At 36.0% G+C, this 72,089-nt stretch overlaps 1 protein-coding gene and 2 non-coding genes across 3 annotated transcripts; 1 reads left to right on the forward strand and 2 right to left on the reverse strand.

The window, feature by feature from the left end:
- Window positions 1–4,486: 4,486 nt before the first annotated feature.
- Window positions 4,487–4,593, reverse strand: LOC124888233. The gene has a single exon (XR_007046364.1). It is a non-coding gene; the product is annotated as a small nucleolar RNA R71 (small nucleolar RNA).
- Window positions 4,594–9,561: 4,968 nt separating this feature from the next.
- Window positions 9,562–9,669, reverse strand: LOC124888330. Its single transcript, XR_007046455.1, has one exon. It is a non-coding gene; the product is annotated as a small nucleolar RNA R71 (small nucleolar RNA).
- A 27,103-nt stretch (window positions 9,670–36,772) lies between these two features.
- LOC107844434 lies at window positions 36,773–37,249 on the forward strand. The gene is made up of 2 exons (XM_016688849.2): window positions 36,773–36,939; window positions 37,054–37,249. Exons 1-2 carry the CDS (start codon window positions 36,773–36,775, stop codon window positions 37,247–37,249), a joined length of 363 nt encoding a protein of 120 aa, XP_016544335.2.
- The last annotated feature ends 34,840 nt before the right edge of the window (window positions 37,250–72,089 follow it).

Raw genomic sequence — 72,089 nt, forward strand, 5'->3', positions numbered from 1 at the left:
CTTTCAAAAAGTTTTAGTAAAAATCACATCTCTATCACGAGTAATAGTTTTTGGTATCGCATGTAAGAAAATAATTTGATCAAAGAATACCTGAGCCACCCATACAATCGTGTATTGATGAGCCACTAGTATAAAATAAGCATATTTTGAGAACTGACCCATTACTACAAATAAGACCGGTTTTTCTCAAGACTTAGGTAAGCCATCTATAAAATCTATTGAGATGTCTGCCCAGATATTAGTAGGTAGCTAAAGAGTTTATAATAATCCTGCAAGACTTAAATGTTCTAATTTACCATGTTGACACACTGGGCAAGTAACAACATATATGGCAATGTCTGTTTTCACACCTTTTCTGTAAAAATCCCCACGAATTCAATGCAAGTTTTGGTGTATTCCTTCATGATCAATATCATGATAGGCAAATAGTACAGTAGGTAGCAAAGGGTAATTTTGTAAAAGGTAGACGCTACCTTTAAAAAACGTATCCCATCCTGAATTTTCCAGTCTGAACTCAATTCTCTTAGCTTAACCTTATCACACAAATTAAATATTTCTACCGATCCCGTAATCTCCTCATGGATGGTGTCCAATAATATGCTACAAGGGTATCTAATAGCATTCAAAGAAGGGTCCTCAGGTGTAGTTCTTGATAAAGCATCCACAACTTTATTAAGATAACCAGTCTCGTAGAACACTATAAAGTCATAAGCCATGATTTTGATCAACTAGTGTTGTTGAGGGGGTGTAGTAAGTCATTGTTCTAGCAAGTATTTCTGGTTATAATGATCCTTTCAGATAATAAAGGGGTGCCCCCACTAGTATGGCTACTAATGCTGGACTATTTTTGTAAGGCCAATCAACTTTCTTTCATATACAGTTAATTTTTGGTGATGAGCTGCCAATTGTCAGTTGAAAATCTCTTATACCACCTCCTAAAGAATCACATTCTACAATGAAATTTATACTAAGGTCAATCAACCTTAGTACTGAAGCAGAGGATAGTGCTTGCTGAAGCTTCTGAAGGAGATTTTCTTGAGTAGAATAGTCAAGGGTTCTACCAATTGTCCATATTCATGAGTAAATTTGCGGTAGTAACTAGTTAATCCCAAGATCCCATGAAGAGAGGCAATTGAACAAGGTTAAGGCTAGTCTAAAATTACATGTACTTTGCTCATATCTATCTCCACACTTGTAGCTAAAATAATATGCCCGAAATAAGCTACTTGAGCTTTACCAACAATATTTAGATCATTTCAAGTTTAGTCTATGCGTACACAATAATAGAAATACCTTTTTCATGTTAACCAAATGTTTCTCCCAATCACTACTATAAATTAAGATATCATCAAAGAAAACCAACCCAAATTGGCTTAAGTATTCATAAAAGACCTCATTCATTAATTCTTGAAAAGTGAATGGGGCATAGTGAGCCCAAATGGTATGACGAGGAACTCCAAGTGCCTTTGATGACTTTGAAAGGCTGTCTTTTCCATATTTGCAAGACACATGTGGAATTGATAGTATCTAGACTTCAAATCCAATTTAGTAAAGTACTTGGCCTCTTGTAACTCATCAAGTAACTTGTTCACTACTAGAATTTATAATTTATCCTTTACTGTGTTAGCATTCAATTCACGATAACTAATAAAATGGTGCCATGAGACATCTTTCTTGGATACCAATAAGATAGGTGAAAAAATGGGACTTGGTTGGTTGTATAAATCCTTACTGCAACATCTGGTTATATTACTTCACAACCTCATCTTTTTTTGATAAGGGTATCGATAAGGATGAACAACTTTAGGTGTTGTCCTGGGCAACAAAATAATGTGATGGTCACATTATCGCAATGGTGGTAAGCTCGTAGGTTCCTAGAACAAATCATTGAACTTGGTCAAAAGGTATTCCAATCGTTGCTCATCCATAGTTGCCCTTCCTAACAGATGCAAAAACTTATCATAATACTGTTGTTGTCCTTGAAGCAAAATTGATTTACCTTCCAGCGAAAAAGTCATAGTCAGTTCTGAAAAATCCCAAAGTATACGACCCAAGGTTTGTAACCACTTAACTCCCAAAATAATATCAAACCTATCCAATGGAATAACATAAAAATCTGTAATAAATCAATGGTCACTAATGGAAATTATTACCTGTGTGCAGATCCACAAGCAGAGAACCTTCTTCTCTATTAGCAATGGAGATTCTAATGTTGTGCAAAGAGAAAATATCAAGGAGTAATCGATAGCAGTAGTAGAACTTATAAAGTTATGGCTACTTCCAAAATTAATAAGACTGAGCACATATTATCCGTTAATGATAGCAGGTAATTACAAACTCTGTGCATATCTTTGACCTATAATAGCATGTAAATAAGTTTATGAGCAATCCTCTAGAACATTTGGGATCATGTCAGTAACTGAATCATCTAATTCCATCCAGAAAAGTTGTTTGCATTAGAGAGTGGAAGAATATTGTTTATCACAATTATGGCATAATCCTTTAGCTCTTCTCTATGCCACTCTGTCTGAGTTAATCGCTTGACAAAAGGAGTTTGGTTGCTGATAAGTGGAAATTTTACCACTCATTGATATCCAAATTCTTTCACATGACTATGATTTAATTACGCAAATAGGACTAATTATCCATTTGAATGCATTAATTTTCAGTTTTTGTGATCTCGTAGGACCTATGATACAAATGAGTTGAAATCAAGCTAAAAAGAAAGGAAAATGAACAACAAAGAGCAAGAGCTGGAAGACCAGGCAACCCTCAGTTATTGTGATCGCAAACTAAGAGGTGCAATCACGGTCAGTCAACCAGAGTCATCAAGGGCGATTGAGATCATAATCTACATGATCATGATCAAAAGAGTTTGGTCGAGATGGAGTGGAAGAGTGTCCAAGGGCATTTTGTAATTTGCACAGTTGAATCCCAAATCTTATAAAAGCTCAAAACTTTGCACAATGGAGCTTCTGACAACAAATTTTCAATTTGGGTAGAGTGAAAACACTTTAATTTTGATAAAGAACAATTGTTATTAAATTTCCAAGAGATGTTTTGTTGTAATTTGGGAGTTGAAGTTGAGATTATTTTTGCTTTGCATCTTCAATAGAAGCATTGAATGACAACTTGGGTATATCTCTTTTCTTCAATTTCATGAGTAGCTAAATATTTATCGTGGGGTTATGACTAAATAAGATGTTAATGTGTATGGGTGTTGATTGCTAGTCCTAATTATTAGTTATTGATGTGGGTTTTGCTATCACTCTAAGATTGAATTAAGAGTTATGGGTGAGAACCCCAATTGGCTTAGATCCCACATCATCCTTGAAAGAGGGATATAGATGATGAGTGGTTGTGAACAACTATTTTATATTAGTTATTTCCTTAGCATTATGTTAGAAGTAAGGATGTTAAGTGATTTAGCTAGATTGATGGGAATCATCCTAGAAATGGGGATGCCAAGTTGAAGTTTTGGATTGGTAAGTTTTGCATGCTTATGAGGTATTCGAAAGAATCCATAAATGCAATTTAGTGTTTTGTTGAAATACTAGCACTAAGAGTCAAAATCTAGTCTACCCACATCTTTGACTAAGAAATGAACTAGCTTTCAAACACCTATTACATGAATGACACCTAGGATTATATCACCCCAAGACCCTTCTCTCACTGGATTTTTAATCTTCAATTGTTGCTCTTGTTTAGTGTTATAGGTTAAATTTGGTTCAAACAAAGTTTTAGGTCATACCCCAATTTAATTTCACGTCTAGTTTTTAATATACATTATGGGTTAACACTGAGTTAACTCTCAACATACATAGGATTTGAAAACAAGTTTGTACTCCTTATGGATACAACCCCGAATTTTGTTGAGTTTATATTGATGACAACCACCTTGCACTAAAATAGTGGTGTAAGTTAAGTTTCATAAAAAATGGCACCATTGTCGGGGAGTGAAACTTAGTTTTTGCTTGTGTGGTGTTGTTAGTAACTTTAGATTTACCTGTAGTGTTGCACTGTATTTTAGTTTTTGCTTGTGGTCTTTTGAATGGGTGACTATTATTGCACCCAAATAACCATGAGCCGAGAGGGGATCAACAACAACTCATCATATAAATTTGTAGAGTTTATGGATCATCTTAGTAATGAGGAGTATGCTAGTTTCAACCGTATTCCACCTACATAGGAAAATATAAAATTTTATTTCACAAGTATGATGCTCTACTTGCTCCATATGAAAGGGTTGTTTGGGTGTCAATCACATAAAAATTAAAATTTTTATTTGAAGAACTTTATTGAAGTATGCTCTCCATTTGATGTCGCCCATATCTCCCAAGATTTTATTTGATTGAGGCTTTTACCGTTCTCCTTAATGGGTGAAGCAGTGTTGTGGTTGAGATCTCTACCTGCCTGGTCCATCACATCTTGGGTTGAGCTTAAGTATGGCGTTTTGGATCAAGATTTCTCTTTTTCAAAGATGTTGAAATTAAGGGACAATATTACAAATTTTCCTCAATATATTGGCGAGCCTTTATATGAAGTATGACAAAGGTTCTAGGATAAAATCATGCAATGTCCAAACCACGAAATTCTTGAGAAGCTACTTCTCCAAATACTTTATCAGGCATTAGATCAATTGAATAGAACCATGGTTGACAACACATACAGAGGTTCCCTTATCAAGTTGACTTATAAAGTTGCATCAAGCGTGTTAGATTAAGTGACTAAGTTATCTCGAGGTTGGCACATAAAGGATGCTGATGTGGCCATGGAGGCTTCCTCTGCATCCTTTATGGGTTAAGATCAAAGAAAAAAAGAGGAGGAAAGAGATGCAAACATGAACAAGGTGAGATAACACCTTGAATTTCTTACTCAACATGTGATGGGAACCTCTTTTGAAGGAGTCAATCCTATAGATTCAAGGAATGTTAAGGTGTATGAAGATGCAGAAAGGGAGATACTTGAGGAAGAGATGAGATTATTTCCAATAAAATTGGAGGGTTTACACATGTCATACCAAAGGCAAGGTGGGAATCAAGGTCGGAACAATGAGAACCAAAATATGTCCTTTGTTAAAACATAGAGATGTTTAAAGACGTCTTGGACCGGATCTTGGTAGGAGTCGAGGGAACCAAGAAGATAGTAAGGGAAATGAGGAGTGACTTCTACAAGTTACATCAAATGGTAGAGTTTCATTTAACCGCCATCCAATAGTTAGAGACAAAATCAAATCAAATATAGACACACTTAATACAAGATAAAATGGAGATATACCAAGTGGTATGGTAACGAATGCTATTATCACTGGAAGTGGGAAAACTCTTGGCATGGGAGTGGAGCTTGATGATGACCTTGATAGGAGAGAAAATTATGAGCAAGATAATATGAACAGAAAGAGGCCAAATTATGGCATGTTAAAGGCAAATAAAGTTATCATTAAAAATTCAAAGGTGAAAGAGCCTCAAATTGTCTCTATACCACTAATTACAATTCCTCCCCCTTTTCCCCAAAGGCTCAAGAAAAAAGGGGACAATACCAAGTTCAAGAAGTTTCTTGAAAAATATAGCAACCTAACCATCAATATTCTTTTGATAGAAGCCTTGCAAGAAATACCGGGGTATGCTAAGTTTATGAAAGAATTAGTCTCCCAAAAGTAGCTTATGGAATCATCATTATTGTACAATCATGTCAAGCATAATGGTGGAAAAGAAGGAAAACCCCAGTGCACTCACAATACCTTGCACCATCGGAATGTTCAAATTTGTAAAGGTCTTATGTGACCTCGGGGCGAGCATTAATTTAATGCCATATGTTGTATTTCACAAGCTAGGTTTTGGAAAACTAAAACCTACCACTATGAGATTATTAATTGATGACAAAACCATCAAGAAACCTATGAGGATACTACATGATGTGCTAGTAAAAGTTGATTATTTCATCTTTCCAGCTGACTTTGTAATCTTTGATTGTGCAATTGACCATGAATTCCCTATTATTCTTGGAGGGATGTTTTTATCCACCGGAAGGGAATTGGTTGATATGGAGTGTGATGATATGGAATTTTAAATAAATGATGAAGAGTTTCTTTCAATGTATGAAAATCCATGAAACACCCAATGGACTTGCAAGTAGTCTCGGTAATCGATGTCATTGATGATGAGATAATGAAGTATGTTGATATGAATCTTAAGAATGACCCATTGGTGGGAGTTTTGTGGAATTGTGGAAGTGATTAAATCAAAGAGTTTGATGAAATGGTTTTCTATTTACCAGGACTTAGATCTTATACCAAAAATTTAATAAAGTTAGATCTTGATCTAAAAAACTGCGAGAGTTCACCCATGAATCCATATATCCCCGAGCCACCTCAACTTGAATTGAATTCTTTGCCTCCATATCTTCGGTATGTATTATTGGGTAATGATCACACTTTGCCAATTATTGTTGCAAGTGATCTCGAGCCCTACCAAGTGGAAGCCTTGAACGTTATAGTAAAGAAATTCATTCATGCTATTGGATGGACGATTCCGAATTTTATAGGAATAGCTCCCAATATTTGTTCCCAAAAGATTAAACTAGAGCAAGTTCATGTCCCAATTGTTGAACATCAAAGAAGTCTCAACCAACCCATATAAGAGATGGTTAAAAAGGAAATTCTAAAGAGGCTTGATGCGAGAGTTATCTACCCGATCTCAAATAACACTTAGGTTAGTCCAATGCAATATATCCCAAAGAAGGGTGGCATAATAGTAGTAAAAAATGAGAATAATGACCTTATCCCTATCTGCTCAGTCACGAGGTGGATAGTTTGTATGGACTATTATAAGTTAAACTCTTGGATCGAGAAGGACTATTTTCCAATGCCATTTATGTATCAAATGCTAGATAAGTTTGCCAAGCGGGGGTGGTATTGATTTCTTGACGGACACTAGGGGTACAACTAAATTTTCATGGCCCCAAAAGATCAAGAAAAGACAACATTTACTTGTCCTTATGGCATGTTCGCCTTTAAGCGCATTACTTTTGGGTTGCGTAATACTCTAGCAGCATTCCAATAATGTATGCTATATATCTTTGTGGATATGCTTGAAGGCTTGATGGAGGTGTTCATAGATGACTTCTATATCATAGGGTAGTCATTTGAATCATGCCTCCCTCACTTTAGCAAAGTGATTGAAAGGTGTGTTGAAACCAATCTAGTTTTGAATTTGAAAAAGTGCCACTTCATGGTGAATAAGGGAATTATTCTTGGTTAAAAAATATCTGGGGTTGGTATCCGAGTGGACCAAGAAAAAGTCAAGGTGATGTCTAAGTTACCTCCTCCTATCTCCGTGAAGGGTGTGACAAGCTTTCTTGGTCATGTGGGTTTTTATAGACGATCCATAAAGGATTTTACAAAGATTGCACACCCTTTGTGAAAACTCCTTGAAAAAGAGGCAAAATTTGAGTTCAATGATGAGTGTTTGAAGGCATTTAATCATATCAAGGAGCTTCTTATTACAAGCCCTATTATTTTTACCTCGAATTGGTCTTTACCCTTTGAACTAATGTTTGATGCAAGTGGTGTTAATCTAGGTGCGGTGTTAGGCCAACAGAAGGAGAAGTTGTTCCATCTGATCTTGGACATATTTATATGTCCAAGCACCAATATTAACCCATAATATGACTTGTTCTAGATCAAAAATGTGTTATTCTTATTGTTTTTATGTGTAATTGCATGATTTAGCCAATGGACATGATTAGTGATACAGAGTGGATTCTTGATGGAATTGGACAAAATTGGATGCATGACGGGAAACAAGTAATGATTGACGTTTGGGATTGATTGTATGAACTTGAGAAGAAGTGGATTGAGCTCAAAAAGCATGCATTTGAAGTCGGAAGCAATGAGCTGAGGAGGATTAAATTTTCGAAAAAGAGGTAAATTCCAGTGGGGACTTGTGATAGGTCCGTAGCGCGTGCCCTACTCCCCTAGACTATCCCATCCAGCGTGAGCCTTACTCCCTTGGATTGGACCATGTGGTGTGAGACCTACTCCCTTGCACTGGGTTATTTGAACTTCATTATTCCAAGATTACATTTTGGTTGATTAATTATTCATTTTTAATGTTGAATCCGAACATGAATGGGTAAACACCCTTGTTCTAGGGTTGAGGCCGAAAATATGATTGTCCTTTAATATTCTTTATCGTAGTTTATTGTTGAATTATAATATGGGTTATTCTTAATATCTTGTGCTTATTATTTTGATGATTGACCACCATTAAAATAAACCTATATTCCTATATGAATTCGAGAGAAGAATCATAGGTTAGAACGAAGAGGTTAAGGAGCAAGGTTCTTATTCCTTTATAAAATAAGGAATTTGAATTAGCATCTAGGATCGAGATATTCCTAGAAGCCTTGTTTGATTCACTTGTAGGAAGATAGCTTAGTGCATCTAATTGGATTATTGCATCCCCTCTCAACGATGTTGTTATAATATCTAGTTAGGTAGAAGATTAGAGGATCGAGAGACCATGGCCATACTCTAAACCCTACGAATCAATAACCCAATAATCAACTAAACTACGATAAGAATAGAGATTTGAAAGATTGTTAAAAGTGTCTCAACCCTGGAATTCTCACTATTATTGTTTCCAATCCTGCTTACATTGCTATTGTTGCATTTTGTTATTTCTTTATTAATTATATTTTTACTTAAAACTTCACAATTATCTTGATACTTCAAATCACTTAATACATTCTTGTCAAAAACTAAAGTTGGTTGAAAAGCTAGTTACATAGTCCTCGTGGGTACGATATCCGACTATCTTAGTCACTATATTACTTGTACGATCGCGTGCACTTGCATGTGCGTTAGACCGTAACAAGTTTTTGGTGCTGTTGCCAAGGACTATTATTATTAGTACTTTTCTAAATTTTTTGTTTTTGATAATTATTTTAACTGTTAATGACTTGATCTGAGTGGCTGACTTTTGCAGGACTAGCGAGGTATCGGGCTGGTAAGAGATAGAGAGTTGGTAGAGCCTTATTCAAAACCAGAGCAGACATTTCAGCAGAGGCAAAAAGCTCACTATCCAATTCAGCAAGTTCAAATGGCGGAGCAAAGAGATCCTAATCTTATTAATCTAATATATCAAAATGCTGCATGTGGTCCAGCTCTGGCAATTGCAGTTGCTCCTTCTCGAGCAGAAGCCAGGCTATTCGTGATATGGCAATCCTACTTACGAACCATGCTACTAATTGTATCCAAAAGCCATAGGTGGGTGGTCAGTTTGAATTGAAGTAGAATATGGTAACTGTTGTGTTTGAGTGGACAATTTGTAGGGCTCTCACATAAAGATCCACAACAGCACATATATACTTTCTTGGAAATCAGTGATACCTATATTCCTACTGGGGTATTCACTGATTATAATAGACTAATGCTATTCCCTTTTTGTTAATTGGGGAATAAAAGAGGTATTTATATGCTGAACCACCAAAATCCATCACTTCCTGGGATGATCTGGCTCAAAAATTCCTTATGAGATTCTTTCCTTCAGGGAAGACAACATGCTTGAGAAGAGAGATTCTGAGATTTAGGCAGAAAGAAGGAGAAAATCTTTACCAAGATTGAGAAAAATTTAAGGGTATGCTTAGAAATTTCCCTCACCACAATCTAATAATGTACTAGTTCATACTTTCATAGAGGGTTTTGAGCCCAACACCAAGATTCTCTTAGATTCAGTAGCAGGTGGGCAAACTTTTGAGCAGACTTATAATGAATTATATATATTGATGAATTAGATTTCACAAGGGAATCCTGAGTGACATGCTGAATCAAGGAGTAATCCTAAGAAGGTTGCATATGTGTTGGAGGTAGATCAGTTTACTGCTTTATTAGCTCAGCTCGCTGCACTACAAAATCAAATAACTAATCAGTTCAACAGTATGCAGTTAGGGGTTACATAACCGGCAACCACAGATAATGCAATTCAAATGGAGAATGCATGGTGTTAGATTTATAGAAGCAGTGAGTATGCAGCAAATGATTGTGCAGTTAATCCAGATTCTGTAAATTATATGGGGAATGCTAATCATCAAAGGCAGTAGAACTATGGTAACACTAACAATCCAAATTGGAGGAATTATCCTAATTTCTCATGGGTGAAAATCAGGAACAAAACAACTATCAGTACAAGGGGCTAGTACAACAAAATCAATAGCAGTAAGTTTAGATTAATCAGGCCACAATCAAATGAGTAATATGGAAAAGTTGTTGAAATAAGTTATGGCTTCTCAAACGTAGCTGGCAGCAAATATGAAGAGTTAACGGTTGATTACAAAGAATTTAGATATGCAAATTGGTCAGATTGTAGGAGCGCAAAACACTAGACCTTAGTGAGGTCTACCTAGTGATACTGAGGTGAATCCAAAACAGGTAAACAGAATCACTACTAGGAGTGATTTGCAGCTAAAGGAATTAGAACCTAAAAAAGTAAATCTCAAGTCTACTGATGGTGATACTAAAGTGAATGAGGATAAAGTGGTTGAACAAAAAATTGCAAGTAATGGAACCAAGGTAAGGAAGAAGACTCTACCTCCATCTTTCCCCCGAAGGCTTCGAAAGCACCAAGAAGAGACTAGTTATAAGAAGTTTTTAGAGCTTTTGAAGTAGGTTAATATCAATCTTTCTCTTGTTGATATTTTGTAGAGTGTTTCAAAGTATGTGAAGTATATGAAAGAAATAGTGGTAAACAAGAACAATTTGACAGAGTATGCTATAGTAGAACTTTCTGAGGACTGCATATCCAAGATTCACAATAAATTGCCACAAAGCTAAAAGATCCAGGAAGCTTCACATTTTAGATTACCATTGGACAATCCATTAGTGCCAGGGGTTTATGTGATTTAGGGGCAAGCATCAATCTAATGCCTTATCTTGGTACATTTTGAGAGTCCCAAACCTATAACTATTATCTTGTAATTAGCTGACAGGTCTCTTGCTAGGCCTGACGGGATCATTGAAGATATATAGGTACAAATGGGATTGCTTATTTTCCTAGTGGATTTTGTTACTCTTGACTTTGATGCTGATTCGATTGTTCTATTTATTTTAGGATGTCCATTCTTAGCAACTGAGAAATCTTTTATTGATGTAGATGCAGGGAAGATGGCCATAAGACCTCATGAAAAGGTTGAGGTTTTTGATATGTATAAGGAAATGAAGTTGCCTGCTATATATGAAAATTACTTGCTATTACAATAGTAGACCTTAAGTCTGAGCTCTACCTTCTATTGTCTAATGACCCACTTGAGTGAGCTTTGATGGGGTATTATCTCTATGGTGATGTTGAGGAACTTGAAATGGTGAAAATTATGGATTTAGCATTGATTGACACTAGAGTTACTGAGTTTGAACCATTGGGGTAACTCATTTGATGTTTGCTTGTAGAATATAGATAGAGTCTTGGACTATTGTAAAGAGACAAATTTTGTACTAAACTAGGAAAAGTGCCACTTTTTGGTCAAGGAAGGAATTTTCCTTGGTCATAAGGTGTCACACAAAGGACTTGAAGTAGAAAGAGCCAAATTTGAATTTATTGGAAAGCTACCTCATTCGGTGTCATTAAAGGGAGTGAAAAGCTTTCTTAGGCACACGTGATATATAGGCGCTTTATTAAAGATTTTTTTGAAGATCACAAGTCCAATGTATAAGATTTTAGAAAAAGAGGCTAAGTTTGATTTTGGGACAGAATGTCAGCAAGCATTTGAGGGTTTGAAGAAAAGGTTGATAGAAGCACCCATCTTGATTTCTGCTAATTGGGCATTACCATTTGAGTTAATGTGTGATGCAAGTGATGTGGCTATGAGGGTGGTGTTGGGGAAACAAAAAGGCAATGTATTTCACTCTATTTACTATGCAAGTAAAGTCTTAGATGTAGCCTAGGTGAATTACATAGTAACAGAGAAGGAGATGTTAGCGCTCATTTTTACATTAGATAAATTTAGATCTTATTTGGTGGGCACCAATATAATCTTTTATACAGAACATGTGGCTATCTAGTATTTGTTTAACAAAAAAGATGCAAATCCACGATTGATCAGGTGGGTACTCTTTCTTCAAGAATTTGATCTAGAAGTTTGTGATAATAAGGGAGCTGAAAATCAAGTGGCAGATCATCTTTCAAGGCTTGAGAGTCTTGATCCCATTACTGATGATAAACTTTGCATCCGAGAAGAGTTTCCAGATAAGAAATTATTGGCACTAGATGAGTTTGAGATTCCTTGGTATGCAGTTATTGTGAATTTTTTAGTAAGTGGAATTTACCTTCTCGAAGCTATCAGTGAATAGGGAAAGAAGTTATTACATGATTCTCATGCATATATATGGAATAATCCCTATTTCTTTAAACAAGGTTGTAATACCCCACACTTTTTTTAGCTTAATTTCGCTCCTAGAATGTCAAGGGTTAGTTTCCAAAATAAATAACCTTTGTTATGTATAGAATTTTCCAGATTTAGACCCTTAATTGTATATAGAATTTGCTCATCTTTCCATCGAAACTAATTTCGCCTAAATTCGATACTCGATTGAGAAGTTATGGCATTTTAGTGTTGATAGGGTCTCAAATTGAGAGTCACCGCATCGCAGTGAAGGCCAGAATGGCAATTGTCAATTTTCAGTGAACCTTCATGATATGTCCACATCATGGTGAAGTCCAATTTCCCATTTATCAAATTCTCGTAGCCCAATGCGATGGTACCACATCGTGATGATGGCCTAAATGGGATTTCAGTAGCATACCGCAATAGCTCCGCGTAGCACTAAACTTCTAGTTCCCAGTTGTACTATCTCCAAAGAGCAACAACAATAGTGGTATGTCACGGTGGCATGCCAATTCAGGATCTTTCAGTTTTGATGAAAATTTTAAAAAGGGCTATTTGATCAATTCCCAAGCCCCCAATTCGTCCAAAACAAAAAATTAAACCTATTCTAAGCACTTTATGCTTATTTTCATCCATTCTCTCCCAAAGAAAAACCCTAGAGCTCAAAACTTAAGCTCTAAGAAATCAAATTTCCTCCATTGTTTCTCCAAGAAAATCCAAAATTGAGGATTCCCAAATCAAGATAATCAAGAGTTCATCTTCAAAAGAAAAAATAGAGATCCAAGTTCAAGCTTTCTTAGAAATTTCATCAATTAAGGTATCTGGAGTTTATGAACAAAGATCCTCTTTTATCCTTGTACCCAAAACCAAGTTTTTATTTTAAATTTATATGATTTTGAATGATTATACATGAGTTTTAAATTAGGGTTCATACCCATTATTGCTAATTGCAAGATTATGAGATTTCAAGTGATTTAGAAGTTGAATTGTATGGTTATTTTCATATTTTCATGACTATTGCAGTAGATTTCAGATTTTGAGATGAATTATCATTGTTTTCATTACCAAGCACAATTATTATGATGTTTTGACATGAGACTGATGCATGGGTTATTATCACTGGATTAAATATTATTATTTCAAGAAAGATTATGCTTTAAGCATCAGATGATCAGTTTATTTTCAAATTTCCAGTAAATATTTGATCTTTTGATCCTCATATAAGATTTGGAATCCACTTTACAGATTTATTATAGATTACAAAAATTAGATTAGCTTTACTTACAGATTGAATCAGATAAATTCATAATTGGTTTCGTAATAACTCTTATGCTAGCTTTTAAAGTGGATTTTCAATAGAATGAGCATACAAATTAAAAGGGAGTAGTATTTAGCACCAAGCTAGCAGTGTGGGATTAGCGTGCCCTATCTTCTATATAACTACGTAGCTAATATAGGTACAGATTATCATATTATTCCCATTTCTATATGTAATGCTCCGAGAGTACACCCTGGGCGTCACACGGTGCTTACAATCCTGAGGCACCACAAGCTAACCTATGAGTTGGTACCTGCTGTGAGCACTGAATAATAATATCATAATTGTGGAAGAACAACTGATATGCCATATGGTTTTAATAACTGAATTCAAAACTGAAATATGAGTCTATAGAAATAACTTACTGAATCTGATAAAATACTGATAAACTGGATAACTAACAGTAATTTCTGAATACTGAATAACTAAATCTAATGTCTGATAAGCCTCTAAAACTGAATGATTGTGAGTTGATGGGATAGGCCCCAACTAACTCCAACTAACTACTAAACTGATACATGAAATAAATTAAGTCTATCCTTAAAGTATAAGGACTCACCACTGCTACTGCTGAGGATCTGATAGATCTTATCATGAGCCGAGAACTGAGTGACAGAACCTATGATATGATACATCATAGCACAAAAGAAAAGATATGCGATCAGTAATTTGAATGTACTGGTATGCTAAATGAGGTAGGCTGATAATGCATGGTTTCATGAATAGAACTAATAATTAACTGAATATGCATGTAAAGCATAGAGTACTGAATAAAGAGCATAAAGTCTGTACGTACTGGGAATATATGAAAATCTATAAATACTGAGTATGCATAAAAATCAATAAATACTAAAGAGACATGAAAATATATAGATATTGAGGATGCATGACCAACAATATAATAGGAACTGAGTAAAATTTGTAAATTGAAATACTGAAATAACTAAAATCTGTATGCTTTGGTCAAACAACACTAAAACTGAATAACTGAACTGGGACTATAACTGAGACTGTATCTGAGAATATGGGAGGTATCATCTAACTGACATTCCCTAATTTAAGCTAATCGAGGTCCAAACTGTAACCCAGTTAAAAGGATGTTAATATCATGCCACAGGTACTAACACGGACTGTGTGGATCCACTAAACTAATATAATGTTCAAAGGACTAAGGGTGTTAATCCTGAACTGAGGGATGACCGCTGCGAGATAGTCAAGCCTAATATGACGGGTGATTTCTCATGTCCTATCTTGGCTACGTAGTTCTGGAGTATAGGGACTGTTACTAACGACTCTACTTATCGGATGGGGAAGCCGCCATCCCTACACTCGCTCGATGCTAAATCCTACTCCCAACTGAAAGACACTGAAATACTAGACTGCTCTGAGTTTAACTGACTAATATTTGACTATTCTGATAATGCTCATAGTATGTTCTGAGGACTATTCTGTAATGTACCGAAACTAGACTAAATAAACAGCTATGGTTTTTGGGTATTAAATACCCCTAGGACTCAAAACAACAATAGTAAAAAGACACTAAAGCTTGGGGGACAAAATATGAAGGCTTTTATTAAATCAATCACTCTTGTAGGCATTTTATCAAACATTTTAGTTCATGGTTTAAAACAATCATAGGAATGTCATTGAACTTATAGAAATAGCATGAATTTGATATAATGGTATTAAATTATAGTTTAATTCAATAAATAATAATATTAAAACATGGAGGATTGAATAATAACAATAATTTCATGGTGACATGGTATAAAATCAATAGTACATAGAGATTCATGGATGAAGTCATAATTTTAAATCAAATAGCTTGAAAAGATCAAAACTTGAAATTTCAATCGGTTACTTGGACTCCATGGTGATAGGAATCCATGGATGAACATCTAACATATCTTAATTGATGGATTTCTTGAAGTTCTTGGTGAATTCTTGAGGATTGACCTTGAATTTGAGAGCTAGGATTCTTGATTGGGAGAGAATGCCTTTTGATTTGCGGGAAATTAATTAAAGAATGATTTTAAAAAAATTTTAGGGCTTAAATATCACACCTAGGTGGACTAAAATAATAGGGAAATGACTGTTTTTTCCATGAACATTATATTAATTTTTCATCAAAAATTTCCAAAAAACACCCTTGGCGCAGCGCGGCGCTATCATGCCGTGTCACTGGAATTGGACAATTGGGAAAATGCAAGGTGAAACAATGTTGCATAATAACATTGCCACCTTGTTTGTGACCTGGAAGCTTACCGTAACATGGTGGCATCGCGCTATAACACTAAAAAATAACAAATACTAATCTGCCCTTTGGCGTGATGCGTCAGGATCATGATACCTCACTGGAAATTGCCAATCATTATTTGGACTGGCTACGCGACGTATTGGGGACTAAAACGATCAGTTTTAATGACTAAAACTAAAAATCAGCATAACTTCTTACCCGATTATCAGATTTGGGCAAATTTATATCGTTAGAAAGCTAATTGGATTTCCTATGTAATGGAAGACTCTATGCTAGAAAATAATGAGTGTTTTGAAAATTTTATATACGAATACTCATATATTGAGACTTAAATTATGCTAAGTAAATATAGGGTATTACACACTATGGATGACAGATACAAATGTGATCACTTAGATTATGTTATACTCCTTGGGAAAAGTATGACACCTCTCCCCATCGTGAGGTTTTCCCCTTAAGAGAACAAGACATTGGACTCTATGTTAGCTCACATGGTTGTAACGCCCCGAAAATGGGTCCTGAGATGTCACACGGTGCTTAGGACCACAAGTGATCCCAAGCTAACCCTTTCTACTGGTATAACTCATAAGCAACTGAAATAAATACGAAAGTCTGAAAGAATAATGCGGAAGATAAATCTTTTCTGAATATGCTCAATACAAAACTATATTAAAACAATACATCTCTGATTATACAAGGAAAAACTTGAATCAACTATCTCAACTCTACTGACTGTCTATGAAGCCTTTACTAATACTGACTATAGGTAGCCGGGACATGACCCCCAGCTATCACTAATCAATACAATTGAATTAAAAAAGACAATACAAAATTATACTTGACTTGAGTCCTAGAATCAAAATAACCCATCACCTGCTGATTGGAAGCTACAAATGGTCTGAGTCTGAATGTGCATACTAAAACTTGTACCTATATTATGAGACAATGTAGCACATAGACATATATATGGATCATTACTTTGAGGATGTACTGAGTATATGAGGGTGAATGCATAAGTAAAAAAACATATCTCATAGTCATTATTTATAAAACAATGCATGATAAATATAAGTGACTCACATAAGCTGGAATATTTGAAATACTAAAATATCTAGCAATAAGAAGTGAAGCATGCTTTATAAATCTCGTGAGCCACAACATTTAGTTCTAAAAGCTGTACTTGAATTCTCTTGTTAAAATCATACTGTCTAAGTGTAAAAAGGACTCATTCTTTACATCTGAAATCTTAGAGCTAACATCTTTTATAACACATAATCTGAAATAACTTCGTGAGCCTTTACACTTAGTTTTCTAAAAACTTTTCTATTATTTTTTTCTTTTGAAACTCAGAGACTTTGGGATCTTTGGAAATCTTTTAGAACTTTGGGACTTAAGGACTTTGGGGACTCTGGGAGTTTCTTCTAACCGACATAAATCATGTGAGCTATTATGGAGTCCAACGTCTTGCCCACGTTAGGGAGAGCTGTTCTATCCTTGCCTTCAGAATAGAACCTTAACTTTAGTGATCACTATCTTAGCCCACTATGGGCAAATCAGAAACCTACGGTGGCACGTAATTCTAGGGCATGAGATCTTGGAATCATACCCAACTCGGAGCTAAATACTACTCCCATACTTATTGCTCAGAACTTTTTAGAGAAATCCACCTTAAAATAGCACAAGGGTCTATAATGAAAACCAATTTTTCTTCTCTTTACTTTGAATCATGAACTAGATGAATAACGTGGATGCCCTATCTTAGATTAGGATCAAAAGATCAAATCTTGCTTAAAAATCATCTTTCTTGAACACCAAGATTGAAATTATGGCTTACAACCCATACTTGGAAATTATGTCAAATCACAATAAACTTCATGCTCATAATAGTATTATTGAAATACTTTAACAATCTCAAACATTCATCCTTGGATTTAAAGAATATATATATATATATATATATATATATATATATATATATATTTAAATGATCATGATTTCATAATGAAGCTAATTCTTGACAACCATCTTGGAAACACTTGAAAATAACAATTTACAATACGGATGTGCAATTCATGGTATAAGTCCTCAATTCAAAGCATAAATAGGTGGAATAAACATGCACTTCAAGTCATAAATCACTTACAAGTTGATAAACTTTAAACAAGACACTTTGAGTGTAAATTCCAACTTGCAAATCATAAAATCTTTAATAAAATCTAAGTTTTTGGGTACAAGAATGAAAGATTTGTTCTTGTTCAAACCCCACCTACCTTGGATGAAGAACTAGATGAATAAATTTGCTTTTGAGATTCTGTTTGCACTCTCAAAGGAGGGTTCTTGGAATTCTTGAGTTGGGAATCTTAAACTTATTTGGAAAAAGGATGGTGGAATTCTTGAAGATGAGTATTGAACTTAGGGTTTTCAATTGAGAGAAAGTTAATGAAATTTTGCCTAAAGTGCTTGTAATAGGCTTTAATCTTGTGTTTAGACGGAATAAGGGTGGGGGAAATTGACTTGATTTCCCCTTTGGATGTGGATATTTAATGACTGAAATAAAATACGCCAGAGACGTGCAGGTCAACGCGCTGGTAACAATGGTAACAATGAGTTATCTGAGGCATCACACCAACTTAGCGTCGACTCATTGGAATTTGACGCTAGTAGCTGGGGAAAATATTAACCAATGCGATAGTCGATGCGGCGCACCAAGATCGCGTTGGTTCACTAATTTGGGATTCCAAAGGAGCTTCAAATGAAGTTCAAAAAATCCAAAACTTTCCCGGGTTTACCTATTGACCTTACTGATCATGAATTAACTTAAATATCCACAATTAATAGATGTCTAGGTTGCGAAACGATATTGCCAACTTTCGAAGGCTAAAATTCAAACTAAGTCTAAGTACTTAGCTAGAATTTTCTAAGTCTGGGACCCTTTAACAAGCTTAAAGGACCAAATTAAGCTACTAATTTGTGGAGTCTTACAATGGTATATGTCGTTTAGAAGAACCTCCCTTGCAGAACAGTTCTTAAGAGAATTCCTTACTAGTAAAGAAAAGATTTTAGAAAACTAAGTGTAAAGTCTCATAACTTTATTCAGATTATGCTTTACAGAATGATATTAGCGGCAGACTTTAGCTTCTAGATTTCAGATATAAAAGTGAGTCCTTTCTACACTGAGAGAACATGATTTATAGACAGATCACTAGTACAACTTTTATACCTAATGGTATGACTCACTAGATTTATAAAGTATGATTTACTACTCATGAATTATAATTTTCATCTTTCAGATGTTCTAGCTTATGTGAGTCATTTACTTTTAGCATGCATTCTTTTGCAAGTTGATATAAATATTGAGATAATGATTTACTTATGCATTCACCCACATACACTCAGTACATCCTCAAAGTACTGATCCACATATATTTCTGTGTGCTACATTGTCTCAAATGTAGGTTTAGGTGCTCAGTTCCAGCAGCGTAAGTAATTTCGAGCATCTCCATCTACATTCCGATAGTTGGTGAGTCCTCATAGTTTAGGGACTTAGTTATTAAGATTTTTAGCTTATCATTTTAGATGATTCAGTATTCTCAGACAGTTTGAGTCAGCTAGGGGTCTGTCTCAATTGACTCTTTAGCATTAGTAGTAGAGGATTGTCAGACAGCTAGATTTGATTTAGATCTTCAGTATTGATTTATCAGACTTTCAAAATTAGTATTTTCAGATATTCTCAGTTAACTCAGGTAGTTTTCCACATTTAGTGTGATTATATATATACACTCCCTTATTTTGAGATTCAGACTTAGAAAAAGACAGACATGGTTAGCTTAAGGCTACTCGTAGTCTTGAGCATCATGTGACACCTCAGGAACAGGTTTTAGGGCATTTCAAACATGGTATCAAATCCAGGTTTATAATAATCCTAGGAATTTATACAAGCCACATTGTGTAGTATCTTAATTATAGGTGTGAGCATGCCATATTTATGAGAAAGAGGCTATGGGACGTTCTTAGAAAATCATCTCTTTCATGATCTATCGTGCTTATAGTATCTCTATCTGCTTTTAAATCATACTCTTATGTGATAGTTAAATATTCCTCCTCCTACTTAAATGATAACCAACCACCCCAGCCCACCGATCCTCTAAATGAGAACGTATCCCATGCTGAGTTTTGGGCTGCCTTTCAAGCATTGGCCCAGGTAGTGACTACCAATTTTCAGGGCACCTATTAGGCTGCAGTTACACTTCAGCAGAATGGTGATTTAGCAGTAGCTAGAATTCGTGACTTTATGAGAATAAATCCGCTAGAGTTCTTTGAGTCAAAAGCAGGTAAGGACCTATTAATTTATTTAGATGAGGTAAAAAAGATCACCCAGATTATGCATATTTCTTACGAGAAGAGTGTAGAGTTAGCATCCTATAAATTGAAGGATGTAGCGTATGATTGGGTAGTTATGTGGAAGAATGGTAGAGGTAAGAATGCAACCCCCATGAGTTGATAGGTATTTTGAGATGCTTTTCTTGATAGGTTCTTTTCGTATGAAATGAGAGAAGCTAAGATAGAGAAGTTTATTAACCTGATGCAAGGCTTGATGACAGTGAAAGAGTACTACCTTAAGTTCAATCAGTTGTCTAAGTATGCCCCTGATATGATGGCTGATCCTAAGGCAAGTATGAGTAAGCTCGGTACTAGCGTATCTAGCTTGGTAGTCAAGGAGTGTAGGATTTCTAAGCTTATTGGAGACATGGATTTTACTAGATTAATGATTCATGCTCAGCAGATTGAGGCAGAGAAATTGAAGGGAAGAGAAAGGGGAAATAAGAAGGCTAGAATTGGGCAGTTTGAGTATGGTCAGACTAGGTTTGAAGGGGGAAATTATTCATAGTTTTAGAATCGTTCATCTATTCCAGCACCATCTTCAGCTAGTGCTCCTGCTCCTAGATATAGGCAGGAGCAGTGGGGTAAGTCTTCTATGTCTATATCTAAGAATAGTATGAGTGGATGACCCAGTTATCCTCTATGTGCTAAGTGTGGTAAGAATCATCCTAGTGAATATTTGATGGGGCAGAAGGGTTGTTATGGTTGTGGTAAGTTAGGTCATGAAATTAGAGAGTGTCTGCATACTAAGTAGGGAAATAGAGATGTTCGTCACCAGACTCAGGCTACTAGTGCACCAGATCCTCTAGGTCGCCCGATTCCTCCTCAGGGCGCATCATCTAGTACCGATAGAGGTTACTGCCAGAATTAGTTTTATGCTTTACCATCCCATCAGAAGAAAGAGGATTCATAAGATGTTGTTACTAGTATGCTTCATGTCTTTCATATTGATGTTTATGGGTTGTTAGACCCCGGATTGAGTTTCTCTTATGTGACCCCATTAGTTGCAGTCAATTTTGAAATAGGTCCTGAAAAGATCCCTGAGACCTTCTTGGTTTCTACCTCAATAGGTGAGTCAATTATTGCTAACAGATCTATAGAAAGTGTCCTATCACTGTCTTTAACACCTCAAAATATCATATCGAGATGCCACACGGTGCCCAAGGCTACACGTAGCCTCAAGCTAACCCTTTAAACAAAAACACTACTCTTGGATACACAACAACATACACGCTACGCTAACCGACTCGACATTTGGAAAAGAATATGAAGACTCAATACATAATATTTTCAACAATTTAACTCATCAAAACCATCCAAAAAATACCAAGACTTATTACAACTTCAATATCAACATTGCTCAATTTGCCATCTAACTCTCATTTAAAGGTACTTGAGACATCAACCCATAGTAGGGATATAGAATTTCCAATATCAATTATAAATTCATAATAAGAAAATAGTGGAATGATAGTATAAATCAAGGCTTAACAAATTAAATCATCATACTCTCATAATCAAATACTTTTTGGACATAATTCCATCTCAACATCATACACATATCGGATGACATAATCCCATAGCTCATGGACAATAATATAAGATATAAAACCATATTTCCAATTCATGGTAAAACATGTAAAATCTCATGTCAATGTAATTCAGCAAAAATATCGGGCACAAGATCGAAAGGATAATTTTGTTCAAAGCCCCACGTACCTAAAAATGAAAGATGAATATAAACTTCTGACTCTAGAACTTTATTCACGAAAATAAAGGGTGCTTCTCGAAGCCCTTAACATGATCAACTCGAATCCCAAATCAATTTGAAATTTCTACGGTTCAATCAAGAGACATAGAAGGATGAAATTTGGAGTAGTAGGGTTGGGGTTTGAGCCTTAGGAAATTTTGGAGAAAAATAAGCTATAGAATGCTCTTAATGGACTTAAATCCATGGTTTAACCGGATGGATTGGAGTGAGAATGACCAAAATAACCTTAAAAATCAAATAATGTCAAATTTGTCCTTTGGTGGAATGTTTTGATAGGCTGAAGTAGATCGACTATAACCTTTTGCTCCGATATCCAAATTGGTTGAAACTAATTTCATTGAAAAGAGGACTTTCAGAGATTTCTTTTGATATATAGTATCTCACCCAGATCAATATGTACAAGGAGTTATGATCGTTTGAAGTTGACCCTAAAATTCGCCTGGCCTCAGTATTTTTTTCCTGCACATTTACTGTTCACCACTATTCATGGTTAGATCGGAATGATCATAACTCATCGCTCGAGTGTCCTTTTTGGATGATCCATATATTGTTTGAAAAATTATTCAATGATCTATGCGATGACGGGTCGGATAGCTAGAAATTCCACACAGAAAAATTATTAATCACGATAAAGAACAGAATTCAACAAATTTTCGTCTGAGATCTTAACGGAAAATTTTTCCGGGGCATCACATCATCTCTTCCTTGGAAACATTCATCCTCGAATGTTGATAGGTAGGTCAAGAATACTATGAAAATGAGTATACAGAGAAAAATCATCTTGCCCAATCATATACTCCATTCTAGATTTTTTTTGGATATCGTAGAAAACACACAAGCCAAGATAAACATAGCAATAAGGATTACATCAAAAGAGAACGATACCTTTGACATGTTCAGGATTTGTAGGAAAGAGGTGGGGATATTTGACACGCATATCTACTTCGACTTCCCAAGTAGCACTCTCCACGGATTGATTTCGCCAAAGCACTTTAACCAAAGAAACTTCCTTGTTTCTTAGCCTACGAACTTGAAAGTCAAAAACCTCAACCGGAATCTCTTCATATAAAGACTCTTGAATACCCGAGCTTTTGGAAGGATAAATCACAACAGAATCACCAATAGACTTCTTAAGCATAGAAACATGGAAAACCGAATGGACGTTAGATAACTCCAAGGGCAATTCAACCTTATACGCTACCTTTCCAATGCGATCCACAATCTTATAGGGACCAATGAAATGGGGACTTAGTTTCCCTTTCTTCCCAAATCTCTTCACTCCTTTCATGGGTGAAACTTTCAACTAAACTAAATCACCAACAACAAATTCAAGGTCTTTCCTCCTTACATCTGTGTATGATTTTTGACGACTTTGGCTTCAACCTTTCCCGAATTAACTTAACCTTCTCGATGGCCTCGAACACCGTATCCGATCCAGTCGTGGCAGCCTCACCAACTTCAAACCAACCAATGGGTGATCTACACCTTCTACCATACAAAGCTTCAAAGGGGCTATTCCAATAGTAGCATGAAAACTGTTATTGTAAGCAAACTTGATTAATGATAAGTGCTCATCCCAACTACCTTTAAAATCAAGCACACAAGTCCTCAATATATCTTCTAAAGTCTGAATGGTCCACTCGGCCTGACCATCTATTTGTGGATGGAAAGCAGAACTTAAACGAATTTGGGTACCGAGACCCTTCTGGAAAGATTTCCAAAACTGAGAGGTAAACTGAGTACCTCTGTCAGAAATAATAGCCAAAGGGATTCCATAAAGTATGACGAGTTCCCGAATATATATTCTAGCATAATCTTCAGCTGTATACAATGAATGCACAGGCAAGAAATGAGCTGATTTCGTCAGCCGATCTATGACAACCCAAATCAAATCATGATGGCGACGAGAAGGAGGCAAAGTAACTATGAAGTCCATATTCACTTCTTTCCACTTCCAAGTAGGAATGCTAAACTCATGCATCATGCCACTGGGCCTTTGATGCTCTATTTTAACCTGTTGACACATGGAACACTTTGCCACAAATTCTGCTATGTTCCTCTTCATACCGTTCCACCAATAGATTTCCCACAAATCATGGTACATCTTGTTAGCACCAGGATGGATGGAGTATCACATGCCATGCGCTTCCGCCATAATCCTCTGCTTCAAGTTATCAACATCAGGAACACATAATATTTCTCAGAGTCTCAAAACGCCATCTCCCCCTTGGGAGAAAACCTCCACCTTTTGGTCTTTAACTGACTCTTTTAACCTGACCAAGGTAGGATCCCTGTTTTGCTTCTTCTTCACTTCCAAAACTAAAGAGGATTCGAAACCGCTTTGCACTCCTATACTACCCTCAGCATCACCAAACAACCTAACACCTAATCTAGCCAAACGATGTACCTCACGGTCCAACTCCTTCTTACCAATCTCCACATGTGCTACGCTACCCATGGACTTTCGACTAAGGGCATTTGCTACTATATTGGCCTTTCCCGGATGATATAGCACGCTCATATCATAATCTTTCAACAGTTCTAACCATCGTATCTGCCTAATATTCAACTCTTTTTGGGTGAATACATACTACAAGCTCTTATGGTCCATGAAGACATCGCCATAGACACCATACAAATAATGTCTCCAGATTTTCAAAGCAAAAACCACGACAGCTCATTCAAGGTCATGGGTAGGATAATTCTTCTCATGAGGCTTTAGCTGCCCGGAAGCATAAGCTACAACCTTGCCCTTTTGCATCAATACACAACCCAAAATGACTCTGGAAGCATCGCAATACCCCACAAAACCATCAATACCGTCAGGCAAAGTCAATATAGGGGCTGAAGTGAGTCGAGTCTTCAACTCCTGAAAACTCTTCTCGCAAGATTTGGACCATAGGAACTTCACTTTATTTTGGGTCAAATGGGTCATAGGAGACACAGTAGATGAAAACCCTTCAACAAAATGATGATAATAACCAGCTAGACCCAAGAAACTTCGGATATCAAAAGGAGAAATAGGTCTAGGCCGACTCTTTATAGCCTCTATCTTTTGAGGATCAACTCTAATACCTTCGGAAGAAACAACATGACCTAAGAAGGCTACTTAGTTCAGCCAGAACTCATACTTACTGAACTTAGCATACAAAAGATGAGTTTGAAGAGTTTCCAACATGATTTGAAGATGATCCGCATGATCACCCTCACTTCGGGAGTAAATAAGAATATCATCAAGGAGCACTATTATAAATAAATCCAGATATGGACGGAATACACGGTTCATAAGATCTATGAAAGTCGCTGGAGCATTAGTTAACCCGAAAGACATCAGTAGAAATTGAAAATGATCGTAACAGGTTTGGAAGGCTGTCTTGGGGATATCACATTCCCTAACCTTAAGTTGGTGATAACCGGATCTGAGGTCTATCTTTGAAAAGTAGCTCGCACCTTACAATTGATCAAATAAATCATCAATTCAAGGAAGCGAATATTTATTCTTGATAGTAACCATATTAAGCTGCCGGTAATCAATACACATCTGCAAAGAACTATTTTTCTTGCGCACAAACAAGACACGTGCACCCCACGGGGACACACTAGGTTTGATAAAGCTTTTATCTAAAAGATCTTTCAATTGCTCCTTCCACTTTTTAAGTTCCGCGGGAGCCATGCGATACGGAGGAATGGAAATAGGCTGAGTATCGAGAAGAAGGTCAATCCCATACTCTATCTCTCTATCAAGAGGTACTCCAGGGAGATCTTCTAGAAAGATATCAAGAAACTCATTAACAACATTAATTGACTGAATGGTTGGGGTTTCAGACTTAGTGTCTTTAACCCAAACCAAATGGTGGATGCAACCTTTGTAAATCAACTTCCTAGCTTTGAGATAGGATATGAAACAACCCTTAGGAATCACAGAACTCCCGGACCATTCGAGGATAGGTTTATCAAGAAACTAAAACTTGACCACATGGGCACGACAATCAATAGACACATAGCATGAGTGAAGACAATCCATACCCAGAATGATATCAAAGTCAACCATATCTATCTCAATTAAATCAGCATACATAACCCGATGAAAGACAATAATAAAATATTTCTCATACACCCGCTTAGCAATGATAGACTCTCCTACCGAAGTAAAAACCAAAATAGTCTAAAAAATTCGTTCAGGATCCATTTCAAAATTTATAGCAACCAGAGGTGTCACATAAGAAAAACTCGAACCGGGGTCCATCAACACATAGATATCAAAATAGAAAACATAGACCATACTAATGACAATATCGGGAGAGTCCTCCTACTCTTGATAAAGTGGTATAACATAGAAATGATTCTGGCATTGACCGCCAGTAGTACTAGATGAAGCACCTTGAGGAGGAACTAGACTGGCTGCGGGAGGTGAGGCACTGGTAGCCTGACTCTGGGGATAGGCATCACGACTCCACTATCTAGCACTCGGGCAGTCTCTAAGTATGTGGCCTAACTTGCCATAACCAAAACAGCCCCGCTGCCCCATATAACACTCCTCAAAATGGTCTTTACCACACTTAGCACATGAAGGAGGATAAGGTCGGTTGCTTACACTGTCCTAAGACCTGGAAGGTACCGACCTATTCTCAAGCTTCTGCTTGCCTCGATATATAAGAGCACTAGCTGAGGAAGGCGCAGGTATAACTGGACGTCTCTGAAACTGATGGCGACTCCCTCCGAAGAATCTAGTCTGACTAGACCCTTGTTGCTCCGATCTAACTCTCCTAATCCCTCTTTCTCTTTCTCTTTCTCTTTCCTTTATCTTGTCTGACTCAATCTGTTGGGCGGAATCATTAACCTAGGAAGATCAATCTCCCTGTTGATCATAGTAGATCTACATTCTTTCACCACATAACTCGACACCCCAGTTAGAAACCTGCTTATACTAGTCCTCGAGTCAGCCATCATATTAGGAGTGTACTTTGATAGCTGATTAAACTTAAGACAATACTCCTTAACCTACATGGATCTTTGTCTCAAATTCATAAAATCCTTTATCTTAGCTTCCCATAACTCAAGAGGAAAGAATCTATCTAAGAAAGCATCTTGAAATAATTGCCAAGTCACCGGAGCGGTATCTTCCTCTCTACCCTTATTCCACATCTGCACCCAGTCGTAGGCAACATCCTTCAACCAATAAGAAGCCAGCTCTATACTTTCTTCCTCGGTCACGTGTATAATCTATATAATTTTTTTCATTTCATCAACATACATCTACGGGTCCTCACCTGCTCTCGACCCATGAAACTCTGGCAGATTCATCCATATAAAGTCTCAAATTCGTGCTGCTGCTGAATTATTTTCCTACGGAGGTGGAGCATTGGCTTGAGTATTGGCGGTAACTTCCTGGACTAGCATCTGAAAAGCTGCCCAAAATTCAGTATGAGATACCGTCTTATGTAATGGATCAATAGGTTGAGGTTGGTTGTTATTTCTGCAAGCTCGATGTGAAGGCATTTTCTATCATAAGAACGTACGAATTAATAGCATAAGGAAACAGTTGTAAGCATGATAGAATCTTGTAGAAAGAAAGAAATGAGTTTTCCTAGAATGCCCCACAGCCTCTTGATCATAGGTGTGGCGCACTACACACCGATGCTCAAGACTCTTCGTAATGCGGCTTGTTAGACTCCCTAGGACTTTTCACAACCTTAGGCTCTGATACCAAGTTTATAACGCCCCGAAATATCATTCCGAGATGCCACACGGTGTCCAAGGCTACACGTAGCCTCAAGCTAACCCTTTAAGCCAAAACACTACCCTTGGGTTCCAACACAACAACATACATGCTACGCTAATGATATATATATAAGTACATATCATATCATATCATACATGGCATGGAATATCGTTAGACTTTACATAAATGGAATGTATATACATAAACCAACCCAACAATACACTAGTTTGACATAGCCTCTATAAAGTAAAATCAATGAGCCATTGGGAAAACCCCCCAACCGACTCAACAGACCAAAGGGATAACAAAACAACAGTACCAAAACTAGAAACTTGGTCCTTGAATCATGAGGACTCACCACTGAAGGAACGTAGATACGGAACTCAGGTATCACTGTCATGGCTGCGGCTGAGTATCTAAACCTACATCATGGTAAGAATGTAACCCATAGAGAAATATATGGGTCAGTACAAGATACGTATAGAGTATGTGGGGCGCATGGAAAATATAAATAATATCATAAATTTCATAAAAACGTACATACGGACTATAATGACACACCTGGCTTGAGTGACATTGAATCATGCAACTCATAATATCTTAGATAGGAAATGTAGGAGAAAAACCTCATAAATCATTATTGATTATCATAGGCAATTTGACTTACCACATCAAAACTCGGAGTGACTCGGTATTTCAATAAACATGACTCTTATGGATAGGGGAGTTTTCTATAACCGACAACCCCACGTGAGCTACGTGGAATACCAACATTTGAAACCCTCGTTGGTGGGAGCGTCATACTCTTTGCCAGGGAGTATGACCTTAAAACTGCAATAAGCACAATCAGGCTCTCTGGCCAATAAAATCATCATCAAATAACCCTACGGTGGCACATAGGTTTGGGAAAATACCAAATTTCCCTTTTGGTGCTAAGTACTACTCCCCGACAAGCTCAGAATGCATTAGGAAATCCACCAAAACATCACAAGGGTCTATCATAAAGACCAAATTAAATCTCTTTTTAATTTATCAAATCATATCAATTTGTGGATTCCTAACTCAACACATTTTAGCTCAAAACATTTTAATCTTTCTCAACATCAACAAGGTATCAATGCATTGAATCATAATCGACTCAACATTTGGACAAGGATATAAAGACTCAATACATAATATTGTCAACAATTTAACTCATCAAAATCATCCAGAAAATACCAAGACTCATTGCAACTTCAATATCAACATTGCTCAATTTGCCATCTAACTCTCATTTAAAGGTACTTGAGACATCAACCCATAGTAGGGATATAGAATTTCCAATATCAATTATAAATTCATAATAAGGAAATAGTGGAATGATAGCATAAATCAAGGCTTAACAAATTAAATCATCATACTCTCATAATCAAATATTTTTTGGACATAATTCCATCTCAACATCATACATATATCGGATGACATAATCCCATAGCTCATGGACAATAATATAAGATATAAAACCATATTTCCAATTCATGGTAAAACATATAAAATCTCATGTCAATGTAATTCAACAAAAATACTGGGCATAAGATCAAAAGGATAATCTTGTTCAAAGCTCCACATACCTAAAAATGGAAGATGAATATAAACTTCTGACTCTGAAACTTTATTCACGAAAATAAAGGGTGTTTCTCGAAGCCCTTAACATGATCAACTCGAATCCCAAATCAATTTGAATTTCTATGGTTCAATCAAGAGATATAGAAGGATGAAATTTGGAGTAGTAGGGTTGGGGTTTGAGCCTTAGGAAATTTTGGAGAAAAATGAGCTATTGAATGCTCTTAATGGACTTAAATCCATGGTTTATCCGAATGAATTGGAGTGAGAATGACCAAAACACCCTTAAAAATCAAATAATGTCAAATCTGTCCTTTGGTGGACTATTTTGATAGGCTGAAGTAGATCGACTATAACTTTTATTTTGATGGCCAAATTGGATGAAACCAATTTCATTGGAAATAGGACTTTTAGAGCTTTCTATTGATATACAGTATCTCACCCAGATCATTATGTACAAGGAGTTATGATCATTTGAAGTTGATCCTAAAATTCGCCTGGCCTCAATATTTTTTTCCTGCACATTTACTGTTCACCACTATTCATGATCAGATCGAAATGATTATAACTCATCGCTCGAGTGTCCTTTTTGGATGATCCACATATCATTGGAAAGATTATTTGATGCTCTACGTGATGACGAGTCACATATCTAGAAATTCCACACAAAAAAATAATTAATCATGATAAATAATAGAATTCAACACATTTTCGTCCGAGATCTTAACGGAAAATTTTTTTGGGGCATCACACTGTCCTTCATTAAATCATGTTAGCAGACCTACTAGAGTTAGATATGGTTTACTTTGATCTTATTCTTGGTATGGATTAGATCCATTCCTGTTATGCATCCATAAATTGTTGCACTCGAGTGGTGAAGTTTCAGTTTTCAGATGAGCTAGTCTTTGAGTGGGAAGGAAATTCAGTGTCTCCCAAAAGTTATATCATATCATATCTTAAAGCCTAAAATTTAATTTCCAAAGGGTGAATCTATTATCTAGTTTGATTCAAAGACACTAAGTCTGAGACTCTAATAGTTTAGTCAGTCAGTGTAGTCAATGAGTTTACTGATGTCTTTCCTAAAGATTTGCCAGGGGTACCTTCTAATAGAGAAATAGAATTTGGTATTGACCTTCTTCCAGATACTTAACCTATCTCTATTCCTCCTTATCATATGGCTCCATCCGAGCTTAAAAAGTTAAAAAAGTAGCTTAAAGATCTCTTAGATAAATATTTTATAAGGCCTAGTGTTTCTCTATGGGGCGCTCCCATCCTATTCGTGTGAAAGAAAGATGGTTATTTACAAATGTGCATTGACTCTCGTCTGCTGAATAAAGTCACAATCAAAAATAAATATCCTTTTTCTAGAATTGATGACTTATTTTATCAGCTCCAAGGTGGATGTTACTTCTCCAATATAGACCTTAGATCCGACTGCCATTAGCTTAGAGTAAGAGAGTGTGATATTTTAAATATAGCTTTCAGAACTCGTTATGATCATTTTGAGTTTCTAGTCATGTCCTTCGGGCTAACAAATGCCCCAGCAGCTTTCATAGATATGATGAATAGAGTGTTCAAACAGTATTAGGACATGTTTGTCATAGACTTTATAGATGATTTCTTGTCTACTCTCGTAGTGAGGATGATCATGCAAACCACCTTAAAATTGTATTGCAAACTCTTAGAGATCACTAGTTGTTCACTAAATTCAGTAAATATGAATTTTAGCTATGGTCAGTAGCTTTCCTTGGTTATATTATTTCTAGTGAGGGAGTTAGAGTTGATTCTCAAAAGACAGAAGTATTAAGAAACTGGCCTAGACCTATTTCTCCATCAAACATTAGGAGTTTCTTGGGTTTAGCTAGCTATTATAGATATTTTGTTGAGGGTTTCTCATCTATTGCATCTCCCATGTCTAGATTGATCCAGAAAAAAAGTTAAGTTTTAGTGGTCAGATTCAAATGAGAAGAGTTTTTAGGAGTTGAAGTTGACTCAACTCACCTCAGCCCCAGTTTTAGCATTACCTAATGGTACAAATAGTTTTGTTGTGTATTGTGATGCCTCTAGAATTGGGTTGGGTTGTGTTCTGATACAGAGAGGTAAGGTTATAGCCTACGCCTAGAAATAGCTTAAGCTTCATGAAAAAAAATTATCCTACTCATGATCTTGAGTTAGCTGTTGTTATGTTTGCTTTTAAAATCGGGAGACATTATCTTTATGGGGTGCATGTTGATGTGCTCATAGACTGCAAAAGCTTGCAGTATGTGTTTACTCAGAGGGAGCTAAATCTTTGTCAGAGAAAGTGGTTAGAATTATTGAAGGATTATGATATGAGTGTGTTATATTATTTGGGAAAGGCCAATATAGTGGCAGATGCCTTTAGTAGATTGTCCATGGGTAGTGTTTCTCATGTGGAGAATGATAGGAAGGAGTTTGTTCGAAAAGTTCATCGGTTAGCTAGGTTGGGTGTGAGATTGGTTGATTCAGCGGAAGGGAATATTTGGGTTTAGAGAAGTTCTGAATCTTCTCTAGTTTCGAAAGTGAAGGAAAAACAAGATGAGGATTCTAGTTTGGTCAAACTAAAGGAGTCAGTTAGAGCCTAGAAGGTAGAGGTTTTCTCTCAAGGAAGAGATGGTGTGTTAAGGTACTAGAATAGATTGTGTGTGCAATGTGTTGATGATTTGAGGCAATGGATTATGGAAAAAGTGCGTGGTGTACGTTATTCTATTTATCTAGGTGCTAACAAGATGTGCCGTGACTTTTGGGAAATTTATTGGTGGAGTGGTATGAAGAAAGATATAGAAAAATTTGTAGCCAAGTGTGCAACTTATCAATAGGTTAAGGTAGAGCATCAAAGACCTGGTGGCGTTTTGCAGGAGTTTATTATCCCTACTTGGAAGTGGGAAGAGGTGAATATGGACTTTGTGATTGGATTACCCCATTTGCATTGTCAATATGATTTGATTTGGGTGATAGTAGATAGATTGACTAAGTCAGTGCATTTCTTACCAGTTTATGCGTCCTACACAGTTGAAGATTATGCTAAGTTGTATATCAGAGAGTTAGTTAGGTTGCATGGATTTCCTTTGTCCATCATCTCTGATAGGGTTACTCAGTTTACCTCTCAGTTCTGGAAAGACTTTCAAAAGGGTCTTGATACCCAAGTTCATCTTAGTTCAGCTTTTCATCCACAGGCAGATGGTCAGGAAAAAACGACCATTCATACTCTAGAGGATATATTGAGGGCTTGTGTTCTTGATTTCAAAGATAGTTGGGATGAGCACTTCCCGTTGATTGAGTTCGCTTATAATAACAGTTACCATGCTAGTATTCAGATGGCCCCATTTGAAGCTCTTTATGGGTGAAGATGTAGATCGCTAATTGGTTGGTGCGAAGTTGTTGAGGCCACTTTGATTGGGCCAGACATGGTGTTTGAGGCTATGGAGAAATATTAAAAGCAGCTCAGAGTCGTCAGAAAGCTTATGTAAACGTAAGAAGAAGAGATCTTGAGTTTGAGGTTGATGACCTTGTGTATTTCAAAGTTTCACCAATGAAAGGGGTAAAGAGATTTGGTAAAAAGGGAAAGCTTAGTCCCAAATATGTAGGCCCCTTCTAGATTTTGAGTTATGTTGGGAAGGTGGCGTATGAGCTTGAGGTACCCGTAGATTTATCCTTAGTTCATCTAGTATTCCATGTGTCCTTGTTGAAGAAACATGGACGATTCAGTCGTTGTGGTTCCTCTAGAAAGTACAGATATTCAGAATAGCCTTTTATACGAAGAATTTCCAGTAGAGATTCTTGATCATCAGATCCGTAGACTAAGGAACAAAGAAGTTCCCTTGGTCAAAGTTTTGTGGCAAAATCAGTCCGTTGAGGGTGCTACTTGGGAAGCAGAAGCAGACATGCATACCAAGTATCCTCATCTCTTCTCCATGAATTCAGATTCAGCCGAAGGTAGTAGTCTTCCTTCATTCACTTCTTTTCCAGTCTCAGATTTAGCCATATAGGTATTTTCATGTAAATTTATGCACTCATAGATCAGTTCAGTATTTCAGTATGTTTTTGATTTAGTCATACAGTTATTTCAGTTGTGCATGATAGCTTAAAGCCTCAAATTCCTCAGTATTTTCACCTTAACTAGCCACATTCAAGGACGAATGTTCTCAAGGGGGAGATATTGTATACCCCATGCTTTTTCTAGCTTAATTTTGCTCCTCGAATGTCAAGGGTTATCTTAAAAAATGAATAACCTATGTTATGTATATAATTTTCCATCTTTAGACCCTTTATTGTGTATAAAATTTGCTCAGCTTTCCATCGACACCAATTTTGCCTAAATTCGGTACTCGGTTGAAAAGTTATGGCACTTTTAGTGTTGACAGTGTCTCAAATTAACAGTCACCGCGTCGCGGTGAAGTCCAGAATGACAATTGTCAATTTCCAGCAGACCTCTATGATAAGCTCACATCGTAGTGAAGTCTATTTTCCTATTTTTCAAATTCCAGTAGCTCAACGCGATGGTAACGCATCGCGATGATGGCCTAAATGGCATTTTAGTAGCATACCGCGCCAGCTCCGCATTGCACTGAACTTTCAGTTCCCAGTTGCCCTATTTCTAGAGAGTCACCACGATAATGGAGCGTCGCGGTGGCATGCCAATTTGGAATTTTCCAGTTCCGACGAAAATTTAAAAAAGGGCTATTTTGTCAATTCCTAAGCCCCCAATTCATCCAAAACAAGAAATTAAACCTATTCCAAGCACGTTATGCTTATTTTCATCTATTCTCTCCCAAAGAAAAATCCTAGAGATCAAAACTTAAGCTCCAAGAAATCAAATTTCCTCCATTGTTTCTCCAAGAAAACCCAAAATTGAGGATTCCCAAATCAAGATAATCAAGAGTTCATCGTCAGAAGCACAAATAGATATTCAAGTTCAAGCTTTCTTAGAAATTTCATCAATTAAGGTATGTGGGGTTTATGAACAAGGATTCTCTTTCATCCTTGTCCCCAAAACCAAGTCTTTATTTCAAATTTATATGATTTTGAATGATTATACATGAGTTTTAAATTAGGCTTCATACCCATTATTGCTAATTGCAAGATTATGAGATTTCAAGTGATTTAGAAGTTGAATTGCATCATAATTTTCATATTTTCATGACTATTGCAGTAGATTTTAGATTTTGAGATGAATTATCATTGTTTTCATTACCAAGCATGATTATTATGATGTTTTGACATGAGATTGATGCATGGGTTATTATCCCTAGATTGAATATTATTATTTCAATAAAGATTATGCTTTAAGCATCAGATCATTAGTTTATTTTTTGATTTTTAGTAAAGATTTGATCTTTTGATCCTCAGATAAGATGTGGAATCCACTTTATAGATTTATTATAGATTACGAAAATCATATTAGCTTAACTTACAGATTGAATAAGATAAATTCATAATTGGTTTCGTAATAACCCTTATGCTAGGTTTTAAAGTGGATTTCAACAGAATGAGCATACAAATTAAAATGGAGTAGTATTTAGCACCAAGCTGAAAGTGTGGGATTAGCGTGCCCTATCTTCCATATAACTATGTATCCAACATAGGTACAGACTATCAGATTATTCTCATTTTTATATGGATGATAGGTATAGATGTGATCACTTAGATTAGGTTATACTCCTTGGAAAGAGTATGACACCTCTCCCCATCGTGAGGTTTTCCCCTTAGGGGAACTAGACATTGGACTCCAAGTTAACTCATATAGTTTTTGTCGGTTAGAAGAACCTCCTTTGCAGAATAGTTTTTAAGAGAATTCCCTACTAGTAAAGAAAAGCTTATAGAAAACTAAGCGTAAAGATTCACAACTTTATTCAGATTACGCTTTACAGAAAGATATTAGCTGCAGACTTTAGCTTTTAGATTTAAAATATAAAAGTGAGTCCTTTCTACACTGAGAGAACATAATTTACAGATAGATCACTAGTACAACTTTTAGACCTAAATGGTATGACTCACTAGATTTATAAAGTATGATTTACTACTCATGAATTATGATTTTCATCTTTCAGATGTTCCAGCTTAGGTGAGTCATTTACTTTTAGTATGCATTCTTTTGCAAGTTGATATAAATATTGAGATAATGATTTACTTATGCATTCACCCACATATACTCAGTACATCCTCAAAGTACTGATTCACATATATGTCTATGTGCTACATTGTCTCATAATGTAGGTTCAGGTACTCAGTTCCAGCAGCATGTGTAATTTCGGGCATCTCCATCTACCTTCCGACATATGGTGAGTCCTCATAGTTTAGGGACTTAGTTATTTAGATTTTCATCTTATCCGTTTAGATGATTCAGTATTCTCAGACAGTTCGAGTCAATTGGGGGTTTGTCCCAAGTGACTCTTTAGCATTAGTAGTAGAGTTTGTCAAACTGATAGATTTGATTTATATCTTCAGTATTGATTTATCATATCTTTGAAATTAGTATTTTTAGATATTCTTAGTTAACTTAGACAATTTTCCACATTTAGTGTGATTTTATATCTATATTCTCTTATTTTGAGATCCAGACTTAGAAAATGGTAGACAAGGTTAGCTTAAGGCTACTGTAGTCTTGAGCACCGTGTGATGCCTTGAGACTAGGTTTTGGGGCGTTACAAAGGTGCTGATGGGATTGCGCACAGATCTATTTTTGAAGCTGAATCTAAACAAATGTTACAAAATTGTCATTCATCTCCTTATGAGGGCCATCATGGGGGTGAGCAAACAATGATAAAAGTGTCACAGTCAGGCTTTTTTTTACCAACATTATTCAAAGATACAGTCTCTTTTATGAAGGGATATGACCAATGTCAAAGGTTGGGCATAATATCACAGTGCCATGAGATGACCCTAAATAATATTCTAGAGGTTGAGCTATTCGATATTTGGGGTATAGATTTTATGGGGCCATTTCCTCTATTTTGTGGCAATTTGTACATCCTAGTGGCTATTAATTACGTGTCTAAATGGGTTGAACTTGCTTCCCTCCCTACAAATGATATGAGAGTAGTTATGAAGTTTGTCAAGAAGCATATTTTCTCTTGCTTTGGCATACCTAGAGCCATTATTAGTGATGGAGGTACGCACTTTGTGAACACTTAGTTTAAAAATTTGTTGGATAAGTATGGTGTTAGGCATGAAGTGGCCAGAACGTATCACCCGCATACTAGTGGCCAAGTGAAGGTGTCTAATCAAAAGATTAAGCAGATTCTACAGAAGATGTTAAATGGACATCATAAGGGTTAGTTAGAGAAGCTAAATGATGCACTATGGGCGTATAGGACAGCCTACAAGATGCCCATTGAAACCTCTCCTTATCGGTTGGTTTATGGAAAGGCTTTTCACTTGCCTGTGGAGCTTGAGAATCAAGCTTATTGGGTTGTAATGAAGTTGAATCTTGATATGAAATCTGTTGGAGAGAAGAGGTTGTTCCAACTGGACGAGCTTGATGAGTCTCGCTTGTATTCCTATGAGAATGTTAGATTATATAAATAAAGGACCAAAATATGGCATGATAAGCATATCGTGACTCAAACTTTTGAGCCGGGACAACTTGTGCTATTATTCAATGCTAGGTTAAAGTTGCTTCCAGGTAAGGTAAGGTCCAAGTGGTCAGGGCCATTTGAAGTTGTAAGAATGAATCCACATGGAGCTATTGAACTTTGGACCAAGGATAAGAGTGAAAAATTCAAGAATGGACAGAGAGTGAAGTATTATTGGGCAGATCATGGGGATCAACACAATACATCCATCACCTTTGCAGATGAATAAAGTTTAGTTTGGTCGTGCCATGACGTTATCTAAGGTACTTCGTGGGAGGCAACCCATGAATATAATGTAATAGTGTAGTTTTTCTCTTAGTTGTTAAAATAAAAAAATATAGAAAAGAAAGAAAAACTACAAAAAGATGTGTCATGCCACGACCAAACCTAAGGCACTGAGTGGGAGGCAACCCACTTTTTCTTACATTATTTTGTTATTTTGTTGAGTATGCAGGAATGGGAAACTCAGTAGTATGAGGGAGAATGAGAAGTAAGTGGGACATTGTCAAAATAAAAGCTTTGGGTAAGTAAAATATGCACTACGGAGAGGTATAAGTGAAAAAGAAAAGGGGGAACACAATACCCCCCTTCCTCCTAAAAAAATGCTAACATCCTTGACCAAAAATTGCAAATTCCAGTAGCTCTATGCGATGGGCCGCGTCATGGGGCACACTCCCATGAAATACATATTGTATCACGAGGCCTACTTCTATGAAATACATAGTACATTGTGATGCCCACTCCTATGAAGTACATAGAGCATCGCGAGTCCCACTCTAGTGCACTATGACCCGCGTCGTGAGGCCCATACTCAAATTGTGTAAGAACCCAAAACCCAGTACCCTCACTCCTCCTTCCCTTTAAATACTCTATTATTTTCCCACTTTCCCTTTCCCATAGGAACCCTAGCCTCGCTGCCTTCCCATTCCCTAAGCTAAATTCTCTCTTCTATTTTGTAGTATTTTCAAGCAAACATCAAGAAGCTTTTCACTTATCTTCTTCAAGACAACTAAGGTAAGTTCTCATATTCGTATTCATTTGCTTTATTTGAGTGCAAGAAATAAATTAATTTTAGGCATAATTGAAGTATATCGTTGGTTTGCTTGCTACTTAGTTAGATATTTTGAGTTCATAAAGGATGTTTGGGCTATAAAATTTTTATGATGCTACCAGTGCTCTACTTGTTCCATTATTGTGGATATAGATTTATGCCATGCGTTGTAAGTAGAATATTGAACTTGTGAGTAGCTTACATGATTGAAAAATGTGTAGTGAAGGTATGGGTTGATTAGTGGAACTTAACATAGCATGTGGGTTTCACGTTGTTTACAAGGTAAGTCTAAGTACCTTAGGATTGTAAGTTGCACTACCATGAGAGCAACTAAGTGTGGGGTGGTTTGTAAATCTCCACACACTTAGTAATTGCTACAAAATTGTGATGCGTGCCATTTACCTTGAGTTTATGCTTGAAATTGTGCATGCAATTGTGTAAAAGTGTTAAATTAGGAATATATATGAGTACATGTGGTGTGGTGCTGTTGAAGCAATAAAATATGTACACCTAAAGTTTTTCTATGAAGTACTGTGAATTATCAATGCTATAAGAATGAATTACAATTTGAATTGATGATTGCTTGATATTCGAGGAGTTGTACTTACGCAAAATTTATATAGAATAGGGGAAGTCTGATTACCCTATATCTCATACTTATGCACCTATGCTACCAACTAAGTGTGGGGTGTCTTCAACACTTTCTGACACTTAGTGTTTTCTAGTTCAAATAGGTGCATTGTTTGATGCATTTGTTGAATATTGTGATTAACAGGTGATATGTATAGTTGTCAGCAGAGGGGTTGATAACACTCAACTTACACGTCAATTTAGTGCAAGGAAATCGTCGTCAATATATTTATCCAATTTTGGAGTCCGGGTCAAATCCACGAGGAACAATGTGAGTGGCAATTAAACTAATTTAAAACTATAAATATAAGTTGAATTCAAACAAATGATACAAAAAGATAAAATGAGGTTTTTTGATGATTGACCAAAAGTTATTAACACTTCAATTCACCTTAGAAATCAAAGCTTAAACTGCAATATTTCAAATCAATGATATAGAGAAGCTAGAGTTGTGATCACTATGATTATTAACCGCTTATTGAATGATAGTTGTAGTACTGTATTCTCATGACTTGTCGGAAACACCAAATTATCAGTTTCTACAGTCCATCTAAGGGTTTCTCAACCTACCTAGATGTTGAACTTCCTAATTCTCTCAAACTTAGGAAATCATACTATTCATACTGATTTTATCTCAAGTTGATCAATTTTGTTACAACATTAATCACTAGATGGGAGCTTAACCTTCCCAAATCCTTGTTGATAATTCACTACATTTAGTTTATTTCTCAGTTCGACCAAATCAACATAAGGCGGGATTTATCATTTACAACCAATAAATAACAATCATAACAAAGGAATTATCAAGATGTACCCACAATCACTCAAACCCTAGCCAACTATTAAATCCATGGAGGAATAATTATAGATTCTGCAACCTTAGTTGTTGGTTTTAGTTCCATATGAGAAAGAAAGAGATAGCAACAATTGTAATCACCATTCAAAGTAATTAAACTTACAAAAGATGAAGTCTAAAGTTGATTCTTTTCTAAGTTCAAGAGAAAATTTCCACAACCAAATCAAAGAGTTGAAAATTAAATTCTATGTTTTGAGAGCCAAAAAGAAAAGTAAACTCCCCTCCAATAAGTTCAAGATGTTTATAACCTTATATACTTAGAAAACCCTAACATATGCTTTAAATACTTCATCCTAATTATGGAAAAAAATCATAGATCATAATATTTTCTCGGACAGGCGATGACGTGTGTGATGGCTTATTAGGAGTCTAACGACTTATCAGGAGTGTCATCAGCTCCTTTTCACTTTTGACAATCTCTGCCTTAGGTTAATGATGAGAAGTGACAGCTTATCAGACATGTGGCGACTTATCAGAATTTTCGTCGCTTCTTCACTTCAAATTCCATTCCCTGCCTAAGCCTAACAACTAGCCTAGCGGCTTATCACACTTCTAACGGCCTTCACAGATGTCGTCACTAATTCCAGCTGAAGTCCATTCTCTGTCTAAGCCTGAGGGCAACTCTGATAGCTTATCACAAGGCTGACAACTTATCAGAAAAGTCGTCAGATATACTTCCTTCTCTACTTGCTTAGAAATAAACTCTTTTACTCCAATTATTGCTAATTCTCTTGCATCTCTACTTTTACTGCAATATAAAAGAGAAAACAATCAAAAACGGCAAAAGTTGCTTAAGACTTTGCAATTATTCTCAGTTAAAAGCCTCAAATGTTTTATCATCTACTCACACATCAACACACTCAACTTAAAACAATTGCTTGTCCTCAAGCAACTAAAACACAACCAAGAGGATACAGAGTACATTCGACGATCAACCATTCATATTATCTCAAAACATCTTCACCATCTCCAAGCTCAATTAATTTAAAAACAACAACTGTGCATATTGTTAAAGAACAACAATGCGACACACAGGAACAAAGATATGGCATCAATTCAGCAACAGCAACCATGCATGTACTAAGATTACACTATCCAAACAAGTTAGCAACTAACAACGTAACCAGTGTGCCTTCACTACAAAGAAGTCCTACTCCACTTATATCAGACATCACATATGTAACCATGGGGACAATGAAAAGACGCTCACTCTATGAAAGAAGTTCCAATCAATGTATGCGAAACACCATTGGCTTGACCTTATTTTCATTACCATGGTTTTCAGACAGGTCAGCTAGAATCACTATAGGTCTTCTCTTTGGCTTGTAATGTAGGCTAGGGGATGGTATGATACTCAATGATAGTTAAAGTGACTAAGCCTCCTTGACACTACACTAGCTTCTGGGGTCTCACTTATTAACCTTTTTCTATTCTTCTCTTTTCTTGATCACACATATTCAGGATGGGTGCGGTCTTTTCTACAATCACTTTTTTTTCACAACTTTTATTTTCTTGTTCTTTTCCACCAAACCCAACTTTTTATTCTTTTCTTTTATTTTACCTTTCTTCATACTCATTTTATATAACACACCCCTATGATAGGCACCCTCAACTTAGGCCATTTGCCTAAGTCAAGGTGCACAGTGTCCAAGGAGGACCAAGGTCAAAAAAGGTTCATTATGATATAAATGAGATAGTGATAGGCATTACAAAAAAGAATAGGCATTCAGGCTAAAAATTAGGATGAAGGGATATTATTCACACATAGAGGTCATTTAGGCTAAAAGTGGACTAATATCAACAAACGACCTATGATCCTTTCCTAACCACTATCTTATGACCAAGGAAAGACCAACTGGGCAATTTTTGGATTTAACACATAGCTGGAACTAGGTAGTATCTCACACACACATGGCACAAAGGTACATCACAAGCTACTACCCATTCATTCATGCAATTGTTTAGCAATGGTTATCATGTCACTAGTACTAATGCCATAACAAAATGCAGAGTAGTCACACATAAATGCATATCACACTGTTATAAAATAGAGCATTGGAGAGGTATTTATCATTCCCAAAAGTCAACAAAAATATGTCAACTACCGTAGATACTTATTTTTCTCCCAGTTAACCATAACACATCACAAAACAAAAAAAATATGCCTAAATATACCGGCTATACTAGGAACAATACTCCAGGGAAAAGAGGCACGACAACAAAATCCCCAAGAGGACATCAACACCCATAAGTAGCCCTACCCTCAACTTAAAATCATGTAATGTCCCCACTGTATCAAACCAAAAAAAGAGAGTTAGAAACATACTTGTGGCACCATGGGTGCGAAGATCTGATGAAAATCACATAATACGAATACAAACAACAAAATACCTTGGGTTGCCTCCTAAGCAATGCGTGATTTAATGTCACGGCACGACTATGTTATATTGACTACTCAAAATTCATAAAGATACCTTAAAAGTGATTCATCCTTTATCCCTCTACTTAGATGCTTTGAATCATTTTCCCATCTTTTGATCTTTACATCTTTTAAGTGCGTTGGCCAAATATGAGGACATAATAAAGAAAGTTCTATCACACCACTTCAAAGACTTGAATCGCTTGCCCAATTTTGTGTCAAAATTTAGTGTGGGGTCATTTGGCATCAGTGAGAATCTTAACAAGACAGTAAATAGACATCGATCTTTAAGCTTCTTGGCCTTCAAGATTGGGGTTGTATTATACCCTTTTGGAAAGACAAACTCCAAAATGTAGGAATTTTCCTCCTCATTTTCAAAATTCATCATTTACTTGGGTGATTCAAATATCATCACATCCACCAAGCATCATGTTGAAAAGTTATTCGAGTGAGGTCTTCCCCTAATTTCAGAGTTGCATCCTTCTTGACCTCTTCACCCCGAATTAGGCTAGAGTCTTTATAAGAGATTGGCTTGGTTTATTCTTTTGCCTCTAGCACCATTTCCTTAATCTTGGCATCATCTCTCATGGTTGGTTTGGTTGGTAGGGAAATCATCTAGGGTTGCTCATCATCAAGCTCAACATCAATATAGGGTTCTTCCTCCTCATCTTCACACTATTCCATTATTTTAAATGATTCCACAAATAAGATATCATCTAAACATAATATAGAAGAATAATTTGAATGATTAACCTCTATATCCATCTCCTCATAAATGATTGGATTCATGTCTTGATGTATATCACATATGATATCATACGTTTCTTTTTGGAGATCCAACAATAGTTGAAACATAGCTTCAATGCAAATCTTTCTGGTACTTCATTCATTATTTTGTTATCCATAAGACCTATCAAACTCATAAGAAGGACTGGAATTTGGGTTAGCGCAACAGGGGAAGAGGGCATTTGGCCAATCACTCCAATGTCCATCTTGACCACCACATAAAGAACAATCATAGTTCTGGTTGGACGGAGATGGTGCACACATCTCTCTCCGAGGAGTATATATACTATCTTCTCAAAAGTGAGGTCTATCACAATATGGACATAGATCATCAAGATAAGATTTTCAACCACCAAGCTTATATTCATTCCACGATGCCATAGTAATAAGTAAACTAAAATAAAAATCTACCTAACACAAGAAATAAAAGAAAACTAAAATCAAATATTTACAAGTTTGAATTAAAGCAAGTAGGCTACAATTCCAAACCAACTCAATACACCAAATTGTTCTTTTACAACGGCTCTATTTTTGATAATGCTTAACTTTCATGTCAATTTATTACAAGACGGTCGTCATCAATAAATTTACCCAACTTTGGAGTTGGGGTCAAATCCACGAGGAACAATATGAGTGGAGATCAAACTAATTTGAAACTATAGCTATAAGTTGAATTCAAACAAAATGATGCAAAAAGATAAAATGGTGGTTTTTGATGATTGAACAAAAGTTATTAACACTTTAATTCGCCTTAGAACTCAAAGCTTAAACAATAATATTTCAAATCAATGATATAGAGAAACTAGAGTTGTGATCACTATGATTATTAACCCCTCATTGAATGATAGTTGTAGTATTGGATTCTCATGACTTGTGGGAAACACCAAATTATCAGTTTTGAAAGTCCATCTAAGTGTATCTCAACCTACCTAGATGTTGAACTCCCAAATTCTCTCAAACTTAGGAAATCATTCTATTCATACTGATTTTATCTCAAGTTGATCAATCTTGTTACAACATTAATCATTAGATGAGAGCTTAACCTTCCCAAATCCTTATTGATAATTCGCTACCTTTACTTTATTTTTGAGTTCGAGCAAATCAGCTTAAGGTGGGATTTATTATTTGCAACCAATAAATAAAAATCATAACAAAGGAATTATCAAGATGTCCCCACAATCACTCAAACCCTAGCCAACTATTAAATCCATGGAGGAATAATCATAGATCCTACAACCCTAGTTGTGGGTTTTAGTTCCACATGAGAAATAAAGAGATATCAAAAATTATATTCATCATTCAAAGTAGTTAAACTTACAAAAGATGAAGTCTGAAGTTGATTCTCTTCTAAGTTCAAGAGAAAATTTCCACAACCAAATCAAAGAGCTGAAAATTGAATTCTAAGTTTTGAGAGCCAAAAAGAAAAGTAAACTCCCCTCCAATAAGTTCAAGATGTTTATTACCTTATATACTTAGAAAACCCTAACATATGCTTTAAATACTTCATCCTAATTGTGGAAACAAAATCATATATCACAGTATTTTCTCGGACAGGCGACGACGTGTGTGATGGATTATCAGGAGTCTGATGACTTATCAGGATTATCGTCAGCTCCTCTTCACCTTTGACAATCTCTACCTTAGGTTGACAATGAGACGTGATTGATTATCAAACATGTGATGACTTATCAGAATTATCATCACTTCTTCACTTTAAATTCCATTCCCTGCCTAAGCCTAATGATGATCTTGACGGCTTATGATACTTCTGATAACCTATCACAGATGTCATCACTGATTCCAACTGAATTATATTCTTTGTCTAAGCCTGACGGCAACTCCGATAGCTTATCACAAGGTTGACGACTTATTAGACAAGTCATCAGCTATACTTCCTTCTCTACTTACTCAGAAATCAACTCTTTCAGTCCCATTATTACTAATTCTCTTGCATCTCAACTTTTATTATAATATCAAAGAGAAAACAATCAAAAATAAAAAAAATTACTTAAGACTTTTCAATTATTCTCAGTTAAAAGCCTCAAATATGTTAGCATCTGCTCGCACATCAGGGTTAAGACCTTACCTAGACCTTCTGAGCCAGCACACAAAAAGAATAAGTAAACTGGTAATGTTCCTCGACCTCTGACTGTCCCACACAGAAAAGCTAGGAGGTATGACACTAAATGGGTTGTAGAGGCTGTAAAGAAGTGGTATGCAAAGTACAATGAGTCTAAGTATTCTGCAGACTAATTCATTGATTGAGTAGCTTGTTGAGAGAGTTCTCTAGCATAGTGCACTGCATAGAGAAGCTACACATAAACGTCTTATTTGTGTAGCCCCATGAATGAAACTTGAGCCTTATTAGGGAGCTGTAAGCAAATTGGGACCCACGAAAGTGGGACTTAGAAGTTAAGATATGTTGCCAGGTGGTAACTTTTATTGCTCATTCTTTGAATGTCCTTCTAGGTACACCTGATGTAGATACTGAGCCTTTGAAGCAGATGAATATCGAACCACCTTATGTAGAAATCCACCATATATTATGAGGGAACTAATCTACGGCCAGGTGGATACATAAAAAAAGACAATGATATTCACCTTAAATCCCCCTTCAGTCAGATGAAAAGAGAGGCTCGCATATGGGCAAAGATTATCTACACTTGTGTCTTTCATGGACACACATGACTGAGGTGACATGTGATAGAGTTTGTCTTATATATACCTTAATGCATGATGATATTGATGTGAATGTAGGTGTTATTATCTTTTTGGATATAAATAAGATGAGGTTCCATACGATGCGAATGTATAGTTTTCGTGGTTTACTGATGCTATTTTTGAGGGATCTTAGTATAGAGGAGGAGTACCTCAGTTATAGACTGCTAGTGGAAACTCATCCAGTAGATATATCCCATACTAAGGGGGTCACTGGGATTCATGGTCCAACATGGACTATGCCCGAGTATCAGTCTCAAAATGATGAGATCACAACCTAGATATATGGGTTACAGCTGCTATAATTGAGGATTGGGGGATGCAAAAAGACAAAATAGGATATTAGAGCTATTGATATTGATTATCCTCTTGGATTTAATGCTAAGAACATGCTTTGGATTGGGCTAGACTTTATATATCCGGTAGACAATGATGTGCCCACTAACGAGGAGCATCGGCTGTGTGATTCAGATTTGGAGTTAGATGAAGAGGATGACGCTGATGACCCAGGCTTGGGAGCTGAGACCTATGGTCTAGAGTATAATGATGACATGGAAGAGATATGACCAGGAGTTTCTACCCACCTTACACTTGGTTTATTTTGCAAGCTCTGGGATAATGCTTCATTTTAAGTGTGCGGTGGTGGTATCTCATTTGTTGTACTCTTAGTGTTTTATTTTATTGGATATTTTTATTCTACTGGATGTTTTTCTTTTTGTGTACTGGATTCATTCATTCTAACTATTTAGAACCATACAGTCTATAATAGTTAGAATTGATGAGATTTACTTAGTGGTAGTTTGCTTATTAGTTGTGTTGCTTAATAGTTACTTTTTTTAGAATAGGAGTAAAATTTTTTTTTTCCATCAAGGAAATTCTTAATAAGTTGTAGTAGTTAGGTTCCCTCCCCTATGATGGATGGATGACTACCGTCTTAAGGGAGTTAGTCATAGAAAATTGAGAAGTGATAAGAACCGAATCACAACTTTAAGGAGAAATACTTTGTGTTGGGCCATGTGGTTGATTGACTTGGAACATACATGTTTTGAAATGTAATCATGTCATAAAGTAAAAAGGGAGCTAGTTTAGTCACTTAATATCAATAGGTGTAATTTTTGATTTGTTGGCTTAAATTTGAATTTGACAAGTGCGAGATCGGAAACCAATAGGGAGCCGACTTGAATCTAGCATGCACCGAGAGTGAGAGAGGTGTTTAGTTATTCTACATTAATAGTTATGTCTATAAGTTTCTCGGTGTGTTTATGACATGAAATAAATAATGTTGAGTTTAGAAAATGATGTAGGCATTTTTGTTGATAGCCGAATTTTTAGACCTTGTTTACCTACCCTTGTGCATGTCCCTAGTTAGCCCTGTTGAGCGTATAGCTTAATTTATTTGGTAGCCTCTTAAGTATCCTATTCTCGTTTTTCTCTTTAACTATAATTTGATCTAAACAAACTCCTAAGATCTTTAGTTGAAATTATTAGAGTTAACGAGTATAAATTTAAATAAGGATTATGGTGAAATTAAATCCCTTAAGAGACTGTTATTGATATAGGAAGTTGATATCTGTGGTGGTTGAGAGTATGAACTAAAGAGAAAGAAAAGAAGAAAATGTGTTGAAAAAAAAAGGTGAATAGATGACACTCCCACCATAGTGTGTAATAATTTTAAAAAGATAGGGCTAAAGTAAGAGAAGAAGGGAAGGTTGTGAAGAAGGAATTTGGTTGTCAATCTGATGATTTAAATGTTTATTTGATGTACTAAAGAACTTAGGGATATTAGCCACTATTTACCCAAATAGTTCCTACTCGTTCCCTAGCCTACACTACAACCTTGGAAGACCTAGTTGACCCTTCATCTCAACATTCGACTATTAATGGAATAATACACTAAGGGAAAGCATATGGTTCATTGTCTATCTTGTATGAATCCCTTGTTGAGAGTGCGTGATTTATTTTTGATATTCCCATTCAATGTATATTGTAAGATTAGGAATAAATGTGGGAAACTTTCTTGTTGTGAGGGTGCATGTGGATGATAGTCAGGTGTCCTATAGTGTTCTTGATTGAGTTTTGATTGAGTTTTCCAGCAAATTGGAAGTTCACCTTTGAGGCAAGAATGTTTTTGAAAAGAATAATCCCATGTTTATAGAAGTGAAATGACATGTTTTGAAGAAAAAGTCATTGTTCGATTTTTGAGTGCCCAACACAAATATTTTGCCTAGGTTGTGATGTTAAGCTTAATTGAATATAGTTTTGCTTGAAGTTGTTCGAGGAAGAACAAGGTTTTAAGTGTGGGGTGGTGATCTTTGGCGTATTTATATGTCGAATCACCAATATTCACCTATAATAGGACTTGTTCTAGAGCTAAAATATGTTATTCTTATTTTATTTGGTATGTTTGCATGATTTAGATAATGGACATGATTAGTGATGCAGAGAGGATTCTTTATGGAATTGGAAAAAATTGGATGCATGTCGGGAAACGAGTGATGATTGATGCTTTGCGATTGATTTTATGAACTTGAGAAGAAGTGGACTGAGCTCAGAAAACATGCATTTGAAGTCAGAAGTAATTATAAAAGCAATGAGCTGAGGAGGAGTAAATTTCTTAAAAGAGGTAAATTCCAGTAGGGACTTGCGATAAGTCCGCAGCGTGAGCCCTATTCCCCTGGACCTATCCACACGGTGTGAGCCCTAATTCACTAGACTGGCCCATGTGGCACAAGACCAACTCCCCTTGACTGGCCCATACGGAGTGACCCCTACTCCTCTGGACTGTACCTCGCGACATGCAGGTGGCTCCCTACTAGGAAAAAATCATCCTATTATAAAAGGAACACTTAAACATAACTGAGACTACTTTGGAAACGTACAATAGAGGAAGAAACACTTCCAATACTTCTCTTAGTGTTTTTTTGAACTTCATCATTCCAAGATTACTTTTTAGTATGATTAATTATTTGTTTTTGATGTTTAATTCGAACGTGAGTGGCTAAACATCCTTATTCTGGGGTTGAGGCCGAAAACATGATTGCACTTTAATATTAGTTATCATAATTTATTGTTGAATTATCATATGGGATATTCTTAATCTCTTTTGCTTACTATTTTGATGATTGGCACCATTAAAATAAACCATATTCCTATGTGGTTTCAAGAGGAGAGTCATACGTTAGAACGAAGAGGTTAGACAAAAAGGTTCTTATTTATAAAATAAGGAATGTGAATTAGTGTCTAGGATAGTGATATACCTAGAAGCCTTGTTTGGTTCACTTGTAGGAAGATAGCTTAGTGCATCTAATTGGATTATTTCATCCTCGCTCAATGATGTAGTTGTAATGTCCAATTAGGTAGAAGATCAGAGGATCGAGATACCATGATCATATTTCATCTCCGCTCAATGATGTAGTTGTAATTTCCTATTAGGTATAAGATTAGAGGATCAAGAGACCATGATCATACTCTAAACCCTGCGAATCAATAACCCGATAATCAACTGAACTACAATAAGAATAGAGATTTGTAAGATTGTTAAAAGTGTCTCAACCCTGAAATTCTCACTATTATTGTTTACAACCCTGCTTACATTGCTATTTCACATTTTGCTATTTCTTTATTAATTATACTTTTACATGAAACTTCACAATCATCTTGATACTTTAAAACACTTAATACATTCTTGTGAAAAACTAAAGTTGGTTAATTGGTGGTTAGATAGTCCTCGTGGGTATGATATCTGACTATCTTAGTCACTATATCACTTGTACAATTGCATGCACTTGCATGTGAATTAGACCGCAACACCATCCAATTTACTGTACAAGCAAATCATTAAATAATGCTCAACGTAACTATACGGTTATGAAGAAAAAATTGTTGGCGGTGGTGTATGCTTTAGAAAAATCTTGTGCCTATTTGTTGTACATGAAAATGGTGGTGAACACGGATCATGCCACTCTTAAATACCTCACGCAGAATAAATAATCTAAACAACACTTTATTAGATGGATTTTACTTTAGCAAGAGTTTTATTTTGAGGTGAAGGATCGAAAGGGTTACGAAAATCAAGTGGCCAACCATCTTTCTCGCCTTGAAAATAATGATGAAAAGTAGTGTTATATTGAGATTGAATATACCTTTATCGATGAGCTAGTCATGTTAATCTCAGGAAATGGTGCACCATGGTATGCCAACTATCCTAACTATGTGGTAAGTGGTGTACTCCCCAAGAATCTTTGCTATCTTCAAAGAAAGCAGTTCTTGTTCAATGTAGAGAAGTATTTTTGGGATGAACCCTTCCTATTTCGAGACTACGCAGATGGCATGATTCGACATTATGTTATGGAAGTTGAAATGAAATACATTCTTGAAGCATGTCACTCCTCTCCTTTCGGTGTTCACCATGGGTGGATTCGGACCTCCGCCAAAGCTCTTAGATGTGGTTAGTATCGGCCCATCATTCATAGAGATTCCATAGAGTTGGTCAAAGTATGTCATCAAGGTGAAATTCAAGGTAACATTTCGAGAAGACATGAGATGCTCCTTAAACCCAATCTTGAGGTCTGACTTTTCGACATGTGGGGAATTGATTTTATGGGCCCTTTTGTGAGCTTTTTTGGTTATAAATATATATTGGTGGCGGTTGATTATGTATCCAAATGGGTCGAGGCCATATCTCTTCCGAACAACGAGAGAAAAATATTACTTTCTTCTTGAATAAATATATTTTTACTAGATTCGGAATGCCACAACCCATTATTTGTGATGAAGGCTCACATTTTTGCAATTGGGTTTTCGAGGCTCTTCTTGACAAATATGGGGTGAGGCATAAGGTTGATACTCCATATCACCCCCAAGAGAGTGGCCAAATTGAAGTGTCTAATCAGGAAATCAAAGCTATCCTTCAAAAAACCATAAATATTGGTCGAATTAACTGGGCGAAGCAACTTGATGATATGCTTTAGGCGTATAGGATAGCTTACGAAATCCCAATCGGTATGTCCCCCACCAATTGGTGTTTGGAAAGTCATATCACTTACCTATCGAACTCGAGCATAAGGCTTTGTAGGCATTGAAGAAGTTAAATATGAATTGGGAAGAAGCTTCCAAGTCTAGGGTCATTGAAATGGGGAGTTTACTATATCAAACGAATGAACTCAAATATTTTGGTTGTAAATAGTTAGAAACAAATACTAGGCTTGTGGTCCCTATGGCCTCTAACTCAGTAAGTTTCTCATTCTCAATCCTACTATCAAATTGTTGCGCATATAGAATTAGTAAGTTAGGTATCACAAATAGCCTCTCAGCATCCTTTGCTGAATTTCACTCATATCCTCCCAGTCTCAAAACGTCGCCTTACTAACCCTTACCTTGGACCCCAGTTTCAAGTAACTCCTCTGAGGCTCAAGTTGATTAGATGAAAGTTAACCATATTAAGTAGATAATATCGATATTCTTATTTCAGCAGTTATCCCCAAATCACAATTGCGATCTACTTCTCCTAATATCTACCTCCCTTTCAGGTTCATAGTGAATACATGATGTATCCTAATGTTTGAAACCGTTAAGAACTCAATAATCTCAAAGGAAACTATAATATGTGCAGCAACGACAAGCTAGAAGGATTGAGCACTTCCCCTACTTCGTTATTCAGCCAGGGTTCCCACAACCCTAGATAAGGATATTAGCCACTCATTATTTTGAAACGAACGATGAAATTTATGTTTGAAAGCATTAATCCAATATCAAAATAATCAATGAATAAAAACCAAAGTTTTAGTTTGAACAATCAACTAAAATAAATAATAAAATATGTTTTCAAGTGTAAGAATATGGCATCATATTTAACATTAAGTACAAAACATCAAAAGTGTATTTATAGTATATAAGGAAACCCTAAAAATTATATCCTGAGTGAAAAAGGAAAATTAAGGTCGGTGGCCACCTATGAGTTGTTGGTGGCACCAACAGACCATAAGTGGTCCTCAGTAGGTGCTCTGGCCTCAAACTTGGCTGAGAAACCCTCTGGACTTGTGTCATGACCCAAATCATAGCCTAATCGTGACGAGTATCTCATGTTCACCAAGGACTAGAGGCCACCCTCTTAGCCAAACCACAAGATCACATTAATCATAATAAACAGCAAAAAAGCTGCCAAAGCATAACAAGGCAGATAAGGTAAATCAAAGGAATCTAAGAGTCAATAACAAAAACCAATCCCACACATTCCCCCGACCATAGAAAAAAATCCAAAGTAGGATACTAAAGGAACTTAAGAAAACCAAATACATGATAGGCCTTTCAGAAGATGGAGGATCATCACTTCAAAGCAAGCCAACCGATGAATCGGATCACCTAATACTTATACAAAAAACCCCTAGTAACCTACATTATGAAACAATACAATATCTGAGTATAATTAGTGGGATAAGCGCTAACAAGTCACTCAGGGAAGGGATAAAATAGTGCCATGTAAAAATTCAATCAAAACCAAGTGTACGTGTTCATATACATATACGTGTGTGTGTATATATATATATATATATAAGATGGCATTATAGAGAAAAAGGGCTATGAACATGAGAGTTTAAAATTGATACGATGGACTGCATAACTTTATTCATCCTAAGGGCACCAACAGGCTATAAAGGTTCAACTCCCCCTGTTTATAGGTCCCAGTGCGTGTGAATATTCGAGGGTGATGAGGGAATCCATGACCCCAACATTCAAAAATATATATAACATGAACTACACATACGATCATAAAGACCCCCATACTAGCAAACGTGGTTTCCAGTATTGGTACCATTAGGACCTCCACCTTTACAATGAGCTACACAAAACCCTTTAAGCCAAAATAAAAATCATTTAGCTCATAAAACCATCCGTTAACCCAAGAGTTATGTATTAAGGTATTTACCATTGGTATCACCAAACTAAATTTATTATTCTTTCAAGCTAACCCATTTATGCCATTCGAACCATTTAGCCAAGTGACTCCTAATTTCAAATTTAAACCCAAACTATGGCAGCCAAGGTCTTTCAAAACCATTTTATGATCTATTAACCTTTCATACAATGCAACATTCAAAGGGTAAGTTGAATTCATGCATATATCCATGTTTCAAAACCAAATTATAAATGTCGGTTGAGGTTAAGACCAATTTATATCAAAAATCCATCCAATTGGGTAAATCCACAACCCCCATTCCATTCACCATACCTATACACCTAATTAGTTCTATAATTTACCAAATAACGCATATGTAATGAATTTAAACCATTGAAATCTAATTCAAGTAACAACCATTCAAAGCCCTCAACCCAATTTCAAACCCAAGATTTAAAATCACATGGATAGTAATTAAACATATATGATTTTATAAAAAAACCATATTAGGTTAGAGAAGCAAGACTTAAACACCAAATAAATTTAATGGAAACTCGGAGATTGAAGCTTGATTAATGAGTCCTTGAAAACCCTATCGTGTTCTTGATTGGGGATTTATAGAAGAGAGAGTTGTGTTTTAATGTGATAAACTGATGAAAATAGGCCCTCTTTGATGTTTTAAGGTTGTGGGTAATGAGTTACCAATGGAAAAAGATGAAAAGGCGCTTAATAAAACCTTGTAGGAAAACTATCACTAGTCACTATGTGTTAGTTAAAGACTTATGATAATTTGTCACCTTAACTCATCTCCTGAGGCCCTAAACCCTAACCATTCACTGTTATGGTCATGAGTCACATCCCACAACTAATGATGTCGAGTCGTACCCAGAGAAAAAACTTAGACCATCTCACTAAAGGTCACGAGTCCCTCATCACGACTCATGACCTTACCCTATGACTCATTTAGGACAAATCATGATAAGAATAGAAACACTGGAAAACTTTAATGTTCTGACTATGATATACAATATATGACTCATGAATACTGACTATAACTCATCACCTAAGTCGTAGTCTCGGCAATAACATAACCCTTGGAAAAATAAAAAATCTAGAACCTGGGATGTCACATTATCCCCCCTTAAGGATCATTCATACCTGAATGTGGATTTGGGGGTACTCTTAGAATGATAATGAAAAAGGATGAAACCACAAAACCATGAAAAAAATCAAAAATAATAAGTACAAGAGGAAACCATACCTCAAATATTTTTGTTTACAAGAACGGATAATAATCCTTCATGTCCTCTTCTGCTTCCCAAGTATCTTCTTCCATCATTTGATTTCTCCAAACGACTTTTACTAAAGCCACCACTTTAGCTACAAACTTCTGTTTAAAAACAATGGGGTTGATCTACATAGTAAAGGACCAAGTCCATCAAAATCAATCACAGACAATCAAACAATAGAGTTTAGGAAAATTATAGCTAGTGCAAAAAAAGTAAAAGACCTAAGGATTTTTACGTGGAAACCCATGATGGGAAAAACCATGGCTTTACCTCACAAGCATCAATGAAATGCACTATAATCAACCTCCCGATTACAGTCTATATTTCATCCTAACTCTGGGATCCTTGCGCTAGCAGTAACTCTACTACCAGCTTATCTTGGTAACTCTACCAAGGACTCCTTCTATACTGATTAACTCTTATTATATTTACACTTAGGCAACTCTACCTATGAAACACAGCAACAAAAAAATACTACTCTAATAACATGAGTAGTTCAGTTACAAATTAGCACTCTAGAACACTCACTCACTCTTTAAGCATATTACAAAGATAGGAACATGAGAAATGCATGAGTTGTATTAAAAATAAAGTTTTGGATTTCTCTCTATTTACTCTTTAGAAGGTGCAAAAACCTCATTTGATGATGAGGCTTCTCTTTTCTTTTCTGGATGGGTGATGATTAGGGATGTAATATCATTGGACTAGTGTCCAAGTGGGTATAAAATAACACCTGCAAGTTTGTTACACAAGAGGACAAAACTATGAAGCTACTGTGTGCCAGCTATACAGTACTTCGCACGTCCAAGGACCTGGTCCCTCGCAGTTTAGCTGCTAATCATCAAAACTTTACATAGAAATTCCCCCTTTTTATGACAATCTAAACAATACATATTGAGCATTAGTGCACATTCATTATATTTAATCAAAGTTATTACCACCTGAAGATGAATGTTCCCTCTATCATCATACTTCCTCTATCATGAAACATAGAGACCTAGTCCTTTGTTTTCATTTTGCACCAAAAACTTCCCTCTGTCATTGTGCACCTTCATCAAATTTAGTGCCTTTGCATTTGAATTTACACACTTCCCTCTGTTAGTATGATTCTCTTCAGGTCTGTATCTCAACTGACATGGTGCCTGGTCCCTACTACATGAACTCAGTATTCCCCTTTTTGGAATCATTAAAAAGAATTAATAGTAAACTAAGAGGAAAGATAGGGACAGATTAATTAACTCATGGCAACTGGGGAAACACTAACATTTAGAATAGTTCTAAGGTAAGTTTCCAAATTAGATACACAAACTAAAGATTCACTCACTCATAATAGTCAGTACCAGTATAGTAGGCTAAAATAATCATCATAAGATAACTATCTTAAAAAGCCATTATAAGAACAAAACATAGAACTAAATCAATATTGATGAGGGAATGAGGATAATAGGGCTCAAGTAGAAGGAAAATTGGGTGAAAACAAATTATGTAGTACTCCATTATTGCATCTATAGTAATATGAGTATCAACCAACTGCTTAGTAAGGATCTTCAATTAAACATTCAGTTTGACAGTTCTTACCTTGAGTTTTGCATTTCCAAATGCATGTTCATCAGTTGCACCTAGTCCTTCGTAGGTAGCCTTTGATATAGAAATGTCAAATATATTTAATCATGCATCTTTGATAGTTGACTAAATTCATAACTCCTCCATTACCATTCCCAAATTATCATGAACAACTAGGAATTTAGATACTTGATAAATATTCTCTACAAGTTTTGTTCAATATAAATATCAGCTTTGATATTCCATGTGATTTCTTTTTCCCAAGTAACCTAAAGTGATCAAATACTTTATTGAGGAAGTACCTGTATGGCATTTCATGTCACCCTTTTTCTCACATATTTTGGGATCAAGAGTTCTTTCCAGTGAGAACTTTCTAATTCATCAACATTTTACTCCCTTTTTAACCACACACATTCTTTATCTCATCCTTTGGTATAATTACTTTCCCCTATCCTTTTAATAGATAATTTTTCTTTTTGTGACTAGGTTCCATAGAGGCTTTCTTCCTTTTCACATCTTATGTGTTTTTTCCTCATTCCAGCAGGGTTACCATACTTTGATTTAGAGGACCTAAGATAAAGTTTTCTATGTCTTTGGTTGCTGAAGGATCAAGATATTTGATGAGAGCATATTCAATTTGATTTTTTGGAGGAAGTAGAATGAGAAGAATTAGTTTGGTTTAGTGAAGGCAATGAGTGATGAGTTGAGACTCTGACTGGGATGTATTCTATTTTAGCATTTTAAAGAGGTGACCGTCGTCATTAGAGAATGACATATTAGGTTTTATAGGAGTGACTCTTTATTTTGAAAATGAATTGCAATCTTTATTAGGGAAGGAAAAGATACATGGCTTTATTAGATAGTATATTTTATGAGTTTTAAAGCATACAGTAGTTATACTAAGCTAAGACATAAGATAAAATCCCTCTCCTTTGAGTGAATCTTCAAGTTGTGCTTGCCACTATTGTCTACTTCCTAAGTTGTTCCTATGGGTGTTTACCTGCAAGGTTATAGTACTAAGTTAGACTAAAATTCACGAACATTATCAAGGATACAAGTCTCTTAAACATAGCCAATTTTATGAAGAGACACTGATTCACTTGATAGTATATTAGGCTGATTTGATCATCCTCAACATTAGCTTGTTAGAATTATTACATCACATGATACCTTTATCATCTGTATTTTCCTAACTTTCACTATACTCATCATGAATCCTTTCTTCAATTTTAGAGGATTTACTGCCACTAAGGATCAATGTCTCCATGCACTTGTTACTCTGAGAGTTTCATCTTTGTTTCACCAAGGACCCGGTCCTTGAAAATAACTTTTTTCAACATATGACACCTCAAATTGAAATTTCCTGAGATAGAGGTTAGTATGATCTTTTAGAGTTAAAATTTGAGGCCTTATTAATAAACCATTTCTAACTATAATCCTCTTTCTCATTCCTAGATCCATGATAACCAGTTAAATTTTTAAACCTACTTGAGTTTGAGCTCCTAGTAGTAGGACAACGGTGTGATCAATGCTCTTTTGTACCATCTAGGTAGAGAGGCTTTTTTCAAAATTATCTGCAGCTTAAAACCTATAGAATGTACATTTCTTTGCTGAATATACTTGGAACTATTCATTTAAGCTTTTATACAGCTCTGATAGTTTTCTTTTATGTATCTATCTCTTCCATAGTGAGTGCACAATTATTTATGGACTTTGTGTTTGACATCTTGAAAGACCTTATCATGTGACCCAAAAGATTGAGCTTTGTAGTGATATCCGGTCCGTTGTAATTATAGACTCCCTAACCATTGAAATTAGAGAGAATTTGAGAGGATGAAGTCCAGTGAATATAATTTTGGAGTTCTTCCTTCAAATGAACCAGGTCCCTTTCTAACTCCTCATTCCTCTGAAGCACAATCATGAGATGGTCTTGAAAATTCTTCAGCTTCTTTTCAAGCTCAATGTGAAACTATGAGACCTCTTTCTTCCCTTTTCCATCAAAAATATTTGTTTCTTTTAATTGGCTTTATAACTTCAAATTGTCAAATTTTAGCCTAGCATACTATTATTCTATTCCAGAGATCTGGTGAGTTAAGTCATTAAATTTAAGCTCCTGCTTCTATATCTTGTCTTCTAGACTATTTTTCTTAGCAATTAGATTACACACCGTATCAATCAATACATTTGCTATCTTCTTTATCTTCCTATCTAAATAATTTTCAAGCTTCTTCTTAATGTTAGAGATAGTTACCTCATTTTATTCTACGTGTTCAGTATCTGTTATGAAGGTAGACATAAAATCAAAGTTTACTTTCTCATATTTTATTGGAAGCATGGAAACATCTGTATACTTTACGATTTCATCAGATTCAGTGGTGGAATCACCATAACTAGCTAATGTTTGTTTAACTACAAGATCTACTGCAACCTGTCTTCTTGATCTTTTAGGGACCTAGTCCCTGTCTCTTTCTTTCCACCTCAAGTATTTTGATAATATTGATGTTCCCTTTTGAGAATTAGACAATCCTTAATAATGTGTTTAGGACTTCCACATTTCTAACAAATATCCATAGTGGCTCCTTTTTTACTGCTACTTCCACTTCTCTAGAACTGGCCACTTTTCCTCATGGATTTGAAAATCACTTTTTCCATGTAGGCAACATCTGTGTCATATTAATTTGGACCTAATATTAAAGTTTTGAAAGCTATAGATTTATCCCCTTTATCTCTATCTTCTCATGCCCTTGCTACTTTTTAAGTTCATAAGTATTCAAATTACCAATGAGTTCATCCATAGTAAGAGTTTTTAAGTTCCTGGCCTTAGTGACATCATCCATTTTGATTTCCCAAGATTTAGGAAGGACCCAAAGAATTTTCACTTATTTTTACAAGGGAATTACTTCACCTAAGCAGTGTAACTCATTGGTAATAGAAGTGAACCAGGTATGCATCTCTTGAATAGTTTCTTCTTTTTTTCATAATGAAGGTTTCATAATGAGTTGTCAACATATCAGCTTTTGAATCATTCACATCAGTGGTTCCTTCAAGATCTATCTTTAAGCAATCCCAAATTTCCTTAGTTGTTTCGAAAGCTGAAATCCTATTGTATTCGGCTGGTCCTATGCCACAGATAAGCAATTTTTTTGCTTTGTAGTTTTTTTTAAATCCTTTTCCTGTCTTCATCATTGTACTCTCTCCTTCTTTTGATAACCAGCTTTGTAACCTCTCCTTCTTTGACTTCTCTAAAAGGCATATTTCTGACAAACATCTATAGTGGCTCCTTTTCTACTACTTCTTCCACTTCTCTAGAACTGGCCACTTTTCCTCATGGATTTGACAATTTCTTTCGCCAAGTAGGCAATATCTGTTTCATCTTCATTTAGAACTTATATTAAATCTTTGAAAGCTATAGATTTATCATTTTTTACCTCCATCTTCTTATGCCTTTACTTCTTTTTAAGTTCATGAGTTTTCAGATTACCATAGAGTTTATCCATGGTGAGAGTTTTTAAGTTCCTAGCCTCAGTGATTTCATCCACTATGCTTTCCAAGAATTTAGGAAGGACCCCAAGAATTTTCACTTGTTTGTACAAGGGAATTACTTCACCTAAACAATGTAACTCATTAGTGATAGAAGTTAACATGGTGTGCATATCTTGAATAGTTTCAACTTCTTTCATTTAGAAGGTTTCATACTAAGTTGTCAACATATTAACTTTTGAATCATTCACATCAGTGGTTCCTTCATAAGATATCATTAAGAAATCCCAAATTCGCTTAGTTGTTTCACAAGCTAAAATCTTATTGTATTCATCTTGTCCTATGCCACAGACAAGCAATTTTTTTGCTTTGTCTTTTTTTTTCAATCTTTTTCCTATCTTCATCATTGTAGTCTCTAATAGGCACATGAGGACCATTAAGAATAATGTTCATAAGCTCACTATCCTCAGCGATAATAAAGTTAAACATTCTTGTTTTCCACCACCCAGAGTATTGTCCATTGAATCTTTATGGTGAAGTTGTAGATTGCCTTTCTTCTAGGTTATGTGGAGCAACCATTCTAACTAAGACACTATGGGTGTGAACCTTTTAGAGTGGCCAGACTCTGATACCAATTATTGAAACCCTTTGGGGTTGCTCTACATAGTAAAGGACCGGGTCCCTTAGAATCAATCATAGGAAATCAAACAATAGAGTGTAGAAAAACTAAAGACAATGTAAAAAGAGTAAAAAACACAAGCATTTTTATGTGGAATCCTAGGATGGGAAAAACCACGACTTTCCCTCACAAGTACCAATGAAATATACTATAATCAAGATCTTAGTTAAAGTCTAGATTTCATCCTAACTCTAGGCTCTTTGCGTCAACAACAACTCTACTACCTGCTCATCTTGGTAACTCTACCAAGGACTCCTATCAGATTTACACTTAGGAAACTCTACCTAATCAACTCTCTAAACAAGAAAACACTACTCTTATAACATGAGTAGTTTAGTTACAAATCAACACTCAAGATCCTTAAATTGCTCCTTCAGTTCCTTTATTTCAGCTAGAGCAATCCTATATGGAGGAATGGAAATAGAAAGGGTATCTAGTAGACGATCAATCTTAAAATCTATCTCCCTATAAGGAGGTATCCCAAGAACATCATCGGAAATGACTTCAAAAACTCATTAACCATAGGGATAGATTGTAGCGAAGGACCCTCAGATCAAGAATCTTTAACTAGAACTAAATGATAAAGATACCCTTTGGAAATCAAATTTTAGGCTCTAAGATAAGAAATAAACCTCCCTTTGGGTACAAAGAAACTCCTCTCCCATTTAATTACCGGTTCACTAGAAAAATGAAAATTTCCCTTTCGGGTCCTAAAATCCAAGGAAGCATAGCACCAATGGATCTAATCAATCCCTAAGATTACATCAAAATCTGTCATATCTTGTTCTATCAGATCCAACAATGTCTCCTTATGAAAGATAGACACCACACAAACACTATAGATCTTTCTACCAAAAATAGAATTACCCACCGGAGTAGAGACAAAAAAGGTGTCGAAAATACTTTCAGGACCAAAACCAAAAATTCACAGTCATATAAGGGGGCATATAAGAGAGGGTAGAATCCCAATCAAGCATACAATACATATCACAAGAGAAGAGATTTAACATAATAGTGACAACATCAGGAGATAGCTCAGATTCCTGATGAGTAGCAATAATGTAGAGATGATTCATAGTAGTTCCGGTACCCAAAGTATCACCCTTTGGTGCAAGAGCTGAACAAGTGGTGACCTAAACCTTATTAGCTCTAGTGGCTACCTTATCTGTAGGACATTCCCTCTAGATCTACCCAAAATGACCATAATTGAAACACTATTTCCTCCTTTCATTACATTATCCATGGTGAAACTATCTATAAAATCTATAAGAAGGATAAGGTAGGGCTAACTAGGCTCCACTAGCCTTAGAATAGGAACCCAGTGCCTTAGGACCACTACCATCTTGCAAATTATGATCACCACATGACTTAGGGTAAGGAGAACTAGATGAAGAATATGAATTAGAAATTCCTTAATTCTTTTTCTTAGTCCATGGTTTATTATCTCTCCTAATATTCTGCTGATTCATACCCTACTCTGAATAGCAAAATATATTACTTTTTCTCTCTTTTATTTCCACCTGCTTGTTCTTTTTATCTTCAGCTTAATGCATATGAGCCACAAGTATGGAGGCATCCATTTTATTATTCAGAATTGCAACCTTGCACTCCTATTCCTAGTCACGTGTTAACCCAAAAGCAAACTTTCTCATTCTAGCCCTGATACTAGATAGCAACTCTGAAGCATAAGGAGATAACTAGTGAATCACACTTATCTCGCGTTGCCTAAAGTTCACAAACTCTTTGGCCTTAGCATCCCTCAACTCCTTAGGAAAGAAGCAACCAAGGAAAGTACTCGAAAACACCTCCCATATTACCTACTCAGCAACATCACCTCTCAACTTCACCCACCCCTCATATCATTGATTTTCCATGCCTTCAACTAATATGCAACAAACTTCACATCTTCTACATCAGTAGCATGCACAACCCTAAAAATATTCTCCATCTCATCAATGAACTTTTGAGGATCCTCCTTAACCTTATAGCTATTAATGGTTGGGAGATTTAACCTTATGAACTGTCCAACCCAAGTAACCTTAGACGAAACAATAGCTAAACCAATAGGACCAAACTGGTGAGACTGAGATTTCATCAATTGAGTACACAGATATAACCCCCCAAAACCTGGTCTCAAGATATCACATGGTGCTTAAGACTACAAGTAGTTTCAAGCTGACCCTGTAAGCCTTCTATGAAGTCTATAACTCATATTAAAGTAATTTAATCAAATATCAATGCTAAAATACTGAATTATATCAAAATGTTCTAAGACCAACTGAATGTACTATCTGGGTAACTATTACTAAAAGTCTGAATACAATAACTAGTAGTTCAACAAGCCTCTACTACTAAGAAATAGAGAGCCATTGGGACAAACCCCAAACTAACTTGGAATAAACTGAAAGTAACTAATCAGAGACTAGGAAATTAGAAATCTGGATAAATGGGTCATCAAACCATGAGGACTCACCAACTATCAGGATGTAGATAGAGATGACCGAAATCACACTTGCTACTGAGACTGAGCACCTGAATCTACAGTATAAGATAATATAGCACATAGACGTATATGTAGATCAGTACTTTGAGGATGTACTTTGTATATAGGGGTGAATGCATAAGTAAAAGTAATATCTCAATGTTATTAAAATTTATAGAATATGCATGCTATATGTAATGACTCACATGGCTAGAATAACTGAAATCTAAAAATTACAGATCATGAACAATAAAACATACTGTATAAAACTGGTGAGCCATCACATTTAAAGTTTAAAAAATGTGCTTGTATTCTATTTTTAAATCATGCAAGCTAAGTGTAGAAAGGACTCACCTTTATCATTTGAAAACTAAAAACTAAAATCTAATAACTGATGTGCTATGTAAGATAATATCTAAGTAAAATTGTGAGCCTTTACTCCTAGTTTCTAAAAGCTTTTCCATTATTATTTTCTATTAGGGAGGTTCTCTTAACCGACATAAACTATGTGAGTTATTATAGAATCCAACGTCTCGATCCCCTAAGGGGAAAACCTCACGTTGGGGAAAGGTGTCATACACTTTCCATAGAGTATAACCTGTGCTAAGTGATTACATCTATAACTTTCATCCATATAGAAATGGGAATACTGAATTTGTACCTACGTTAGCTCATAGTTCTAGAAAATTAGGATGCACTAAACCCACGCTTTCCACTCGGTGCTAAATACTACTTCTTTTAATATGTATGCTCATTCTGTAGGAAATCTATTATTAAAAGTCATAATATTTCATACTATAAGCTAACTATGTATCTGTTCATTCAAAATTAAATTTAACCTGTAAAGTGGATTTCATTTCTTAGCTAAAGATCAAAAGATAAAATCTTTATTCAAAGCTATCTATAAACATATCATAAGATGCTTAAAAGAATAATCATTCTGGAAATAGCAATAATCAACTAGGTCTTGATAACCCATGCATCAATTTCCTGTTAAATCATCATAAAGTTCATCCTTGACAATGAAAATATTCATAATTCAACTCAAAATCTGGAAAATATGGTCACATGCATAAATATACGAAAGTAGACATGTAATTCATCATCCAAATCACTTGAAATCTCAAAATCTTCAATTAACAATAAATTGGTATGAACCCTAAATTGAAATTCATGTAAAGTCATGTGAATTTGTAATTAAAAACTTATTTTGGGCACAAGGATGAGAGATTTATCCTTGTTTAAAACCCGACATACCTTAATTGATGAAATTGGATAAAAATCTTGATCTTGAATTCCTAATTATCCTTTTGAAGATGACCTCTTGAAGTTCTTGGATTGAGAATATTTAATTCTGAGCTATCTTGGAAGAATAATAGAGGAAATTGGATTTCTTGGAGGTTAAGTTTTGAGGTTCTAGGGTTTTCTTGAGAGAGAATTGTTGAAAAGTGATCATAAAATGCTTAGATTAGGTTTAATTCTTGGTTATTCACGACTTGGGGGCCTGGGAATTGAATAAATTGTCCTTTTAAAATTTAACTTGGGAACTAAAAAAATCCAGATTTGGCGACCCACCACGATGCGCCACTATTGCGGTGGCTCACAGGAAAAGAGACGAGCTTGATTTTTCCCATCAATGCGATGCGGGGCTATCGTATTGGGCTACTTGAAAAGGGACGAATCCCATTTTGTCCACGCCATGATGAGCTGAAATCGCGTCCCCTTACTGGAAAAAGGATGAATGGGAACTAGACTTTCACCGCGATGTGACGTAATCGCAGTGCTCCACTAGATTTTGACAATTGCGAATCGTCCTTCATCATGACGCGGTACTTGTCAAAATACCATACTGGTTTACAAAGAATGCCCTAATTTCTCAACCGAGTATCAGAGTAAGGAAAAATTTGTATCGTTGTAAAGCTGAGCAAATTATCTACACATTTGTGGGTCTAAATCTTGAAAATTCTACATATATCATGAGTTATTCATTTTTGAAGCTAATCCTTGACATTCTAAGGGCTAAATTTTGTTAGAAAAAGTATGGGGTATTACATTATCTCCCCTTTGGGAACATTCATTCTCGGATGAGACTAGTTAAGCTAAAAATATTGAGGAACTAAGGTTATATGCTTTCACGCACAATTCAAATAAGCTAGCCTGAATCTAAAATATATTAAGCTCTAAGCTAATTAGCAAGTGCATGAATTTACATAGAGATAACTATATGGATGAATCTGAGACTAGGAAAGAACTAAATTAAGGAAGTCCGTTACCTTTGGCTAAATCTAAATTTATGGAGAAGTGATGAGGTTACTTGTCACACATGTCCGTTTCTATTTCCCAAGTAGCGCCCCTCAATAGACTGGTTTCTCCATAGAACTTTGACCAAGGGAACTTCTTTGTTCCTTAGTCTACGAATCTGATTATCAAGGATCTCTACTGGAACTTCTTTGTATGAGAGGCTTTTTTAAATATCTATGCTTTCTAGAGGAACTATAATAGTTGAATCATCCATAAACTTCTTCAATAAGGATACATGGAATAATGGATGAACTGAGGACAAGTCTGCGGGTAGCTCAAGCTCATATGCTACCTTCCCAACATGATTTAAAATCCTAAAGGGGCCTACATATCGGGGACTAAGCTTCCTATTTTTTCTAAATCTCTTCACCCCCTTCATGGGTGAAACTTTCAAATATACAAGGTCATTTACTTCAAACTCATGATCTCTCATTGTCACGTCTGCATATGATTTTTGATGACTCTGAGTGGTTTTCAATCTTTCTTAAATAAACTAAACTTTTTCCATTGCTTCAAACACAATATCTGGTCTAATCAAAGCAGCCTCACCTATTTCAAACCAACCGAGTAGTGATCTACACCTCAAGCCATAAAGATCCTTAAATGGGGCCATCTGAATGATAACATGGTAATGTTCTAATAGGCAAACTCAATTAATGGAAAATGCTCATCCCAGCTACCTTTGAAATTGAGAACACAAGCCCTCAACATATCCTTTAAGGTATAAATGGACCTTTATACCTGACCATCTATCGGTGGATGAAAGGCTGAACTAAGTTGAACTCGAGTACCAAGGCCCTTCTGAAAGGCTTTCCAAAACTGAGAGGTAAACTGAGTACCCCTGTTTGAGATAATCGACAAAAGAACTCTATGCAATCTAACTAACTCTCTAATATAAAACTTAGAATAATATCTAGCTATGTAGGATGTGTGAACCGATAAGAAATTAGCTGATTTAGTCAATTTGTCTACTATAACCTAAATTAGAAACCCTAGCTTGTTCTTAATTGGGGATTTATAGATGAGAGAGTTATGATATAATATGATAAACTTATGAAAATAGGCCCCATATATGTTTTAAGGTTGTGGGTAATAAGTTAAGAATAGGAAAAGAGCAAAAGGCCCTGAATAAAATCGTGTAGAAAAATTGTTGCCAGTAGTTGCGGGTCAAATAATGACTGGTGATGAGTAATAACCTTAGCTTAGCTTGCCTAAAAATTGAACCCTGCACTATTATTGTCATGAGTCATAGCCTAGGACTCATCACTTAACCTTACAACTCTTAAGGCAAAGTTGTACCTGAAGTAGAAACCTGGACCATCTCATAGTTAGGGTCACGAGTCCCTCACCATAAATCCTGACCTTACTGGGGCCAAATCATGATTAGAATAAAAATACTAGTTAACATCACTAGTTAGACTATGATAGGTGCTATACGACTTATAAAGGTTGATCATAAATACTTATCGTCTGGGCAGTGATCACAACACCAGGAAAAAATTAGAGACAAAACCTAACGTGTCACAACTTTGACCCTCTACAACCTACTTTGATATATGCAGACCATAAGTTCCCTTCGCCAGTGTTAAGGTCATATTTTCTCAGATTCTGAGCCTCTAGACATCATCTTTCTGACATGTATGCTTGATAAATGGTACCTATAGGCTCTAGGTGCTTCAATATATAGCATAAAACTTTAGTTTTTATCCTTCTCATCACTTAAGCATCCAAAACTTTATTTCATGCAAGAAACACACAAAAGACATCATATCTAATAAAAATACCTGAGTAACTTGTATATTTTCATCATTTTAAGAGTCGAAAGTGTTATGAAATCATAACACATCAACGCCTTCAACTTAGAGAGTTTGCATGTTATTACACCCCCAATTTTTGGTCCTTGGCAAAAATACCTGAAGAGTTATTGGATGATTCATAACCAAATCAGTAAGATTGTTGCTTGAGTATGCTCCGAGTATGAGTAGATCACTAAGAGATGTAACGATATGTTATGAGATGTTAGGTATAATCTTAGTGTGTCTAGTGTAAGTTTTAGTTTAGATTCTATAATGACTATGACTGGACCATATGAGTCGTAGGGTCCTATTATGATTCATGTGGCTTAGTCATTAGGTCATCAGTATATGTTTCCTTGGTTGTTCTGGCTTGGTTACGACTCATTTTTAAGGATCGATGAGTTATAAGAAATGGCTACGAGTCAATGGTTGACCCATAGTCAAAGGTGGCACTTTTTTAACTTTAAAGTTAAGGGCATCCTGGATATTTCCCCTTTTTAAAAAAAACTAAAATTCATGTCTTATAATATGTTTAGGGTATCATTAGCACTTAGAAACTAATCCAAGTAACTTCTCAAAAACTCCAAAAGTCTCTCTAATTTTACTTTCAAGCAAGTCAAGCTAGGGTTTCATAGAGTTGGTCATCTAAGTGCTCTAGAGTTAAGTTCTCTCTGTGAAACTTTTTATTTCATCCATGTGACTCTACCCTTAAAATTAATATCTCTATGGAATGAAATTTCATGGTAATTTAAATGATTAAAAGTAAGGTTTTTGATATTAATGGTCAATTAACTATTTTCCCATGGTTTTATTATGCATTACTCATGTTTTAAATATAGTTTTGAACTTATGGGTTATGGGTATATTGAATGAACTTTAGAATTGCGATTTTCCCAAAACATGTGACTTTTTAAGTGGTTATGACCCCAACCTTATCATGTGAAGTTGTTTTTAGCTATGAGATATATGGGAACTTAACTATTCTTGAACTATTGCACTATGATATTGAATTAAACCTTGTGGGTTGGTGTTTTCAAAAGCTATTGCATAATTGAATAAAGCGGGATTGTCAATTCCCCAAGTAATGAAATTGTTTTTTCATATTGATGTTACTTTGAAAGTGCAATTTGTCTGACAATGCAAAAATTTATGCCTAAATGTGTATTGTGGTTCAATGAATGAGATTGTGTGATAATTGTTTTATATGGGCTTTAAAGAGGCTTGTATAGCTAAGTTGTGAAAGTAGTGGTTCGAGAGACCATCACTAGAAACTGTTGTTGCTGATACAAGGGTCTATATGACCGGGTGGTTCAAGTTCCCCTTATTATTATTATTATTATTATTATTATTATACGATTGTGATTTTTGAGTCCCTCATATCTTATTACATGATTTAGTGCTTGTGTCACCTTGATATGCAGGGGGTTCGAGTCCCCTATAGTGAATATATATATATATATCCTTTGGTTTATGTAGAGGCACACACTGGGGCTCTACTAGTTGGGGAAGAGCTGGGCTCATATAGCCCCTGGGTGCCTTGTAAGTTATGATGGTTGAGATATATAATCCAGATTAAGGTTTGGAAATACATGTTAAGACTTGTTCCTTATCCCAGCATGTGTTATACATATATACATAAGCATTGGATGATGTTCATGGAATCTAGAATGATTTTGAACTATTGATCATGGAATTATGTTATCGTGTGTCCCTGAGTTAAATGCTAGCGATCCACTTGCTAACCATCTTTTGACATTGTATTCCCATTCAATGCAGGAACTGTCCATACTTCTACTTTTTCTTCTTAGTGATTATGATTTTTGGATCAGTAAGTGAGTTGACATTGAAGTTGTGAGATTCCATACATTGGAAGAATGTATGTCATGTTTTTGCCTCTTATACTTTAGACTTTTTAGACTTATTTTAGGGTATAATCGGGGGCATGCCCCGACTCTCTATTGATACATAGCTTTAGTTAAAGTTTAAAAGGCTTTGTTTGGATTACTCTAGATTTGGGTGGTGTTGGTCAGTTGATTTGACTGGGTTATTGCATATTGATCATAAAAATTACTATTTAGTCTTACTTTTATCTTGTTATATGTTCATAAATCCTCATTGGGAATGTTGTGTTTACTTATTTAGGTGTGGAGGGTGGTCTTCGACCATGTGGGAGTTGAGATACCTGTCATGTCCAGGCCCTGATTCGGGTTGTGATAAAGATGTTATCAAAATCAAGGTTTAGTGTTATTGAGTGTCTAACAAAGAGTATCAAGTAGAGTCTCTTTTATGGGTATGTAGTGCGCTACACTTATAAGGGAGAGGCTACGAGACATTTAGAAATGCTTCCCTTTTCTTGTTGTTCTATTTTAAAGCTATTAAGTGTAAAGTCTTGAATCTCTCCAATGCCCATATGATTCACATTTCACATTTTCCTCCAATAAGATATAATAACCATGAAAACTATTTTGTCTTATCTGAGGATAATGTGGATGGAGCTTATCCTACTCCATAATTTTAGACCCGATCCAGGGTCGCTGTTTTTGATTGCCCTTATAGAGCTCCATTAGTTCCTCCGATCCCTAATCATACACCCAAGGATGGCATATCTAATGCTTTGTTTTACCAGTTGATTCACTTGCTTACCTAGTTAGTGGCCTCCTAGATGGAGCGAGTTGCTTCCGTTGCTCCATCCTATGAGGCAACTAGAATTGACCAATTTATGAGATTGAGTTCTCCTATTTTCACTTGCTCTAAAGTTGTGGAAAATCCTTAGTATTAAATTGATGAGATGGAAAAGATCTTTTGATTGATGCATTCTACTGATGTGGAAGGCATGGAGTTCACCGCATACTAGCTAAAAGATATGGCTTACTAATGGTATAAAGAGTGGGAGCATCTTATGGGGGATGACGCTGAGTGTGCTTTGTGGGATGATTTCTCTAGTGCTTTTTTATACCGCTTCATTCCTCAAGATTTAAGGAAGGCAAAAGTGGGGGAGTTTGTAAACTTAAAGCAAGGCAAGATGTCAGTCAAGGAGTATGTCTTGAAGTTCAACCAGTTATCTAGGTATGCTCAATATTTGGTGACTAGCATAAGGGTTAGTATGAGGAAATTCACTTTTGGGTTATCTCGAGACTTGTATTCTGGAAAGTAAGGCTACCTTGTTAAACATGGACATGGATATTTCTTTGCTTTTAGTTTATATGTATCAAGTAAAGGAAGAGAAGAAGAAGCAGGATGAGATCTAGGACAGACAAAATAAAAAGTTTCGCAACTCGTATTAGGGTGGAGGTCAGCAGCAAAGTGGTAGAAACTGAAGAAAATGATCCAAGAAGAATTGGGGTAACTGTGGTTCCTACTCTACGGCTAGTACTCCCTACCCGAAGACGTTGGGTGATTATTGTATACAGAGTAGGGATAGTTTTAGGGCACAGGGCGATCTATCTCAGGTTAGCGGGGCTCAATTTTGCTGTCATATCTTCCTTATTGATTTTTCGATCAGGTGCAACATGGTGTTTGCTATGAAGGGGGAACAAATGCCTTAAATGTTGTCAGATTGGTCGCATGTAGAGAGATTGCACTTCTAGGGTTGTTTCTAGGGTAAATAAGATTCATGATATTGCTGAATCAGCTCCTGCACCAAAGGGTGATACTTTTTCTTCTGGCTCCGGCACTGGTTGGAATCATCTCTATGCTCTCACTACCCGCCAAGAGTATGAGGCATCCCCTAATTTTGTTACTAGTATTTTGAAACTCTTTTCTCGTGATGTGTATTGCTTTCTTTATCTGGGGTCCACTCTCTCTTTTGTGATCCCATTTGTTGCTGTGCATTTTGGTATTGGTCCTAAGTGGATTTCAGATCTCATTCTGTTTCTACCTCGGTAAGTGACTCTATGGTTGATAAAAGAGTCCATATGGGTTGTGTGGCATCTGTTGGTGGCGGAGAAAATCTGGTAGACCAGATAGATTTAGAAATGGTTGATTTAGATGTCATACTTGGACTGGATTAGTTGTATTCATGCTATGGTTCTTTAGATTATTGGACCCATGAGGTCATCTTTAATTTTCCTAATGAGTCGATTATTGAATAGTAAGGTAGTTCCCTAGTGCCAAAGGGAAGGTTCGTATCGTATCATAAAGCCCAAAAATTAAATTCTAAGGGGTTTCTCTACCATTTGGCTTGGGTTTATGACGTGAAAAATCTTCTGGCTCATGTTATAATAGGCATCTCAAGTCTGACCCGGACCCGAGACAACCCCCGTTACCCAACCATTCTTATAGCCACCTGCCTTGAGTTTGCTGAATTCCAAACATTTTATAAGATAGCGTAAATGTACTCATTAAGACTCTAGGATAGGATCATGACCGTGACCGACCCAATTGAGTTCACCCATACCACACCAACCTTCCAATCATACAAACCAAATAATAGGCCATAGCCAAAGGGAATACCAAAACATAATATGATAATCAATCCCAGAAGTACTACAAAGCCTCTATCCAAAAGATTAAAAAAATCTAGCTGGGACATTCCCCCAACTATGGCCAAAATCAATACCCACAATAAAGTAAAAATGTCCAAAGATGTCCATAACATGAAATGATGCCTTCCGAAAGGATGGAAGCTTACTACCTCAGTCAAAATATTGTCACTAAGTCAATCACTATGTAGGAGGCGTCGAACGGCCAGTTCCTGCAAAGCACGGGTATACAGCTACCAGTAGACCGGTTAGAGAGTTACCACTAGCATGAATCTTAGGATAAGGATAAAATAATGCCAATTATAAATCCAAGTAAAACCATCCATTATGCATAAAACCATAAATATATATAATTGTTGGGAAAGGGAATCTGGGTTTAGCATGCATTTAAAAACTTTTACCTGGGGTGTGTAGTTTGATCGTCCTAAATTACCCATGGGCTATATAGGTTCATCTACCTCTGCTGAAAGGGCCCCTGTGTGTGTAGTTGAGCGACCAGGAAATATCCCATGGGATGACTAGTACATCCCCTAATAAATAGTGTGACACATGTATACGATCCACTAAGACCAATCCTCATATTGAAAAATATGAGTTTCCAGTTTTAGTTCCCCTGGGACCACTACCTTCTACAGCTTTGCTACACACCCTGCCATTAATGCCCAGTTAAAACCAATTTCCAAATAACAAAACCATTATCTATTTTTTAACAAGGACAATATTAGTGGTATCGTCGTGCCACCCCTTACAGTTAGCCTCCAAAGTTTATATATTAATAATGAATAACTAACAAATGATTCCTTGTAGGATTTTAAATATCACTAATGAAGGATGCTGGCTCTAGAAAATGAAGGACATTTAATCGCAAAAAGATTACAAAATCTCAACAAGCATGACAGATAAATCAAATATACTGAAAAGGGGAAGTAAAGTGATCATCCTAGAATCACGACGGTATGTAATCACGGTAGAACAAGATATATCAAAGAATAAATAAAGATCTAAATGAAAGAAGTAAAGACCGAATCATCACATAAGCCATCCAGACTAAAAGGAACGAAAGATCAAGGATATATCTGATATGGACATGATCAAAAGCCATATATAGACATATCTGATATGGACATATCAAATGGATATGTTCCTCAATCAAGGAATTTATCTAAGTCCTTGATTGAGAAGAAATATCTTGGGTTTCCTTATAAAAAATAACAGCCGGAAACTATAAAATAAAAACACCAAATACAAACACTATTTACACAGCTTCAAGGAGAAAATTCAAAGTGTCGCATACTTAGTCTTATAATGATCTATAACATTAGTTTACAATTGTTATATAAAGAGTAGGATCGAGTTATCTTTGTAACATCAACTGAAGCTGTTTCATAAGATATAAAAAGCAAAATAAGTCTTCAGAACTTATTTTCTATCATTGTACTCGAACCAAACATTCAATGATCTAACAGAAACTTGGAACCCAAGGGGACTGGATATAGACACTAGATTAGTGTGCGGAACCAGGATAAATATTTATGTTGTTTACTTTATGCTTTATTATTAACATGCATAACTGTTTAAGTTTAATTTGTTTGTGAAGTATGTTGATCTACAGGCGAGTCGACTATGAGGAGTTAGTAGTCGAC

The sequence above is a fragment of the Capsicum annuum genome, chromosome 10, assembly GCF_002878395.1.
Source record: "Capsicum annuum cultivar UCD-10X-F1 chromosome 10, UCD10Xv1.1, whole genome shotgun sequence".
NCBI lineage: Eukaryota > Viridiplantae > Streptophyta > Magnoliopsida > Solanales > Solanaceae > Capsicum > Capsicum annuum.

What these genes read in the sequence shown, in the direction of transcription:
- LOC107844434 (XM_016688849.2), top strand. Translation starts at nt 36,773, where the DNA reads ATGCCCATTGAAACCTCTCCTTATCGGTTGGTTTATGGAAAGGCTTTT. An exon ending in GAGCTTGATGAGTCTCGCTT is followed by an intron (nt 36,940 to 37,053) that starts GTATTCCTATGA and finishes ATTCAATGCTAG; the next exon opens with GTTAAAGTTGCTTCCAGGTA.